Source organism: Pseudochaenichthys georgianus, unplaced genomic scaffold, assembly GCF_902827115.2.
Source record: "Pseudochaenichthys georgianus unplaced genomic scaffold, fPseGeo1.2 scaffold_624_arrow_ctg1, whole genome shotgun sequence".
NCBI lineage: Eukaryota > Metazoa > Chordata > Actinopteri > Perciformes > Channichthyidae > Pseudochaenichthys > Pseudochaenichthys georgianus.
The window spans coordinates 39,757-111,845 of NW_027263182.1; the positions used below are offsets into that span (position 1 = coordinate 39,757).

The 72,089-nt window shown below is 40.9% G+C and overlaps 7 gene segments (V, D, J or C); all 7 read right to left on the minus strand.

Moving 5' to 3' along the window:
* Positions 1 to 1,840: 1,840 nt before the first annotated feature.
* On the minus strand, positions 1,841 to 2,435 carry LOC117443566 (Ig heavy chain V region 5A-like). The segment is given in 2 exon segments: positions 1,841 to 2,255; positions 2,352 to 2,435. Coding segments are annotated over 2 exon segments (345 nt in total).
* Positions 2,436 to 33,167: 30,732 nt separating this feature from the next.
* LOC117443567 (immunoglobulin heavy variable 4-38-2-like) lies at positions 33,168 to 33,633 on the minus strand. The segment is given in 2 exon segments: positions 33,168 to 33,456; positions 33,553 to 33,633. Coding segments are annotated over 2 exon segments (300 nt in total).
* A 6,144-nt stretch (positions 33,634 to 39,777) lies between these two features.
* On the minus strand, positions 39,778 to 40,149 carry LOC117443563 (immunoglobulin heavy variable 3-21-like). The segment is given in 1 exon segment: positions 39,778 to 40,149. A coding segment is annotated over 1 exon segment (372 nt).
* A 931-nt stretch (positions 40,150 to 41,080) lies between these two features.
* On the minus strand, positions 41,081 to 42,517 carry LOC117443557 (Ig heavy chain V region 914-like). The segment is given in 2 exon segments: positions 41,081 to 41,403; positions 42,490 to 42,517. Coding segments are annotated over 2 exon segments (351 nt in total).
* Positions 42,518 to 48,800: 6,283 nt separating this feature from the next.
* LOC117443559 (Ig heavy chain V region 914-like) lies at positions 48,801 to 49,263 on the minus strand. The segment is given in 2 exon segments: positions 48,801 to 49,126; positions 49,215 to 49,263. Coding segments are annotated over 2 exon segments (375 nt in total).
* A 554-nt stretch (positions 49,264 to 49,817) lies between these two features.
* Positions 49,818 to 50,483, minus strand: LOC117443565 (Ig heavy chain V region 5A-like). The segment is given in 2 exon segments: positions 49,818 to 50,312; positions 50,409 to 50,483. Coding segments are annotated over 2 exon segments (351 nt in total).
* A 1,734-nt stretch (positions 50,484 to 52,217) lies between these two features.
* On the minus strand, positions 52,218 to 52,779 carry LOC117443577 (immunoglobulin heavy variable 1-46-like). The segment is given in 2 exon segments: positions 52,218 to 52,605; positions 52,681 to 52,779. Coding segments are annotated over 2 exon segments (354 nt in total).
* Between the last annotated feature and the right edge of the window lie 19,310 nt (positions 52,780 to 72,089).

Consider the following 72,089-nt stretch of genomic DNA (forward strand, 5'->3'; position numbering starts at 1 on the left):
ATACAAATGAACTGTTGATTAAAATACTATAATTATTATTTTTCAACGAAAGATCCAGTTGATTAATTTTATTTAATTTGACTATAACTCATATGAGTAACATCAAAGCTTTATTTCTAATCATTGTTTTAGTTGTAACAATTCGAAACTAATTCAGAAATGGATTGAACGATATGTTTTTATTTATTTTTATTTTGTAACTGCAATGAAGGAAAGCAGGATGCTCTAAATGTTTACTTGTGTTTGCTGCAGCTGGATGAAGACCTGGGTTTTGTTTCTTTTCTTACTTAAAAGGTTTCAGTATTCAAATAGTGGCAGTTTGAGGACAGATACAGAGAAACTTGGAGCCTTAAGAGGACATAAACTACTAAGGAACTGAAACCTATTTGACAATGTGCAAAAACACATTTCTGCAGTGCATGAAAAATGCAAACTAAATAAGTTAAAAGACGATCTCAGATTAGACCATTTTCGAAATGTTGGCAAATAAATGCTTTTTATGGTTCATTTTCTAATCTTACAGTGTAACTACCGTTGTGTCATGATATTGAAAGACTCCAAATCTCACATTAACAGTGTGAGAAAAGTGTGGTAATAATGAGGGGTTTTTGTACAGCTGCTCAACCAGCTTCAGTCACTGTGTCTCTCGAGCACAGTAATAAACAGCAGAGTCTACAGCCGTCAGACTGCTCATTTGCAGATACAGCTGCTGTCTGTTGTTGTCTCTGGAGATGGTGAACCGGCCTTTCACTGACTCAGAGTAGAAGATGCTGCTACTGCCATCAGGGTGGATATAAGCGATCCACTCCAGTCCTTTTCCAGGAGCCTGTCTGACCCAGGCCATGTAGGAGCTACTGAATGTGAATCCAGAGGCTGTACAGGTCAATCTGTGAGATTCTCCAGGCCTTTTAGTCACTGGATCAGATTCTGTCAGAGTCTGACCATCAACACCTGTAAAGAGGATAAAAACACATCTGGTGAAATAAGCTGTTGACACAATTAGAAGCTGTGTTAGATAAAGATCAGTAAAGATGTTGACCTGCCCAGCAGACAGTGAGCAGCAGCAGCTGTCCTATAGTCCATCATGTTAAACTTTGTGTCCTCTGTCCTCTGTCCTCCTCTCTGCAGTCACATAAGTAGAGGGGGAGATATCCGAGTTTTGCATTGACTCCTCCTTTCTGATTGAACATTGTCCTCTTTTAACAGTATTTTATGTTAACATTATCTCTTACATTTAAATTGGTAAACATTTCTTATTGGGCTGTAGGTCATGTTGTAACATTTTATTATTGTTATGGTATTCAGATGTATCAGATGAAACAAACAAATAATGGATTTTATTTACTGTTGTTTAAAATAAAAGGTATTAACATTATTGTCATAAAAAAATGACGGCAAACACCAAAGTAAGGAGGGGGACACAAAGACAATAGGAGGGTTAAATAAATCACTTTACAGGTTTTATCTGCATCTCATGTCTTTAACATTTATATTTTTAATAAATTATTACGTTTTGTGTCAAATAAAGCACAGAAATGCATGCATTTGTTTTTGGAAAGAAACTCTGACATCCAACCATTGTTGTTGTGTTTCGCTCGTAGATGTTCTGTTTAGTATTTGTGAATAAATAGTGTGAACAATATTATTAGAGCCGAAATTGGTTGTGAAGTAACTCAAATATAGAGCAAAACAAATTAAGTTACTGAAAATATATAAGACTGGATACTTGAAAAGGCTGATGTTTAACAATTTAAAGAAGTTGTATTCATTTTTATTCCGGGAATACATACAGTAATGTATCAGTGATTATAACCTCTACATGTTTAAACTGGTGATGTAACAGTGAGCTGGTGTTGAGATCATTTCTGGTCTGAGGGCTCCTCCTCTGGTGGCTTCATGTTACAAGTGTTCAGGCTCTGAGGGGTTTTTGTTCAGCTCTACTGATGGTGTGTGTCACAGTGTGTGTCTGGCACAGTAATACACAGCAGAGTCTCCAGGCTGCACGCTCTGTCCGTTCAGAGTCACTGTGTTGCTGGAAGAGTCTAAGTCGATACTGAACTTGCTCTTCAGTGAATCTTTATAGTATGAACCTCCAGTGTATTTCATTCCTATCCACTCCAGTCCTTTCCCTGCAGGCTGTCTGATCCAGGCTGTGAGGGAGCCAAGAGAATAAGAGACCTGACAGGTGATGGTCAGACGTTGACCTGGCTGCACAGTCACAGAGGCTGGCTGTATCAACTGCTCACACTTCACACCTGTGGAGGGAAACATGTTGAACAGTGAGCGAGGTTAATAACAGAGAGCAGTCAGTGTGAGCGTTCTGTCAGTGTCTCTGCCTCAGTGAGACTCACAGGATCCAGCAGCCAGCAGCAGCAGCAGAGCTACAGAGAACATGGTTGGTGTTGAAGGTGACCTGATGGAGCTTCTCTTCTTCTTCTGCTGCAGCTGACAGCATGCTATCAAGTCTTTATAGCAGACTGTGAGGAAGTTCACTTTGCATAGAGAGGGACACTGACAGGCTATAAAAGAGGGACGGACTGTCCTGTCAAGAGTTGTCTTTTGGATTTGTGGTTGGACAATTACAAGATATAATCATTTATTCTGCTCAGCAAAACCCTAGCCCACATACATCATGCAGAAATCTATCCTTGATACTTTCTGTTAAAAATAAAATAATGGGACAATATTGTTGCAAGAATGCCTGAAGTAAAATGTATATCTAAAAAGGGGAAGTGAAATTCCACAGCAGCTGTTGCTTTCATAGTGTGTTTAGAAAAGCTTTCTTTTTCTCCTTACTGTCATCTGACTTTGTATCATTTGTCTGACCCAGTGCATGCTGCAGCAGCTACATGTGAAGCCAGATCCCCTGCAGGAGAGACTGAGAGTCTCCCCAGGCCTCTTCATACTGAAGAGGAAGGAATAGACTCCATACTCTGACCTGTACAACCTGATGAGATAAAAGAAGAGAAACAGAATCAAAGAAGATGGTGAGATATTTTGAAAATGTTCTGGTATCACTGACTGACCATCAGTGGATGTTGTCTGATAAAAAATAAAACATCAAGAAGCAGGAGAGCTCACAGGGCAGAGAGAGAGCAACCAGCAGAAGAGAGAGAGTGATGATCATCCTGATCAGTGGCGGCCGGCCCATAGGGGCGCTAGGGGCGCCGCCCCACCTCTTGCCAGATACAAAATAAAATAAAAATATTAAATAAAAATATATATATTTAAAAAATATATATTTAAAAAAAATATATATTTTATATTTTAATTTTTATTGAACAAGGTAAATTTCATACAATTAGTATCACAAAAATGTATAATCTACAATACAATCTCGTTTAAAATTGTGTTACGATGTCTAAAGTTACTGATAAGTCACCCGTTTCCTGCCTGGCCTTGCCCATGGCATTAGTTTATCATTACGGGGCAGAGCCCCCGAGCGAAACAGCAGCAACCAGCAGGTTGCAAAAGTCTCAATAGTAAACTGTGCCGCCAAAACATAATTTCAGCCAATCAGCGCCGTCAAATATTTTGGTCACGTGGGCGCTCACATTGGCGCCCATGTTGCTTACGTGCGTTGACGTGAGAAGTTGTTTTTTAGACTCGTGAGTGACCAAGGTGACGCAGTATTTGGATGAGAATGGTGTGCAGGTGGAGTCGCCGGAACCTCGGTCCGCCCAAGAGCTACTCTCCAATCCTTTTGAAAGGAGAAGTTTGGGAGATAAATTGATACTTAAAGACCTTGGACCGGACCAACCCGATTTGTATATATTACAGCAAGCTCGTGAAAAAGACAAAACGTATCAACAAGGCTTCTCACATGGCTAGCTGGATGCAAACAGGTAAATGCTATCTTTTGTTTCACATGCTTGCTCTTCAAACAGCCGGGGACAGATACGATCTGTTCAGAAACTAGACAAAAGTTAAACAAGTACAAACCACAGACTGTCTGTGTCATGGAGAATACAGTCGCTGGTTTATTTATGTCTGTAGGCCGTTGCTGTGAGTGTGGACGGTCGGAGCATATATAGCGTTAGCTTAGCCAAGCTCCATTCAGGGAACAAGCATTCTAAAAGGTTTTTCGCCTGCCGTCTGTCTGCAGACTTGTCAAAGCATTAATTCATGGTTTTTACTAACCGGTATCAGTATGTTGTTACGTCGGCATAATTTAGAAACGTGTATTACAATTTAATCACGGTAAAATATGTTCATGTTGTTGTAGCTGTAGCTCCCGAGCCAGCGCGTCTTGTTTGAATGATGCAAGTAAACACAGCTGACAGCTGCGGTGAAACTCGAGCGACTAGAGCGATGCGATAGGAGCGTTTAGAGCGAAGCGAATATTCGCATCGCGTCCGGTCTGAACGCAGCATTAAAGCGAGCTCCGCGCTGCACTGGAAACGCGCCATTACATCACCAGAAGTCCTAATTTAAGGGGTCATTTCTCCCCAAACAATTTTTTACTCACTCTATCAATAGCCCCACCAAAAATATTTTCCACCAGCCGCCACTGATCCTGATGTCACGATTCTCATGTCATGTCACATTTCTATGTCTAGGTTTGGGTGTTTTTGCTGTTCTCTCTGTCATGTTTTCCTCCTGGGTTATTGTCTGGTCCTTTTCCCTGTGTTTTTCCTCCTGTCGTTAGTTTCCCTGGTGTGTCCGATTACCCGATTGTGTTCACCTGTGGCCCCTGTGTTTTCTCCTCCCTCCTGAAGGATAAAGATAAGGCAAAAAGTAACTGTGAATATAAGATATAGTAAATCCTGTTATAGGAAACGCTAAAAACATTGAGCTGTCTGAGTGGAAAAATAACGTGTTAAAGTTTACTGCTGGTCGGCTACATCCTGTTATCTTCAAGGACGAGAACACCATGGTACGGTATGTGGGGCCCTGAGCTTCACCAGGCGCAACTGTCTTGTGAGAAAACCAGTTAAAACAGGTAATTAGAAAAAAAGGGAGTATGGCCCTGGCCTGACCTTAGCTAAAACTGGGTGTTGCTGGGCAGAAAAGGCAGACTGCAGCACAGAGAACACCAAAGGTGGGGGCTTCACAGCAAATACTATAAAGAACAAGATATATTCAGGATTCGGGACTCACTTCAACTGGGATCTCACACTGACGAGCTTGTCACGGTGGGAACTCAAGAAGGAGTCCAAGGCGCTGGCGTTTTGTGGTATAGTACGGATTGATATATCTTTGTTGAACTGTGTAATAAAGTGCTTATTTGAAGAAACAATCCATTGGAGTGCAAAGTCTAGTTTTGTACAGCTAACAGAGAATAGTGTCTAGGACACAATTCCTTTTCCCTCAGAACTAAGAAAGGTCATCGGCAGATCCGGACGGCGACCCCGCTCTGGCCATATCCAAACGATCTGCGCGGAGGACGGACCTGGTCCGGTAGACTCCAACAGCTTGGTGACCCCGACGTGATGGTCTAGAGCGGGAAGTCCGGACACCGATGACTTTCTGAGAGGACACCAAAAAACATTTACGGCAGTTTACGGCTTTTACAAGAAACCATCTCACACAATCAAAAACCCGGGCAATTCAGAATCAAGGTAAGCATCTGCCTGTTACAACAAATAGATGTGTTTGAAATACCACTACATTTTAGGATTGTGTGAAAATGGCAGAAATAATTGTCTCAGCTAAAAAGTAAAGATAAAACGTAAATAAAATGGTGTGCACTAAATAGATCAACAAGGGTATAAACAAATCTGTGATGAGAAGCGGGTGGAACCCGTAATTTATGAGGATCCGCTGCGGTCCAAAGGGAAGGTGTCAAACTTGTCAAACTAGTAGCCAATAGTACAGTGTAAAACTAGGGGAAACTCTAGTATCTAAAGGGAAGGTGTCAAACTTGTCAAACTAGTAGCCAATAGTACAGTGTAAAACTAGGGGAGACTCTAGTATCTAAAGGGAAGGTGTCAAACTAGTCAAACTAGTAGCCAATAGTACAGTGTAAAACTAGGGGAGACTCTAGTATCTAAAGGGAAGGTGTCAAACTAGTCAAACTAGTAGCCAATAGTACAGTGTAAAACTAGGGGAGACTCTAGTATCTACAGTGTGAGAAAAAGTTTTTAGAGAGTACTTGTCCATGGACAAGTGAGTTTGGCAATTTACTTGTCCGAATACATTCTTCACTTGTCCAGAATGGACAAAAATTGGGGCCACTGGAATCTTCTTCTTCGTCATCGTATTTTACACTTTCCCACGGTTTTTACAACACCGCTAACGTAAGTGAGCTGTAAGATGTTACTGCATCACACATAGGGATGGGTATCGTTTGGATTTTAACGATTCCGGTTCTGCTTTTCGATTCCTGTTATTTTCGGTTCTCGATTCCGGTTCTTTGAGAGGGTAAATAAGTCCCATGACAAACTGGGAGAAAAATATATTTATGAAAACATTAAGTCAAATCTGTATTCCTATTTACAAATCACTTCATACTGTTGAATTTCTTACGGTTATTGAATACAATTATATAAAAATAATCTCTGCATTATTTAGTTAGTTCTAAGTGGTGCAGTTTGAGAATGTACAATTGGCCCAGTCTCCTCTGATGTTACACTGCAACCTGCCTGTGAGACAGAGTCCAACCACACATCTCCAACACATAGGCCTAATAATAATAATAATAATAATAATAATAATAATAATTAAAACTGCGGTCGCACTTGTGCGCGCAGTGATGAGCGGGCCCTCGCGTCCGTGCGCCTGTCGGGGAGGGTTGCTGGTCCCCCCCCTCAGTCCTCCGAGATGAGCCGTTTGTCATGTCTCTAAATTGTTTACCTGACTTTGCGTTCCTTTATTTCTGACCAGGAAATCTTAGGCATGTGCGCCAACTGTGTTAGGGTTAGGGTTAGGGTTAACCCTAACCCTATATGCCGACAGTGAAGAATAAACATATTTATAACTAGTTTAGCTAGCTCCAGAGGTAGATGGAATAGCTAAGTGTGTTTGGTCTAACTGTTAGTGTGTGTTTTGCTCAGCTCCGCAGTCCGTCACAGCAAACATTTAAATGTAAACCTAAGACGCAAAGAAGTCCAAGATAACAGATAAATATAAACAACCATAATGTAGATTCAATGATATGAGAGAAGTTGTAGATTAAGTGTAGACAGTATTTAAAAAAAGACAATGTTAACAGCAATGTAATAAGTATATACAGTATTATGCAAAATGACAAGTACTACATGGCACACAGATGTAATTTTTTAATTATAAGTAAAAGTATGTAAGGCTGAAGTGACAGCAGTGATGAGCATTTAGATTAATGACGGGCATATTTATCGACTGAACATGCTCATTTTCTACAGTAATGTGTCTGACCCTCCACTGATGCTGTATACTAAGTTTGGCGTTGAAAAAGAAAACATGGAAATTTAAGGTAATATTTCACTGTTTTTAACATTATGGTAATTTAAAAAAAATAAAGAAGTTGGAGCTTTGGGGTTCCTGGACATAATATGTAGAGTAGGTCCACCCGAATAAGTGGGCAAAATTTCAGGTCATTCGGAGTTACGGTGCCACTTTGTAAAGGTTTCCAAAAATGGAAATGTAGTAGTTTGGTTGAATTTGTGACATGTAAATCGTCAACAATGGTGTATTCGCTGTTAGCTTACGACCTCCACAAGTAATTTTTCAAAAATGTGCTCCTCAATTAAGTATTATATTGGATAGGGGCTGAACTTGTCCTGCATTGGAATTTTTCCGATCATTCCCCTAGGAGGAGTTCGCAAGAACGTGCGTAAAATGGCTGAAAAACGCACATTGTTCAAAATGGTGGACTTTCTGGGGGGCGGGGCTAATGGAAGGCAATTTGAAATATGTGTGCAATCATAATAGCAATACGTATACAGCGTTTCGTGAATATCGGAATTACTATATCCGAGTAGTTTGGAGTAATTTGCGACATGTAAATCGTCAAAAATGGTGTATTCGCTGTTAGCTTACGACCTCCACGAGTAATTTTTCAAAAATGTGCTCCTCAATTAAGTATCATATGGGATAGGGGCTAAACCTGTCCTGCATTGGAATTTTTCCGATCATTCCCCTAGGAGGAGTTCGCAAGAACGTGCGTAAAATGGCTGAAAAATGCACATATTTCAAAATGGCCGACTTTTTGGGGGGCGGGGCTAATGGAATGTATCTACAAATATGTCCGCAATTCCATGAGTAATGTCTGTGCTAAAATCCGTGAAGTTCTGAGAGTTATATGTGACTACCACACAATAGGGGGCGCTAGTGAGCAGTATTTTTGAAAAAGTACGTTGTTTTTTTTACATTCTTGAAAAGGTCGTGGGCTGTGATGCGTGTCCCAAGTTTTGCGTACCGAAACACATTTAAGCACATCGTCATAAAAAAAAAAGTACAGGCCACGCCCACAATTGTCATTCGTTGTGACACTTTCAATATAAGTCCATACTCATCCCCAGAGTATGTCTAAAAAAAAATAAAAAGATTTCGTCCATCATTTCATGAGTTATACATTTGTCATGTTTTTGGCGCCCCCTATAGTCCAAAATGGATATTACTTTTTGTGCTTATTCCCCAATACACACTGAACCTTACCACCAAAATGTGTGTTTTTTTGGTACATTGTTGATGAATTATGAGAATTTCTATCTAAGCCCCGCCTTTTTGCAAACACGTTTAGAGTAATGACGGCCACATTTATCGACTCAACATGCTCATTCCCTACGATAATGTGTCTGACCCTCCAGCGATACTGTATACTGAGTTTGGTGTTGAAAAACCTAAATTTGAAATTTAAGTGAATATTTCACTGTTTTTAACATTATGGTAATTAAAAAAAAATGAAGGAGGTGGAGCTTTCGGGTTCCAGGACATAATATGTAGAATAGGTCCACCCGAATAAGTGGGCAAAATTTCAGGTCATTCGGAGTTACGGTGCCACTTTGTAAAGGTTTCCAAAAATGGAAATGTAGTAGTTTGGATGAATTAGCTACATGTAAATCGTCAAAAATGGTGTATTTGCTGTTAGCTTACGACCTCCACGAGTAGTTTTTCAAAAATGTGCTCCTCAATTAAGTATCATATTGGATAGGGGCTGAACCTGTCCTGCATTGGAATTTTTCCGATCATTCCCCTAGGAGGAGTTTGCAAGAACGTGCGTAAAATGGCTGAAAAACGCACATTTTTCAAAATGGCCAACTTTCTGGGGGGCGGGGCTAATGGAAGGCAATTTGAAATATGTGTGCAATCATAATAGCAATAAGTATACAGCGTTTCGTAAATATCGGAATAACTATATCCGAGTGGTTTGGAGTAATTTGCGACATGTAAATCGTCAAAAATGGTGTATTCGCTGTTAGCTTACGACCTCCACGAGTAATTTTTCAAAAATGTGCTCCTCAATTAAGTATCGTATGGGATAGGGGCTAAACCTGTCCTGCATTGGAATTTTTCCGATCATTCCCCTAGGAGGAGTTCGCAAGAACGTGCGTAAAATGGCTGAAAAACGCACATTTTTCAAAATGGCCGACTTTCTGGGGGGCGGAGCTAATGAAAGGCAATTTGAAATATGTGTGCAATCATAATAGCAATATGTATACAGCGTCTCGTGAATATCGGAATAACTATATCTGAGTAGTTTAGAGTAATTTGCGACATGTAAATCGTCAACAATGGTGTATTCGCTGTTAGCTTACGACCTCCACGAGTAATTTTTCAAAAATGTGCTCCTCAATTAAGTATCATAGAGGGCGGGGCTAATGGAATGTATTTACAAATATATCCGCAATTCCATGAGAAATGTCTGTGCCAAAATTCGTGAAGTTTTGAGAAACTATATGTGACTACCACACAATAGGGGGCGCTAGTGAGCAGTTTTTTTGAAAATGTACGTTTTTTTTTTACATTTTCGAAAAGGTCCTGGGCTCTGACGTGTGTCCCAAGTTTTGCGTCCGAAGCTCATTTTATGCTATCGCAATTTAAAAATAATGTATAGGCCACGCCCACATTCTGAATTTGTTGCGACACTTTGAATCTAAGTTCGTAGTCTCCCCGAGAGTATGTGTAAACAAAAAACAAAAAGATTAGTCCATCCGCTCTTGAGTTATAAATTGGTGGTGTTTTTGGCGCCCCCTATAGTCCAAAATGAAAATACTTTGGTGTGCCTATTCCCCAAGACAGATTGAACGTTTCCACCAAAATCTGTGATGTTTGGATACATTGTTAATGAATTAGGAGCATTTCTTTCTAAGTCCCGCCTTTTTGCGAGTACGTTTTAATTCATGGCGGAAATATTTATCATTTGAACATGCTCATCTCCTAGGGTAATGTCTATAACCCTCCGGCGATGCTGTATACGAAGTTTGGTGTTGATAAATAAGAAATTGAAATTTAAGTGAATATTTAAGTGTTTTTAAAATTATGCTAATTTAAACAAATTAAAGTAGGCGGAGCTAAGGATTCCAATTGGATTATTTGTAGAGCAGGTCCACCCGGATATGTTTGCAAAATATTAGGTCATTCGGAGTTACGGTGGGACTTTGTGAATTTTTCCAAAATGGAATTGAAATAGGTGGCGCTAGCGAGCAGGTTGGACAATTTGAACCCATTGACTCCAGAATATTGTATTTTTCACCAGTCCTGGCGTCCGTGCAAAATTATACAACTTTTTCAGCAAAACAGGAAACGCTGGCAGAAAAATAATAGGAATAATTTCACGAATAAAAATAGGTATCCTTGCACTTCGTGCTAGGACGCCGTTGGGTCCTAGCACATCGTGCTCGGGCCCTAATAATAATACATTATTATTATCTCAAAAAGAGAGATGCTAACAAATAATCTAGGAAGTTTAACCACTTGGATTAAACCGGAGGTGACAAGTCTCGGTGTCATCCTGGACTCAGATTTGAACTTCAACGCCCATTTAAACAAAGTGACCAAAATAGCTTTCTTTCATCTCAGAAACATAGCGAAGTTAAGACCATTCATAAATCACAATGATGCAGAGAAGCTAATTCATGCTTTTATATCTAGCCGACTGCAATGCACTATTCACTGGTCTCCCCAAGAAAGCTAGACTCCAGGGGCCTATACTACGAACCTGGTTCAACCTAACCTGGATATGTTTGAGTTAGCCGGTTGGCCTAATCCAAAACATACGCGCTCTCGCTAAACTGTACTACGACGCAGGTTATCAAGTGGATCGCTCAAGCCAGCCGTGTCCTATCTAGTTAGGTGCGCGTTCACATGAAAGGGGTGGTATTTGGAGCATTCAACCAATCACAAACATGGAGAAGCGTACTGACAGCGCAGCGTCATACTTCCTGAATGAAAAGTGAACTTTAATACTAGTCAAAAATGAAGAAGTTAAACTTTAAACATCCATGACTTAAACACTTTATCCAGGATAAAAGCCACATAGCTGCACCTGCAAGGTGAATACAGCTGGCAAAAGAAAAAGTGTTTGAATGCGTACATTAACAGGTTTATGATATCACTGCCCCGTCTAAAACACGATCTGACTTCAATTACATTTGTCTCGAGTGTTTCGTCAACTTATGTGTTGCTTAAAATAATACTTCTGCATACATAGGCCTATGTGACACTGTGAGTGTTGCACGGCCAGATACGGCTCAGCTGACTCAGATAAGGAGATATATGATACATTATGAAGTGATATGCCGCGGACTGTACTTAATGTATTCTGATCCGGCTACTTATGTTGTGGCCGATATTTTCTTAACGCTAATGTTATAATAGTCAGATTGCTCTGAAGATGGAGGTGGTATTCTATTAATGTTCACGTTCACACAGTCGGTGATTTTTGCCGGCCGTCTTTCCTGCGACGGCAGTTTTTCTGTATTTCCTTTGTCCTGTAATATGACTTGATCGCTTTAAACTCCGCACACTGAGCTCTGATTGGTCAGCAGGCGGTGCTTTCACTGAGTTGAGCTCTTAGCCTGCAACCTAACCTGGTCCCGACCAGGTTAGCTGCTTAGCATATATTACCATGGAGATCTAGCCTGCTAAAAAGAGAACCAGCTTCGGATGACCGGAAAGCCGGAGTTTTCCCTGAATTTAGCCGGCTAAGCGAAAATCCTGCTTCGCAGTATACCCCCCTGCTCATTCAAAACTCTGCAGCTAGACTACTGACGAATACCAAAAGGAGGGAACACGTTAGTCCTGTCTCAGCTACTCTACACTGGCTTCCTGTAACTTTCAGAACTGATTTGAGGGTGCTTCTCCTTACATACAAAGCTCTAAATGGACAAGGACCCAGCTACATTGCTGACTCTCTAATAAACTACACACCCGCCAGAACACTGCGATCATCAGATGCAGGTCTATTAGAGGTCACCAGAAAGAGTCATAAGAAGATCGGTGATGCAGCCTTTGTAAACCACGTTACCCAACAATATTAGGGAAGCCAATACATTAGGCATTTTTAAAAGGCAGCTTAAAACCTATCTCTTTACCAAAGCATTTTTACACTATTATACTGCACTATTCCCTGTGATTGACATTGCACTATTTCTCTATGTTTTATTCCCCATGTTTTTATTTTTAATTATTTTATCCCACTTTTTGCTCTTGCTGCTTGTTTTACACTGATTTGATGTCTTATTTTTTACTGATGTAAAGCACTTTGAACTGCAATCCCCTGCATGAAAGCTGCAGCTGCCCAGCTACTCACTGTTTGTAAAAGTAAATAAATAGTATTTTCATTTCAATAATGTACTTTCTATACCCTGCTTCATAAACAATACTGACATGACATCCCTGTGCTCCTCCGAGTCTGGGGGTCCGGGGATGTGAGGACAGCGCGAGGACAGACAGGGAGGCTGCTTCACTTCATAAAGGAAATGGCGGTCAATATTAACGACACAGGAGCTAAAACGCTTAATAACCTTCATTACGTGTTAGAGAAAGAACATAAGAAAGTTTGACAACGATGAGGCTGTTAAACGGGCAGCGGATCCGCTGTGTGTAGAAAGAGAGAGATAGAGAGACGCTGAGCTGCAACGTGCAGCGATCAGCTGATACGGAGCATAGAGAGAGAGAGCTGCGGTCCGCGGGGCTCCGCCTCCTGTCCTCACAACTCTTATTAATCCCGGTACCGGACAATTGTTATTTGTTCCTACTCGAAACCGAGTTTTGCTTCCCAACCCTGCCACTGTGCTACACTTCCCACCCCGCTCCGCCCCGCCCCCGTCTAACTGTACAGAAAACGGCGAGATGCATTTCCTTATGAATCGACAAGCAGAACCGAAACTAACATTTCTAAACGAACAATGGCGGACACGGACAATTTGCGAATGAGTTCTGCCTTTTGTAAACTGAATTTATCAATAATTTGTCAATAAATCGGGGCGAAAAACGTCACTTGTCCACCGGACAAGTCAATTGAAAGATCTACTTGTCCGATATTGTAAATAACACGTCCCGGACGGTGGGACGTGTACTTTTTCGCACACTGATCTAAGGAAAGGTGTAAAACTGGTCGCCGTATCAGTAGCTAATATATCTGTGTACAATGTTTGCTGTTTGTTGATTGTTCTGTCTGTTGGTTGTCATTGTTGATTCGTAAAGACCTTGTTTTATGTTGGTAAATGTTTTGGTATACCAATAGTTTGTTGTTAGTTGTTGAAAGAAGCCCCCCTTCTCTTGAAAAGGCTGAGAGCTCCAGCCGGAGCCGGGGTGTCAGTATTTGTCTGTGAAAGAATCTCCCCCCACTTTCGGATTCTGTAGAAGAGTACTCTTTGTTTCAATCAGAAAAAGAGCAAGCTATTCATCACAATTGTATTTTTAGGTTATGAATAAAACAAAAAGTAGTAGCCTAAGTGATAAGCAGAAGGGTTTTTGAACGCTTGTCAGTCAGAAGGAATATATTAATGTTTATATAACAGGGGAAGCTCATTTGTGGTCAGCTGCCCTCTGTTCTTCAATATTCTGTGTTGCTCCACGGACATTCAAATAAATAAGAATAAGGACATTAAGAGAAACGACAAGATTTGTCCAGTGTATTAATAAATACAAGTGAACACATATTAACCTAGTCAGATAAATAGATACGAAGTCATTCTTATTTCAAGGAAGCCCCCCTCCTCCTGGAATGCCTGTTCCAGCCGGGGTGTCTGTGAGAGTACCCACACCCCCCTCCTTCTTTTTTCTCTTCTTAAATGCATGAAGAAAGAGCATTGAATTTAAAACAAGGAGTGAATAACATTGAAAATTAATAGATCAATGTGGGAGCTGAAGTAATAGATATTGAAATAAATAAGAAACTATAATTTGCTGTTTTTAGCATAGTTTTTGTAGGATACAGTTACGTCACTTTGTGGTTTTATGAGGGGTTTTGAGAACTGATCCACACGCCTTTCCCCCTCCTTGTCTCTTTCATGACTTTATTTAATGCATTAGAACGATTGTTATCGTAACTTTCCGTGTTTATAGAATTCAAACTCACTGTTCACATTACGGAGTATATTTCCGGAACGGCCTTTCAAAATAAAAGCCACAGGCCGCTGTTCACCAGAGATGCCTTCACAATAAAACAGTAATTAGATTAACAATATATTTAACTTATATTACGTCCTTAAACATTGATTTTAATTCATTACAGCTTTCAAATACGGCGCGGATTGAATACAGTTATTTGTATTATGTTACAACATCACCATGCTTGTAACACAACTTAGATAAACAATTTGAAAATGAATAGAATTAACCAAGTAGATAAAAGATTAGTATAGTGGTTAAGGAGGGTGTCTTTGTTTTGCCTATTAACTTAGAACTGAAGTAATAAAGAATAGGCAGACTACTATCATTAGTTTGTTTTAACACTCACATGTTTCAGCATTCCTGACCTCAGCCGTTTTATTTTGCAACCCGTTGGGAGAGAGATTTAAATTGAGTTTTTCTCAGTGGCTGGATGTGATTACAACAGCATTGGATAGTTCTGCACCACCTTTTGGGTTCTCTGAATCAGTGTGTTGGTGAAGAGTTGCTCACTGCGAACAGAAGAAGTGTGCAAAGAACGCATAGGAGATATTGACATTATGCTTGTGCCTCGTTGTCAAGGCAACAGTGGTGTGAAGAGGTACTGCGGTTTTGGGGGATTTCTGCTGTACAGCCGATAACGTGTGTCTGCCAAGTGATTCCTCCCCTCATCCCAAAGCCAGGGAGAGTTTCCTTGGAGCCCACTGACCAGGGCCGGTCCTGGCTTTTTGGGGACCCTGCCACTGACTACAGCTGCATCACTGACTGTGCTCATTATGACAAGATCTTGAGACATGCTTGTCTCAGATTGTTCTGGAGGAATGATGCAATGATTTTACAGCATAATTGTGCAAGAGTTTCCCAGGGGGTGGTGTAGAAACCTTAATGCTTAGTGTTTAGATAGGAGGCTGCTTGTTTAAATGATGGTCTGGAATACTGAAAAGATTAAAGTTTAATATTCTTGGTTAGCAAACAAGACATCTGATTATTATGTCACACATAATAATCTTGTTATAGAAACTAGCTATGGGTAAAACGTGTGGTTGTTATACCATTGTTATCATGAACAAAAGATAAATAAGGAAATAGTATCTGCTTAAAGATGAACGGATTTCATACCCTAGAGAGGATTAGTTATTGTGAATACTCCACAAGGTATCTACTAATGTATTGTAAAGAACTTGAATTGACTTGATAAATAAGTGAAGATAAGAAGATGTATTAACCATGAATTAATCAATTGGTAAATAAAAATAGCGGTAAAGAAAAAACTATTACAGTGAAGTGAAAAATCATCCTAAAACACACTGATGAGGGAGGGGGAGGGCATGATGGAGGTATGCACTGGACTTTAAGTAGTGGGTGTTTGGGAGTTAGGAGTACAGAGTAGAACCCTTTTCATCATGTTTACAAATTATTCTTTTAGAGTTTTTATTCAAGTGTGAATTTGGTAGTGTTATAATTTGTTACAGTATTGATCAGTTCAAAGGGAGAGTTTTAGTAACAGCTCTATAAGATCAGACAAATATTTCTTTATATAGGTCATGTTGAAGGGAAAGCTAGTTCTAAACAAAATATAGTATTTCAATTTGAGGTGCTGGTTTCACCATTGTGGCATAGTTATTACCATAGGAGGACTTTCGGATGGACATACGAAATGACTTCTGTTTTTAAATCCTTGATAAAGTAGGGAGTAATTGTTGCATGTTCGGACACCCAAGGTTCCACGCATTGTTAAAGAGGGTAACATTGTTCTTTAAGTGCACCAGAATTGAAGATAAATTAATATAATGAGTTATGAAATACATAGCAGAGCTTTACAGATCCTGATAATGTTTTGACTCAAGAAAATAATTATAGACACTTTTCAGGGAATGTGGGAAACAACAAGGAGGGATTGGAGATATCTTGAACATTATAGTTGTAATTGTGAATTAATAAATGATGGTGCTCCATATATACAGATTTTTATAGACGGAGGATGCTGGCCTGTGCTGGAACATCAAAGTCTCTGCAGAGCACGACACATGGCCAAAAAGGACTGAGACCACCTGACCTTTGACCCTGACCGACAGGGTAACTTGGGAAGGCACTGTCAATGACTGACTCTGCGGTGTACCTGACCAAACCTGACCAAACCTGACTTTACAACCTGACAGTGTGAGTGTGAGTGAGTGTATGTGTGCACCTGATCAGTGCAACTGCATGATTTAAAACGATGACTAATCAAGCATGTTTTTGGACTAACACATTATTTTTGTGTGATAATAATGTGTGAAATGAGAGGTTTCCTAACATTGCACAAAAGGGGAAACCGTATCTAATCTGCTGGATGATGTTTCACTCCCACAGGAGGTGGCCGTTTGCAGAATGGGAAGCTCAAACTAACACAGGAAGATTCTGTTTCTTTTAGGACTGAAAGATGGAGAGAGACACTTACTGGAGTGTTTACTGGGGAAATGATGGATGTACATTTGGGAAAAATGTTTGGTATTGTCTTATAATCCATTATGACCTGAAGGTTTTCTTCCATACAGGTTTTTGTTTACACATGGGATAATGTGTAAAAAAGGGGGAGTGTAAACTTTAAAATGTACATTTTTCATTTAGGGACTGAAAGGAACCTGCTGCTCCAACTCCATTGTTCAATCTGACCATTGATTGACAGTTTTAGAATTGACCTGCTCCATATTTGGGGATAACACACTGTTTGATGGATGTTGGCATGTCTCTAATATTGATTGAATTATAGCAGGTAACACAGATAAAGAATCAGTGGCCAAGGGGCTGCTGTGAGAGATGTAAGTCCAGAATGGAATACTGAAGAAGCTGACCTGTGAGTAATGTTTCAATAGACAACATCATGTAACTAGCCTGGTAAAGAAGTAAAAGCCATAGACTTTATTGTTTAGGTCATTATGGGGATATACATTTCATCTAAATTCATAATAGAAAGACATTTGATGATAGTTTGTTGGAATTCTGTATTCATACGCAGTGGAGGATCAACAAGCTGAGGGCCCAGGAGCCCTGAGCGTAGGCTTGAGGGATTTGTATCAGATTTCCCCACACAGGTTGCTGGCGCCAAAAGGGGGACCCAGGAGGCCGACACAGCGGAGTTCGTCTGGCTGAAGGTCATCAGGACAAAGTGGCTCTCCGGCCCCGACCGAGTGACCCAGCGGACCTCTCATGCCGTCCGCATAGGAGGAAAGGGGGACAGCTGGTGCCAGTGTGCGGCGGGAAAACCACCTGCTAGGACCAGGGACGACATCAGGACGGACGGGGCCCTCGCAGAGGAGGTCGACTTGGAAGGAGCCATCAGTGGACCGGAGAAGGAGGATCGTGAAGACATCTCTCCAGCATCGACCCGGAAGCCGCCATCAGCGGGCCGGAGGAGGAGGATCTGAAAGACATCTCTCTAGCAGGCAGCCCAGAAGCCGCAGTAAGCGGATCGGGGGGACAAAGACACGGCAAGCCAGGACGGCCTAAAAGGGGCCTACGCTGTGAGTTCGCGGACGAATCCACAGCAGCCAGAGCCAAAGGACACACAGAGGAAGCTGAGGGCAGCAGGGACGCTGAATACGTCCGCCTGAAGACGTCCGCCTGAAGACGATCAAACCCAAGTGGTGTGCTCCAAGGTTCTCTGAACCACTCAAGGTAACCCAGCGAACAGATCATGCAGTCAGAGTAGACGGAAAAGGAGACACGTGGTACCACTGGAGCAGGTGTGTGGAAGCACCAGCACCTACCAGGACCCTCGCTGACACCATCCAGGACCTAGGCCAACTGAACATCAGGCAAACAACCGAAGCCCCCCAACCCCCAAGTGTGGACATCGACTCCACTTCCGAGGAGGAGGAGACAACAGGAGAACCAACGACAGCCCAGGAGATAACAGCCGGCGAGGAGGCACAACAAGGGACCGCTCCCCCAAAGTAGGCGGTACACCACACGCATCACATACACACACCACACAAGAGACACTCACCTACACTGATACACCAAAGAACTTTTACAAGAAAAACGAAGATGAAGAAGAACTCAGGACCTAACCAACACCTCTATTGCTTGGCCTTAACACTTTGTTTTTTAATCATTGTTGGAATAATCATTATCATAGTGGGTGAAAGGGGGAGGCAAATCATTGACCAAAGTAATAATCCAAATTCCCCACAAAATGAAACTACACAAGATATCAATGGCCGTGTTTGCAGCAATTTTGACCTTGTGCGGGTGCTGCTGCATCCCATGTATCCGCTCAATGGTGGACAAAATAATTAGTACCGCCATAGCACCTTCTACTCCCCTGGGCCAACAACTCGCCTTGCTATCCTTAGAAAACAACCCAGACATTGAGGAAGGCGAAGAAGAAGCAGCAGCAATGGACACTTTCCCGACAGCACCACCAGTACCACCGTATGGCAGAATGTGGGAAAGAGAGACAGAAGCCTAAAACAGCTGACATAAATGTACATAAACAATAGCGTTGTTTTGTTGCCCCAATCATTAGAATGGGGCAAAAGGGGGATTGAAGGATAAAGATAAGGCAAAAAGTAACTGTGAATATAAGATATAGTAAATCCTGTTATAGGAAACGCTAAAAACATTGAGCTGTCTGAGTGGAAAAATAACGTGTTAAAGTTTACTGCTGGTCGGCTACATCCTGTTATCTTCAAGGACGAGAACACCATGGTACGGTATGTGGGGCCCTGAGCTTCACCAGGCGCAACTGTCTTGTGAGAAAACCAGTTAAAACAGGTAATTAGAAAAAAAGGGAGTATGGCCCTGGCCTGACCTTAGCTAAAACTGGGTGTTGCTGGGCAGAAAAGGCAGACTGCAGCACAGAGAACACCAAAGGTGGGGGCTTCACAGCAAATACTATAAAGAACAAGATATATTCAGGATTCGGGACTCACTTCAACTGGGATCTCACACTGACGAGCTTGTCACGGTGGGAACTCAAGAAGGAGTCCAAGGCGCTGGCGTTTTGTGGTATAGTACGGATTGATATATCTTTGTTGAACTGTGTAATAAAGTGCTTATTTGAAGAAACAATCCATTGGAGTGCAAAGTCTAGTTTTGTACAGCTAACAGAGAATAGTGTCTAGGACACAATTCCTTTTCCCTCAGAACTAAGAAAGGTCATCGGCAGATCCGGACGGCGACCCCGCTCTGGCCATATCCAAACGATCTGCGCGGAGGACGGACCTGGTCCGGTAGACTCCAACACTCCTCACCTGTGTCTTGTTTGTGTGATTAGTCTTGTGTGTATTTAAGTTCTGGTTTTTCTGTCTGTCTTGGTCGGTTCGTCTTGTGTATTGGCTTGTCAATCAATCAATGTTTATTTATATAGCCCAATATCACAAATGTTACATTTGTCTCAGTGGTCTTCACAGTGTGTACAGAATATCAGTATGACAATACTTGTCCTCGGTGAGTGTTCTGTTCTGTCATTGTCATTTTAGCCTTGAAATCAAGGAATTTGACGTTAATCTGCATTTGGGTCCTACCTGCTTCACACATCATAACATTACGAACCGACCAAGACAGACAGAAAAACCAGAACTTAAATACACACAAGACTAATCACACAAACAAGACACAGGTGAGGAGGGAGGAGAAAACACAGGGGCCACAGGTGAACACAATCGGGTAATCAGACACACCAGGGAAACGAACGACAGGAGGAAAAACACAGGGAAAAGGACCAGACAATAACCCAGGAGGAAAACATGACGGAGAGAACAGCAAAAACACCCAAACCTAGACATAGAAATGTGACATGACATGCGAATCGTGACACCTGAGACTGGAGATGTGACCTCTGATGCTCCACACAAAGTACAGAGCAGTCAGACAGAAGTACTCTGCACACACTGGAGATTGGCATCAGGATAGCATGGGGAGGGAGGGGCTTTCACAGGGACTGATATAATTAGTTCAAACCATTGAGTCCGACTGGATCAGATCAATACTGTTCAAACCTTTGGAAACAGAAATCAACATAATCTCAATCATTAATCGGCCCACTCAGTGTTTCTGATGTGCTTATTAGTGAGATATGCACAAGGCTGGTTACACCCATCTTAGATTCTTCAAAGACAAAGACTGAACCTAAGGGTAACTTTGAGAGGAAGTGTGTCCGACCCTCCTCAATGAGGTCCCTCAGGAGTGCGTCCTGGGTCCCCTCTTCTTCTCTCTGTTTACCAATTAGTTGGCTCTGTCATTTTATAAATATCTCAATATCTTGTTTTCAATATAAGACATGCAGAGGCCTGAGAAAAACATTTGGGGATCTCTACGCCATGTTGATCACTCAAATGTTTAATGAGCGTAAGGAATTATACAAAATACCCCCTAGCTTAACAGTCTCCAAAATAATATGATTTTGATTAATATTTCAAACAAAGTCCTCATATTTATGTTTTATTCTTTAAAAGCCATATAACACAGAGAAGACAAACACATTTGGACATTAACAGTCTGCAAGGTTTTTGCCTTGCTTCCCTGGGGACTTTGTACAGTGTCGCCCTTTTGGGGTAACCTTTGACACTGACTTTATTTTAAAACACTAAAGACGTCTTGTAACAGAAGCATTGCATAGGGAAGTATTTACATCATGTGTATATAAGATACTCTGGTTTAAGCTGGGAAATGACTTGGACTCTCTATTGGTTAATGCCACTGACAACTGCAGTGGTTTTTGTACAGCGCTGTGGCTTCCTGTATCACTGTGTCTGTCGAGCACAATAATAAACAGCAGAGTCTTCAGACGTCAGGCTGTTCATCTGCAGATACACCTGGTCCACGTTGTTGTCTCTGGAGATGGTGAAGCGATTCTTGACTGACGTAGAATAATATACATTAGTTCCACTCGGAGCAGAAATGAAGGCAACCCACTCCAGTCCTTTTCCTTCAGCTTGTCTGATCCAGCTGATTTCAGCATCACTATCTGATATTCCTGCATATGTACAGGTCAGTTTGTGGGACTGTCCAGGGAGCTTTACCACCGCTTCAGACTCAGTCAGAGTCTGAGTGCAAACACCTGGAGAGAAAAGCAGTTTGATCACAACAGAGCCGAACATAAAGCTAAGAAAAAGAAGAGTGCAGGAGTATGTACTCACCAGAAATCCATGAAAGCATCAGAAACATTAAACATGTAGCTAAAGTCATAGTGGAAATGTGTTGTGTGTGCTGCAATGGTTTGAGCTGAACTCTTCAGTTTGCAGTGAGATAAATAAAGATGGAAGAGATGAATATTTGCATTGGCTCCTCCTCTCAGTGCTGAAAATTAAGAATATTTAAATTAATATTTAAATCCTGATCAAATGAACAATCTGTGTGAACTGTTTTGCTGTTTTTTATAGAAACCATTCGTTATCAAACAAGACACACAGGAAGAAATGTCTGAGATACTGAAATGTGTTTGAGGGAGAACTAGATGAACTCATGAATCTGCAGTGACTGCTGATCCATCTCTTTTGTGTGTTATAATGAAGCAACCTCTCAAAGGGTGAGAGTATAAACCTGTAGTTCAGTCCAGGGTCTGAGTGTGAGTTAAGATCAGTGAGAGCAGCAGATCTGAGTGTTTCCTTTTACTGACAGAGGAGAGGGGAACTCAACACTGACTGCCATCTAGTGTCTTTATGAGAGCAGCTGCTCCATGATATGCATTAATGGAGCTGAAACGTGTTCATGTAGTGTAGATTTTATTCCTATTTGGACATTGATTTTTTTTGTCCTTGTCTATTTTTTGTGGTAGTTATCAATTCATCTAGATCTTTTTTTTTAATTGATTACATTGCTGGTAATTTATGAACTCTCTCAAGGCTGAATTTCATAATTGTATTATACAACCAAAGCAAAAGATAACTGAAGAACATAATTAATTTTAAGGGTCTATCTAAGATAAGGATGAGGTCTGTAGGTTTTTGTACAGCTGCTCAACCAGCTTCAGTCACTGTGTGTCGAGCACAGTAATAAACAGCAGAGTCTGGAGCCGTCAGACTGCTCATCTGCAGATACAGCTGCTCTCTGCTGTTGTCTCTGGAGATGGTGAACCGGCCTTTCACTGACTCAGAGTAGAAGATACGATCACTATCATATTCAATAATCGCAATCCACTCCAGTACTTTCCCAGGAGCCTGTCTGACCCAGGCCATCCAGGAGCTACTGAATGTGAATCCAGAGGCTGTACAGGTCAATCTGTGAGATTCTCGAGGCCTTTTAGTCACTGGTTCAGATTCTGTCAGAGTCTGACCATCAACACCTGTAAAGAGGATAAAAACACATCTGGTGAAATAAACTGTTGACACAATTAGAAGCTGTGTGAGATAAAGATCAGTAAAGGTGTTGACCTGCCCAGCAGACAGTGAGCAGCAGCAGTCCTGTCCTATAGTCCATCATGTTAAACTGTGTGTCCTCTGTCCTCTTTCCTCCTCTCTGCAGTCACATAAGTAGAGGGGGAGATATCTGAGTTTTGCATTGACTCCTCCTTTAACTAACTGTGTGTTTTTTTCAGATTAATTTGCAAGGCCATTGATAAAGCACCAAAAAGTAGACTTCATGTAAAGTATGTGGAAACCCTCTCCTTGCTTTATAGATTGGGGGGTAGTCCTTAGTGTTTGATGACATTTGGAGAATGAATGTTTAAATGTACAGCAATCTCTCTCCATGTAGAAACAAATATGTGCTGGTGCATGTGTTGGATGATGGCAGAGGGACCCACCTACACTGTGTGCACAAGTATTAGGCAAGTTGTATATTTGAGGATTCATTTATTATTGAACAACTACAGTGCTCTCGACCCATCAAACATTTTAATAAACCTCAAACCTGGATATTTAAGAAAGTGAAAATGAGGTTTTGCCTTTCTTAGGAGAAAATCTATATGTGCATTATTATTGGGCAACTATTACTATGCACACTTATTATGCTCCCATCTTACTTGTTTATTTTCATCTGTTAAAGAGAGAACAATAAAACAACATTTGTCCTGCATAGAAATCATGGTCTTCTTGAAAGATGCAGACTTTTCCTGTACCACTACTTGAAGAAAATGTCTTCTAAAAACTGGCAGTATATTTGGGAGTTGGCTTTCACCCCAAAAAGGTCCAACTAGCTCATCTTTAATAATTCCAGCCCATACCAGAACCCTTCTTCCACCTTTCTGGCATCGAAGTGGAGCTCTGGGCCCGTTACTGATCCAGCCACGGACCATCTATCTGGTCCGTGAAGAGTCACTCTCATCTCATCAGTCCATGAAACCTTTGGAAATCTGTGTTTAGATATTTCTTGGCCCAGTCTTAACATTTTATCTTATGTGTCTTGGTCAGTTGTGGTCGGGTTTCAGCCTTCCTTACTTTGGCCATGTCTCTGAGCACTGAACATCTTGTACTTCTGGGCACTCTGGGTAGGTTGCAGTTCTTGAATATGACAGCACTCGAGGATAATGGCTTCCCGGTAGCTTCACATTTGATTCTTCTCAAATCTTTGGCAGTTATTTTGCGTCTTTTCCTCAATATGTTTCTTCTGACCCCGTTAACTATTTGCACCAAACGTTTAAAGGTTCTGTGATCACGCCCAAATATCTTAGCAATCTCAAGAGTGCTGCATTCCTCTGAAAGACTTTTTACAGTTTTGACTTTTCAGAGTCAGTTAAATCTATTTTTTGGCCCATTTTTCATGAGACAAAGGAACTGGCTTATAATTGTGCACACCGTGATATAGGCCACACCCTCCCTCATTAGACATCACCTGATTTTAATCTCAATGAGACTTTTACCTGGTTAAATAAAGGATATATATATATATATATATATATATGCTTAAATCCAATATGCATTCAAGTGTATACAGCTTGGAGTTACAAAATACGCATACAAATTATGATATGGTCAAAATACTCAATTCAAACAGATAAAGCTTTCCTGGTGATAATGTTTATGATATAATGATGATTGGTGTACAATCAGAAAAGTAAAAAGATGTGTATTAATCTAATCAAAGTGTGCATTCATTAATGTACTTCTAGAGATACATGGGCACAGTTTAACCATACTGAATCAGATAAACAGCTGTGTTGTGTGAAATGGGATATTTTATATTATTTTTAATATATTTAGCTGGAGACACAAAAATACATATTTCCTTCAAAACATACAAATTATCTTTTAGAATTCACTAGATTTCTTTAGGTTGCAACTGAATTAAACATTGCGTCAAATGAGATGAAATAGGATATTCAATATTCAGTTACTCTGTATTTCAATATAAAGTGAAAGCTCTCATGGGTGGTGGTAAATAGAGGAAGTAGTTTTTGTACGACTCTCCTGTTACTGTCTCTCACTGTGTGTCTTCTGGCACAGTAATACACTGCTGTGTCCTCGGCCTTCAGACTGTTCATCTGCAGATACACTTTACTGCTGGAGTCATCTCTGGAGATAGTGAATCTACCCTGGACCGACTGGGAGTAATAGATCGGAGAACTGCTTGTGGAGACGTAAGCGATCCACTCCAGTCCTTTTCCAGGAGCCTGTCTGACCCAGTGCATGCCGTAGCTACTGAATGTGAATCCAGAGGCTGTACAGGTCAATCTGTGAGATTCTCCAGGCCTTTTAGTCACTGGATCAGATTCTGTCAGAGTCTGACCACCAACACCTATAAAGAGGATAAAAACACATCTGGTGAAATAAGCTGTTGACACAATTAGAAGCTGTGTTGGATACGGATCAGTAAAGATGTGGACCTGCCCAGCAGACAGTGAGCAGCAGCAGTCCTGTCCTATAGTCCATCATGTTAAACTGTGTTCTTCTGCTGCAGCTGACAGCATGATATCAAGTCTTTATAGCAGACTGTGAGGAAGTTCACTTTGCATAGAGAGGGACACTGACAGGCTGTAAAACAGGGACGGACTGTCCTGTCAAGAGTTGTCATTTGGATTTGTGGTTGGACATATGAAATAACGTTTATTTTTTAAAACAATAAATGAAAATGATCTTTTTATTTCCAATCAAACCTCAGACAAATAGTATATTTATTGTTTGATGTAACTTTTGGTAGCTGCTTTCTGATGGAAGCAGTTGTATTGAGGCGATATTTCCCTCAGTGTTTTGATGATGTTGAGCTCAAGGTTTTTTTATTGTGATTATTAGAGTGTAGATGTCCCTTTTGCATACAATGATTGAATGCTTATATATTCTTAAATTATAAGGATGAATTTCAAGTTATTTATCAGTTACTTGTGTTTAAACTTAAGTAAGTTGTAATCATTTATTTCCGCAAAACATTGGTTGCCCATCCACATACTGGAAACATCATGCATAAATATATTATTGATACCTTATGTTAAAATAGTTAATAATGGGACATAATTGTTGCAGGAAAGCTTCAAGCCTTTCATAGTATACGTTTAGAGACACTCTCATATTCCCATTATTGTCATCTGTATTTTTATCCTCTACTGCCACCTGTTGGTGCTTGTGTGAGTAATGTGACTGACATTTCTTCATTTAGTGTTTATTTTTTCCCATACATGAAAAATACATTTAGAAGATTCTTTTTCTGTCCTTGGATGTTTTATGAGGAAATTATTTATTTAAAGACATTTATTTTTTATTATTGTGTTTTGTAACTTGGCTCAGTAGCAACTGTTTTTTCATTTTCATAAAAACTACAGCAAGGAAAGATTTAGTCAAACTATAATTATCCTTGTGCTCTATCAACAAAGTATGGATGAGGACTGTAGGTTTTTGTACAGCTGCTCAACCAGCTTCAGTCACTGTGTGTCGAGCACAGTAATAAACAGCAGAGTCTACAGCCGTCAGACTGCTCATCTGCAGATACAGCTGCTGTCTGTTGTTGTCTCTGGAGATGGTGAACCGGCCTTTCACTGACTCAGAGTAGTAGATTTCTGCACTGTCATATCTGATAATAGCGATCCACTCCAGTCCTTTTCCAGGAGCCTGTCTGACCCAGGCCATCCAGTAGTCACTGAATGTGAATCCAGAGGCTGTACAGGTCAATCTGTGAGATTCTCCAGGCCTTTTAGTCACTGGTTCAGATTCTGTCAGAGTCTGACCATCAACACCTGCAGAGAGGATAAAAACACATCTGGTGAAATAAACTGTTGACACAATTAGAATCTGTGTTGGATAAAGATCAGTAAAGATGTTGACCTGCCCAGCAGACAGTGAGCAGCAGCAGTCCTGTCCTATAGTCCATCATGTTAAACTGTGTGTCCTCTGTCCTCTGTCCTCCTCTCTGCAGTCACATAAGTAGAGGGGGAGATATCTGAGTTTTGCATTGACTCCTCCTCACAGGGTTTGTAAGAAATATCAACCCTACGTCTCAGCTGTTTACACTTTTCTCTTAACTAGTTTCACGTTGTGTAGAATGTCTATCAGTATTGCTGTAACATCAAAAACAAATGTATTATAATAATAGACGGATGATTATGTTTGCTCCGACTTTTGACAAGTTTATACACAAATTATTCAAACCTGTGAAATCACAATTTATCTTTATCACATTTACCTAAACAAATTATATATATATATATATATATTAGATCATTCATTTTGGTATCAATGCTTTGTTTCACACAAGTCACTTTGATTTTAATGGAAGCACATTTACTATAATATAAATAATCTACAACTTTGTTCTGATCACCAATATAAAGTAGTGTTTAGGAAATGTGCTTCATTATAGTCTCACATGTCACCTTTCTAATTATCTCGTCACTCAGCCAAGCTCTCTGTCTGATCAAATATTGTTTTAAGCTTTTTTCTCTTTTCATATTTAATGTAATTTTTGGCTTGTATTTATAAATATAACATGTGTTATTTAAAATTAAATAATAAGATATCATGAGGGGCTATCTGGTGGTTAATGGGAAACACATATAATTCTAATGGGGATACATCCAAGTGTTTTTGCAATGTGTGAGAAAACCCAGAAGTGTATGGATCACGTTGCTTTGTGGTTGGTGGAGGTTTTTGTGCAGCTGCTCCACTGTCTTTAGTCACTGTGTCACGAGCACAGAAGTAAACAGCAGAGTCTCCTGCTGCCAGGCTGCTGACCTCGAGGTACTGAGTGCTGCTGGGAACATCTTCAGTCATGGTGAAGCGGCTTTGAAAGGAGCTGCCATAGATAGCAGAATTTGAACCTGCGTTCATCCTCCCAACCCACTCCAGAGCTTGTCCTGGCCTCTGTCTGATCCAGTGAATATAATGGCTTGTCATTGTAAAACCAGATGTGACACATGACATCTTCACTGTCCCTCCAGGTCTTTGCACCTGAGAGGAGGACTGCTCCAGTTTGATCTCACTCCAGACTCCTGGAAGAAAATCATGTTTGCTCATTATCCAACATTTCACCAAAGAAATACAAAAAAGAACTAAATCAGAATAGATTTTCTCACCATGAATAGTAACTAAAAATAATAAACTCCAGATAATTGTCCTTTCCATTATTTTAGAGACACTGCCAGTGCTTTCTGATCGGAGTGTTTCAGAAACATATAACACTTCTCTGGTGCTCTGCAACAAGTCGCTGATGGTGTGTTTTAAAGAGAGGAAAAGTTTGCATCGACCTCCCTCTACAGATTCAAAGAGGAACACGTGACATCAACATTTCCATAAGCAGAGTATCTCTACGACGGCTGCATTTACATTTCACATTCACTTACATTTCCTGTCAGCTTATTTCTGGATTCATGTAAACAAAAAAAGAGGAAATTAATTTGTTTATGTTCTGCAATGACATCCTGTTTCTTCAGTGGTAGAGCTACTGTTATTTTATATTCCAGTATCTAAACAAAAAAATATGTTCTGTATTTTCTAAGCAATGTACTGAAGCTCAGCGCAAGTTCAGACAGGAAGACCCATCACTCCGTATTGCACGTCATGGCAATACTCGCTCCTTTCACTAGATGAGAGAGAGCGCCACTCCTTAGCCAACCTATCACTTCCCTCCATTCACAAGCCTAATTATCGCACCTGTTAATCCCTCTATATATGCTCTCCCCTTTTCTATCAGCTGTTTTTCAGGTGTCAACGCGCAACGGTAGTGCAAACAAACCTCCGCGTACGACAAAACTAACCTCAAAGATGTCCAATTCGGACGATTCCGAGGATGAACTCTTCCAGGAGGATCTCAATCCCAGCCCTGACGCTCCGCCCGAGGCAGCTTCCCCCTCCTCAAGCTACCGGCACCCGAGCACCCGTGCGGGTTCCCGCAGCAGCTCTCATTCAGCAGAGGCAGATCTCCTCACTCTTCAACTGCAGCAGAAGGGCATTTCCCCAGCCCCAGGTACTCTCTCCCAGCTTCGCGAGCTCTCAGACCAAGTAGCAGGCGCCGTCCCCCAGCTCACGCCAGCAGCTCCAGCCGGCCCCTCCGACAGATCGCGGCGCGGCCGAGGCCGCGGGGGTAAGAAGACAAGGAAGTCGCCCCCCCCAGTAGCTCATCCGTCCAAAAAGTCAACTTCCTCCCAGGCTCGCACCATCGCTGACCAGCCCGGAAGCACCTTAAACCAGCCTGGGCTCATAGATACCAGCTTGGCCAACACCCTGCAATCCCTGGCCAAATCCATGCAACAAATCGACGCTCGCCTTCAGTCTATGGAAAGGGCAGCAGCCAGAGCCTCCACTTCATCAACTCACAGGGCTGCGCTTCCGGCCATGGCGCCGCCGGGGTTAATGCCGTCCAAGCCCCTACATTCCCTCACAGTGTAGCCTCCCCTCATTCCCTGGCTTCCGCCCTCCCAATCACCCTTTCCACGCCTGCAACGATGCTCATCCGAGGTCCGTATGTCCCAGGCGCAGCCGGCCTAAGATCCCCGCCCTGCTCAGACACCACATGGCGGGAGATTCTTCTGATCATTCACCCCTCCACTCCCTTAATATCACTCGCTTAGCAGCGTTTCATCTACTCACCCAGATCCCGTGCTCTTAGAACTGTCTTCCCTTAGGGCTCAAACACATTCTTATTTTATTTTTTATTTTTATTAATAAATAAATAGATACAAAATGCCTATATAAAAACGTTGGTAATCACGCATATAACTGGTGGTGGTGTCATTAGCATATCAGCTCACATATCATTGTCATGTTTTATATCTGGATTCTATTGCATCATCAATCTAAGATCACAGGCACATTTACACTACAGGTCCTGTCGCGTTACATGGTTATTCAAGTCATGTTCCACGTGTTCTGACCGAAGGGTCTCCGGCTCGAGTGAGCCAGGACGTGACTTCCACGCATTTTTATTTTCATGTTTGACCGGAAGGGTCTCAGGCTTGTGAGCCAGGATGTGACATCCACGCATTTTTATTTTCATGTTTGACCGGAAGGGTCTCAGGCTTGTGAGCCAGGATGTGACATCCACGCATTTTTATTTCACGTTTGGCCGGAAGGGCTTTTACTTTTCATGTTTGACCGGAAGGGTCTCAGGCTTGTGAGCCAGGATGTGACATCCACGCATTTTTATTTCACGTTTGGCCGGAAGGGCTTTTACTTTTCATGTTTGACCGGAAGGGTCTCAGGCTTGTGAGCCAGGATGTGACATCCACGCATTTTTATTTCACGTTTGGCCGGAAGGGCTTTTACTTTTCATGTTTGACCGGAAGGGTCTCAGGCTTGTGAGCCAGGATGTGACATCCACGCATTTTTATTTCACGTTTGGCCGGAAGGGCTTTTACTTTTCATGTTTGACCGGAAGGGTCTCAGGCTTGTGAGCCAGGATGTGACATCCACGCATTTTTATTTCACGTTTGGCCGGAAGGGCTTTTACTTTTCATGTTTGACCGGAAGGGTCTCAGGCTCTGTACATGACAACGCTCTGTTTATATGCCTTGACCTGTATCTGTCTGCTTTGTGAATTTTTAGTTTAGTTTTTATGTTTTTATATATGCTTTTATCATAATATAAGTATCTCTGTTGAATGTTGTTTTACTGATTGTATTTACCTGTTATTTGAAGTGAATTTTTGTTTTAGGATGACTTTTAACATCTGTCCAGGGACTACAGATGAAAAATAGCCTGTTGGCTAACTCTGGCGCATTTACAGAAATGTCAATTAATGTGCACTGTCCCCGTCAAATAAGTATAAAAAAAAAAAAAAAGGCTTGTGAGCCAGGACGAATCCATCCATGCATTTTCCCACTCTTAGTCCTACGCTAGTCAATAACATGTTTTCTCTGTCCCCGTATAATTCTCTAATTATATCCATAAACCACTGCAGCTAGCTCATAAGGTAAGTAACCCAGTACATCTCAATTCTATATATTTCATTATTTTGGGGATTCATCAGATTGGTTCTCCCTTCCCGAATGATATTCCTGCACAACGGGAAACCCCGTATGTCCGGGATGCCCGTACGTCCGGGATGCCCCGTATGTCCGGGATGCCCTGTACGTCCAGGAAGCCCTGTACGTCCAGGAGGGATGCCCGAGGCATCAGTACGTCTAAATCCCCACATGTATTAACCTCTCATTTCATCCATAGATTTCCACCGCATCCCACAAGGTAAGAATTATTCACGTTCAGTACTTCATACTTCACTTCTTTTGGGGGTTCATCGGAAACGGTTCTTTCCCTTCCCGAATGATATCCTACAAAACCTGGGCCTAATCGCCAAACACCATTTTGTTCTTTTGTTATAAACTATCATTATGTTTCATTTATATAATGTGACGGATAATAAACATGTATTATCACGTCTCTCCTGATTGAAATGAAGCTCAGCGCAAGTTCAGACAGGAAGACCTATCACTCCGTATTGCACGTCATGGCAATACTCGCTCCTTTCACTAGATGAGAGAGAGCGCCACTCCTTGGCCAACCTATCACTTCCCTCCATTCACAAGCCTAATTATCGCACCTGTTAATCCCTCTATATATGCTCTCCCCTTTTCTATCAGCTGTCTTTCAGGTGTCAACGCGCAACCCTCCTCCACCCCTTCGCCTCCTGCTTTCAACTCAGGGCCAAGCTCAACCTCCTCCCTTCCAACCGGACCTAACCACTTATCACCATCACCAGTGTCTAGACCCGGGGGGGTTCATCGGAAACGGTTCTTTCCCTTTCCGAATGATATCCTACAAAACCTGGGCCTAATCGCCAAACACCATTTTGTTCTTTTGTTATAAACTATCATCATCATGTTTCATTTATATAATGTGACGGATAATAAACATGTATTACATACATCACGTCTCTCCTGATTGAAATAATAATTTAGTCAAAATTAAAACGTATCATATATGTTTTGCATTTGTGCAAAATGAAGCTTCTCTCAGTCTCTACTGATCTTGGCTGCAGTGGAGGTGAAATAATATTACACAGACATTTAAATACATTTTGTAATGAACTTATCAGACAGTGAGGTGTGTGTCATTGTTCACATTTATACTCTGTGTGGTTGAGTCACATGGTTGCTGAGTACTTGTACAGGTCTGCTGGTGGTTTGTGGCACTGTTTTGATGAGGGGTGCCTCCACCCCACATGTGTGAAATCCAGTCCATTGGTTTTCCTTCACACTGTCTGATCCAACCTGTTGCATAGCTCCTATCAGTCAGAGAATGACCAGAGACCTGACAGGTGATGGTCAAAGGCTGTCCAGGCTGCACAGCCATTGAGTCTGGCTGGATGAGATCAATACCGTTCACACCTGTGGAAACACAAAGCAACAGTATCTCCATCATTCATCTGACCACTCAGTGTTTCTGATGTGTGTATTAGTGAGAATCCACTGAAAGCTCCTCACAGGATCCAGCTGCCAGCAGCAGTATCAGGGCTGCAGAGAACATGTTGATGTTGAAGCTGAACTGATGTGAGCTCTTCTGTCCTCTCTCTGACACACACACACACACACACACACACACACACACACACACACACACACACACACACACACACACACACACACACACACACACACACACACACACACACACACACACACACACACACACACACACACACACACACACACACACACACACACACACACACACACACACACACACACACACACACACACACACTTTGCTGGTTTATGAGGCAACACACACAGATCATTTACATACTGATGATTGGAAATCAGCTGACTTGAGTTCATGGAAATTATCCAAAAGATGAGGAGATGTTCAGGTGTGGTTTTTAATCACATAGAAAAGGTCGAGCAACAAAATGTAGATTATAGAAACAAACTTTTCTATAGTTTTATCAAAATATGAAGTCGGATAAAAGCTATCCATTCTTCTCCTAATCCAGTTATGACACTGATAAAGTTGTCTTTTACATATAGTATTGAATAATGATTTAATAGGAACTGTCTTTTAGAGAATCCCATTCTGCTATAGAAAGGAATCTACTATATTATCACACACTTTTAAAACTAACTTATGGTCTAACTATCCCTTTTAGATGTTATCCCTACAATGATATACAGTATCAGTGATTGTAATGTCAGATTGTTTAAATTGGTGAAAACCCTTTCTGTTGAATTAAGTTAAGAATATTTCTATGACATCTTAGTACTCTTTCCCTCTTGAGTGTAACAGTGAGCTGGTGTTGAGATCATTTCTGGTCTGAGGGCTCCTCCTCTGGTGGCTTCATGTTACAAGTGTTCAGGCTCTGAGGGGTTTTTGTACAGCTCTACTGATGGTGTGTGTTACAGTGTGTCTCTGGCACAGTAATACACAGCAGAGTCTCCAGGCTACACGCTCTGTCCGTTCAGAGTCACTGTGTTGCTGGAAGAGTCTAAGTCGATACTGAACTTGCTCTTCAGTGAATCTTTATAGTATGAACTTCCAGTGTTTTTCATTCCTATCCACTCCAGTCCTTTCCCTGCAGGCTGTCTGATCCAGGCTGTGTAGTAGCCAAGAGAATAAGAGACCTGACAGGTGATGGTCAGACGTTGACCTGGCTGCACAGTCACAGAGGCTGGCTGTATCAACTGCTCACACTTCACACCTGTGGAGGGAAACATGTTGAACAGTGAGCGAGGTTAATAACAGAGAGCAGTCAGTGTGAGCGTTCTGTCAGTGTCTCTGCCTCAGTGAGACTCACAGGATCCAGCAGCCAGCAGCAGCAGCAGAGCTACAGAGAACATGGTTGGTGTTGAAGGTGACCTGATGGAGCTCCTCTTCTTCTGCTGCAGCTGACAGCATGATATCAAGTCTTTATAGCAGACTGTGAGGAAGTTCACTTTGCATAGAGAGGGACACTGACAGGCTATAAAAGAGGGACGGACTGTCCTGTCAAGAGTTGTTGTTTGGATTTGTGTTTGGACATATGAAATAGCATTTATTTTTTAACAATAAATGAAAATGATCTTTTTATTTCTAATCAAACCTCAGACAAATAGTATATTTATTGTCTGATGTAACTTTTGGAAGCTGCTTTCTGATGGAAGCAGTTTTATTTAGGCGATATTTCCTTCAGTGTTTTGATGATGTTGAGCTCAAGGTTTTTGTGATTGTGAGAAGCAGAACACAACGTTTTGACTTTATTTTGACTTGTTGAGTTTTTGTACAGCATTTCTCCTTCCTGTCTCACTGTGTGTCTCGAGCACAGTAATAAACAGCAGAGTCTACAGCCGTCAGACTGCTCATCTGCAGATACACCTGCTGTCTGCTGTTGTCTCTGGAGATGGTGAAGCGGCCTTTCACTGACTCAGAGTAGTAGATGCTGCTACTGCTATCACTGATAGTAGCAACCCACTCCAGTCCTTTTCCAGGAGCCCGTCTGATCCAAGCATTCCAGTAATTACCACTAAACCCTGAATATGTGCAGGTCAGTCTGTGGGACCCTCCAGGCTTTGTAACCGCTGGTTCAGACTCAGTCAGTGTTTGACCCTCAGTACCTACAGACATGTAAACAGATCATTCGTTTCTGTAAAGCAGCCATATTGTCTTTGTACCAGGAGCTCTGTCTGAAAAACAGGTGTTGTTCTTGAGTAAATTGACAGGATGAGAAAAACCACCAGATAATCAGGTCTGATCATTGTGAAAGCCAGTTGTCTCTGTCCAGTCTACAGTGTGTATGTCAGTGATTTAGTGTCTTTCCTTCACTCTGCAACACATATGTAGAGATGGAAGAGGTCAGAGTGTGCATTGACTCCTCCTCCTCAAACAGAAACACAGCACATCCCCTGAATCGATATGATGTAGATGTCCTTTTTGCATACTATGATTGAATGTATATATCCTTAAATTAAAAGGTTGAATTTCAAGTTATTTGTCAGTTCCTTTTATTTAAACCTAAATAAGATGTAATCATTTATTCTGCTTTGCACATCATTGGTTGCCCATCCACATACTGGAAACATCATGCATACATATATTATTGATACCGGCTGTTAGGAAATTAATAATGGGACATGATTGTTGCAGGAAAGCTTCAAGCCTTTCATAGTATACGTTTAGAGACACTCTCATATTCCCATTATTGTCATCTGTCTTTTTATCCTCTACTGCCACCTGTTGGTACTTGAGTGAGTAATGTGACTGACATTTCTACATGTAATGTTTATTTTTGCCCATACATGAAAAATACATTTAGAAGATGTTTTTCCTGTCCTTGGATATTTTATGAGGAAATTATTTATTTAAAGACATTTATTTTTTATTATTGTGTTTTGTAACTTGGCTCAGAAGCAACTGTTTTTTAATGTTCATAAAAACTACAGCAAGGAAATATTTAGTCAAAGTATAATTCTCCTTGTACTCTATCAACAAAGTAAGGATGAGGACTGTAGGTTTTTGTACAGCTGCTCAACCAGCTTCAGTCACTGTGTGTCGAGCACAGTAATAAACAGCAGAGTCTACAGCCGTCAGACTGCTCATCTGCAGATACAGCTGCTGTCTGTTGTTGTCTCTGGAGATGGTGAACCGGCCTTTCACTGACTCAGAGTAGTAGATGTGGGCACTGCTGGTAGCGTGCATAGTAGCAACCCACTCCAGTCCTTTCCCAGGAGCCTGTCTGACCCAGGCCATCAGGAGCTACTGAATGTGAATCCAGAGGCTGAACAGGTCAATCTGTGAGATTCTCCAGGCCTTTTAGTCACTGGATCAGATTCTGTCAGAGTCTGACCATCAACACCTGTAGAGAGGATAAAAACACATCTGGTGAAATAAACTGTTGACACAATTAGAAGCTGTGTTGGATAAAGATCAGTAAAGATGTTGACCTGCCCAGCAGACAGTGAGCAGCAGCAGTCCTGTCCTATAGTCCATCATGTTAAACTGTGTGTCCTCTGTCCTCTGTCCTAATCTCTGCAGTCACATAAGTAGAGGGGCAGATATCTGAGTTTTGCATCGACCCCTCCTTTAACTAAGTGTGTGTTTTTTTCAGAATAACTTTGCAAGGCCATTTATAAAGGGACAACCAATAGACTTCATGTAAAGTATAATGATTTTGATTGCCAGAGGGACAGCTGGGCCTACATCCAATACGACAATAAACTCAATTAATTAACTAAACATTCATCTCAGGTGTATTTGATTGAATTTGGGTTAGAGATTAGACCATCAGAGCTGCTTCTTTAATGGAAACATTGTTAATATATATTTTTTATTGAATCAACTTCTCCAATGTGTTTACGGTCGATTCAAGTGTGCCAGTTAGCTGACTGGAGTCAGTTGTTTGTCTCCAGTGTTAAATATAGAATGTGCTTCCTTTGGTTGTGGTTATGTGACAGTAATGTTTCAAATTCAAACAGATGAAAATTTCCTGATGATAATGTTTATGATATAATGATGATTTGTGTTCAATTGGCAAATCTAATAGATGTTTTTTACTCTTTAATGTAATCAAAGTGTGCATTCATTAATGTTCTTCTAGAGATACATGGGCACAGTTTAACCAAACTGAATCAGATAATCAGCTGCGTTGTTTGAAATGGGACAGCACACCTGAAATGTATATTTAAATGCTTTATTAAGGGCAGTGAACGTATTTGTTCTGTATGTGGCCTGTGGAACTGCCAGTCAGCTGTTCCTAAGGCTGACTTCATCTCTGGCTACGCCTCCCTGCAGTCTCTGGATTTCCTTGCTCTCACTGAGACCTGGATTACTCCATCCAACACATCCACCCCAGCAGCTCTCTCCACAGCATATTCCTTCTCCCATACACCCAGACCCACTGGCAGAGGAGGTGGCACTGGTCTCCTGCTCGCTCCCAAATGGAGCTTTTCCATCTTCAAGCTACCTAACTTCACTCCTTCCACCTTTGAATCCCATGCCGTCACAGTAACCCATCCTATACAACTAACCATTGTTGTTCTCTACCGTCCACCAGGCGCCTTGGGGGACTTCTTGGAGGAATTAGACCATCTCCTCTCACACATCCCTGAAACTGGCCCTCCCGCTGTACTTCTCGGAGACTTCAACCTCCAGACGGGAAAGATAGACGAACTAACATCTCTGCTTTCTCACTGTCTCCGTCCCCACCAACTCATAAAGCTGGCAATGTCCTTGATCTCATATTCTCAAGGAACTGCGCTACTTCTAACCTCTCTGTAAACCCGCTCCACACATCCGATCACTTCTTCATTTCATTCTCTTTACCCCTTTCCAAACATAACAAACTAATCTCTTCGCATCCTGCACTTGTCCGCCGTAACCTCCGTTCCCTCTCCCCCTCTCCCCCTCTACCTTTGCCTCATCGGTGCTCTCAGCCCTCCCTTCCTCCGACTCGTTCCAACTCCTGCCTCCAAACTCTGCTGCAGAAACTCTCCTCTCTACTCTCTCATCCTCTCTGGACTCTCTCTGTCCTCTCACATCTCGGCAGGCTCGTCAGTCCCCTCCTGCTCCCTGGCTAAATGATGCACTGCGTGCTAATAGAACCGTCCTTAGGGCAGCAGAGCGGAAATGGTGGAAATCCAAACACCGTGACGACCTCCTAACCTATCAGGCTCTCCTCTCCTCTTTCTCTGCTTTGATCTCTCAGGCAAAAAGCACTTTCTTTCAATATAAGATCCAATCTTCTTATTCCAATCCTAAAAAACTATTTTCCATCTTCTCCACCCTCTTGGACCACCCAAAAGCCCCTTCCCCCTCCTCCCTTCTGTCAAGCGACTTTGTTAACCACTTTGAAAAAAAGGTTGACGATATTCGCTCTTCTTTTTCTGACTCACCTTTACTCATCACTGGATCACCTGAGCCACCTTCAACCGGCACACTAACCTCCTTTTCCCCTCTCTCGCCAAGTGAGGTTCTTACCCTCATTTCTTCTGCCCGCCCTACCACCTGTCCTCTAGACCCTATCCCTTCAAACCTCCTTCACACTATCGCTCCTGATATTCTACCGTTTCTCACCCATTTCATCAACACTTCTCTAACTTCTGGTCACTTTCCAAACAGTCTCAAGGAGGCAAGAGTAAACCCTCTCCTAAAGAAACCCACTCTCGACCCGTCTGACGTTATAAACTACAGGCCTGTCTCTCTCCTCCCGTTCCTGTCTAAAACACTTGAACACGCTGTCTTTAAACAACTCTCCTGTTATCTCCATCAGAACAACCTTCTGGATCCGCACCAGTCTGGTTTCAAGGCAGGTCACTCCACAGAAACTGCCCTCCTTGCTGTCACTGAGGAACTGCACACTGCTAAAGCAGCCTCCCTCTCCTCTGTCATCATCCTGTTGGACCTGTCTGCTGCATTCGACACGGTGAACCATCAGATCCTCCTTCGCACTCTCCAAGAACTTGGAGTTTCAGGCTCTGCACTTTCCCTCCTCACCTCATACCTCAAAGACCGCACCTACAGGGTAACTTGGAGAGGGTCCGAGTCCGACCCTTGTCAATTAACTACAGGGGTCCCTCAGGGCTCTGTTCTTGGTCCCCTCCTCTTCTCCCTGTACACAAACTCGCTCGGATCTGTCATTAGTCACTGACGACACCCAATTAATTCTGTCCTTTCCCCGCTCAGAGACCCAGGTCGTCGCACGCATCTCTGCTTATTTAGCTGACATCTCTCAGTGGATGTCCGCTCATCATCTCAAGCTCAACCTTGACAAAACTGAAGTGCTTTTCCTTCCGGGAAAAGATTGTCCCTCTCTTGACCTGACTATCAACATCGGCACCTCTGGTGTTTCCCCGACCCAGACTGCAAGGAATCTGGGTGTGACCCTGGATAACAACCTGTCCTTCACTGCAAACATCGCTGCTACAACCCGCTGCTGTAGATACACGCTTTTCAACATCAGGAAGATACGCCCCCTGCTGACCCAGAAATCGACGCAGGTTCTGGTCCAGGCTCTCGTCACCTCACGCCTAGACTACTGCAACTCCCTCCTGGCTGGTCTACCTGCATGTGCCATCCGACCTCTGCAGCTCATTCAGAATGCAGCGGCTCGTCTGGTCTTCAACCTTCCTAATTTTTCCCACACCACTCCTCTCCTCCGCTCCCTTCACTGGCTTCCGGTAACTGCTAGAATTCACTTCAAGACACTGGTACTTGCGTACCATGCTGCGAATGGATCTGGCCCTTCCTACATCCAGGACATGGTTAAACCGTACACCCCAGCACGTGCACTTCGCTCTGCATCAGCCAAACAACTCGCTGCACCCTCGCTGCGAGGGGGACCCAAGTTCCCATCAGCAAAAACACGTGGGTTTGCTATCCTGGCTCCAAAATGGTGGAATGAGCTCCCCATTGAAATCAGGACAGCAGAAAGCTTACACACCTTCCGGCGCAGACTGAAACCTCATCTCTTTCGACTCCACTTCGAGCGATAGAATGACTAACAAAGAACTGCTAACAGAGCACTTATATACTAATAAAGGACTGGCTTATCTAAAGCCAGTTGAGTAGCACTTGAAATACTTGGCTCTATGAAACCTGATGTACTTATATGATTCTGTTTTCTTCAAGGTTGTGTCTTCCTGGTCGAATGTACTTATTGTAAGTCGCTTTGGATAAAAGCGTCAGCGAAATGCAATGTTTTTCAAATCAGTTTTATAAGTGTCATAGACAGTTAAATTGCTCGTATTATACTTAAAATATATGTAAAACAAAACCACTAATGTGATCTTTTTATTTTAGTGGTTTATTAATGACAGTTAATTTTATTTTTTCTATAGATGGTTTTATTTTTGTCCTTTTCTCATGAGAAGAATTTGAAGAGTCTTTAATGTACCTACATCATTAGTTATCTTATATCATTAGATAATTTAATAGTGAAAAAGGAGCGCCTTTTAAAAAATATGTGCATTGCAATAAATGTAGTTAGGATCTATTTAATGTTCAAGTGGTGGTATTGAATAGAGGAAGTAGTTTTTGTACGACTCTCCTGTTACTGTCTCTCACTGTGTCTTCTGGCACAGTGATACACTGCTGTGTCCTCGGCCTTCAGACTGTTCATCTGCAGATACACTTTACTGCTGGAGTCATCTCTGGAGATAGTGAATCTACCCTGGACCGACTGGGAGTAAGAGATCGGAGTACTAGCTGTGTGTATTAAAGCGATCCACTCCAGTCCTTTCCCAGGAGCCTGTCTGATCCAGTTCCATCGTGAGCCTCCAAAGTTGAATCCAGATGTTGTGCAGGTGAGTCTGTGAGGTTCTCCGGGTTTCCTGACTGCTGGTTCAGACTCAGTTATGGTCTGACCTTCAGCAGACCAAACAAACAGAGCAACCACCAAGAGTGTTAGCTTTCCCTGAGCCATGTTCTCACAGTTTCTTGTGTTTTCAAAAGCTTGAGTCCCTCTTTAAATATGAAGTAAACTTGATCCCTTTGAGAATTCATTTGACGATTAGCTCCTCCTACTTCGCATTCTGCTTTAAAAGTCAAATTCAAGGCTATACAAACAGCATTAAACATCATTTAAACTAGCAGCAAATAGTTATTTAAGGCAATTGTTGATACAAATGAACTGTTGATTAAAATACTATAATTATTCTTTTTCAACGAAAGATCCAGTTGAATATTTTTATTTAATTTGACTATAACTCATATGAGTAACATCAAAGCTTTTCTTCTAATCATTGTTTTAGTTGTAACAATTCGAATCTAATTCAGAAATTGTTTGAACGATATGTTTTTATTTTATTTTATTTTGTGACTGCAATGAAGGAAAGCAGGATGCTCTACATGTTTACTTGTGTTTGCTGCAGCTGGATGAAGACCTGGGTTTTATTTCTTTTTTTACTTTTAAAGGTTTCAGTATTCAAATAGTGGCAGTTTGAGGACAGATACAGAGAAACTTGGAGCCTTACGAGGAAATAAACTACTAAGGAACTGAAACCTATTTGACAATGTGCAAAAACACATTCCTGCAGTGCATGAAAAATGCAAACTAAATAAGTTAAAAAGACGTAGGATCTCAGATTAGACCATTTTCTAAATGTTGGCACATAAATGCTTTTTATGGTTCAGCTGCTGTCTTCTCTAAAGAGATATTTTGATAAGGCTCTGTTCTGCAATTAACATTATAAATCTATGAAGTGATATGATTTCTACATTCAGCTATCTGTTAAGAAATATTTTTCTAATCTTACAGTGTAACTACCGTTGTGTCATGATATTGAAAAACTCCAAATCTCACTTTAACAGTGTGAGAAAACTGTGGTAATGATGAGGGGTTTTTGTACAGCTGCTCAACCAGCTTCAGTCACTGTGTCTCGAGCACAGTAATAAACAGCAGAGTCTACAGCCGTCAGACTGCTCATCTGCAGATACAGCTGCTGTCTGTTGTTGTCTCTGGAGATGGTGAAGCGGCCTTTAAATGACTCAGAGTAGTACGCGGTGCTCCCAGTGTCGAAATAAGCGATCCACTCCAGTCCTTTCCCAGGAGCCTGTCTGATCCAGTGCATGTTGTAGCTAGTGAATGTGAATCCAGAGGCTGTACAGGTCAATGTGTGAGATTCTCCAGGCCTTTTAGTCACTGGTTCAGATTCTATCAGAGTCTGACCATCAACACCTGTAAAGAGGATAAAAACACATCTGGTGAAATAAGCTGTTGACACAATTAGAATCTGTGTTGGATAAAGATCAGTAAAGATGTTGACCTGCCCAGCAGACAGTGAGCAGCAGCAGTCCTGTCCTATAGTCCATCATGTTAAACTGTGTGTCCTCTGTCCTCTTTCCTCCTCTCTGCAGTCACATAAGTAGAGGGGGAGATATCTGAGTTTGCATTGACTCCTCCTATAACTGTGTCTTTTTCAGATTAATTTTGCAAGGCCATTGATAAAGCACCAAAAAGTAGACTTCATATGAGGAAACCCTCTCCTTGCTTTATAGATTGGGGGATAGTCCTTAACGTTTGATGACATTTGGAGAATGAATGTTTAAATGTACAGCAATCACTCTCCATGTAGAAACAAATATGTGTTGGTGCATGTGTTGGATGATGGCAGAGGGACCCACCTACACTGTGTGCACAAGTATTAGGCAAGTTGTATTTTTGTGGATTCATTTATTATTGAACAACTAAAGTGCTCTCTGCCCATCAAACATTTTAATAAACCTCAAACCTGGATATTTAAGAAAGTAAAAATGAGGTTTTGCCTTTTATAGGATAAAATATGTGTACAATTATTGAGCAACTATTAGTGGGCAAACTTATTATGCATCTAAATAAAAAAACTAAAATATTCCCATCTCACTTGTTTATTTTCATCTGTTAAAGAGAGAACAATAAAACAAACACCATTTGTCCTGCATAGAAATCATGGTCTTCTTGAAAGATGCAGACTTTTCCTGTACCACTACTTGAAGAACATGTCTTCTAAAAACTGGCAGTATATTTGGGAGTTGACTTTCTAGTAATTTTTAATAATTCCAGCCCATACCAGAACCCCACCTCCACCTTGCTGGCATCGAAGTGGAGCTCTGGGCCCGTTACTGATCCAGCCACGGACCATCTATCTGGTCCGTGAAGAGTCACTCTCATCTCATCAGTCCGTGAAACCTTTGGAAAATCTGTGTTTAGATATTTCTTGGCCCAGTCGTAACATTGTATCTGATGTGTCTTGGTCAGTTGTGGTCGGGTTTCAGCCTTCCTTACCTTGGCCATGTCTCTGAGCACTGAACATCTTGTACTTCTGGGCACGCCGGGTAGGTTGCAGTTCTTGAATATGACAGCACTCGAGGATAATGGCTTCCCGGTAGCTTCACATTTGATTCTTCTCAAATCTTTGGCAGTTATTTTGCGTCTTTTCCTCAATACGTTTCTTCTGACCCCGTTAACTATTTGCACCAAACGTTTGAAGGTTCTGTGATCACGCCCAAATATCTTAGGAATCTCAAGAGTGCTGCATCCCTCTGAAAGACTTTTTACAGTTTTGACTTTTCAGAGTCAGTTAAATCTATTTTTTGGCCCATTTTGCATGAGACAAAGGAACTGGCTTATAATTGTGCACACCGTGATATAGGCCACACCCTCCCTCATTAGACATCACCTGATTTTAATCTCAATGAGACTTTTACCTGGTTAAATAAAGGATATATATATATATATATATATATATGCTTAAATCCAATATGCATTCAAGTGTATACAGCTTGGAGTTACAAAATATGCATACAAATTATGATATGGTCAAAATACTCAATTCAAACAGATAAAGCTTTCCTGATGATAATGTTTATGATATAATGATGATTGGTGTACAATCAGAAAAGTAAAAAGATGTGTATTAATCTAATCAAAGTGTGCATTCATTAATGTACTTCTAGAGATACATGGGCACAGCTTAACCATACTGAATCAGATAAATAGCTGTGTTGTGTGAAATGGGATATTTTATATTATTTTTAATACATTTTGTTGGATGCACAAACGACACAAAAATACATATTTCCTTCAAAACATACAAATGATCTGTTAGAATTCACTATATTTCTTTAGGTTGCAACTGAATTAAACATTGCGTCAAAATAGACGAAATAGGATGTCAATATTCAGTTAATAAGTTTCAATATAAAGTGAATGCTCTCATGGGTGGTGGTAAATAGAGGAAGTAGTTTTTGTACAACTCTCCTGTTACTGTCTCTCACTGTGTCTCTCTGGCACAGTGATACACTGCTGTGTCCTCGGCCTTCAGACTGTTCATCTGCAGATACACTTTACTGCTGGAGTCATCTCTGGAGATAGTGAATCTACCCTGGACCGACTGGGAGTAATAGATCGGAGTACTAGCTGTGTGTATTAAAGCGATCCACTCCAGTCCTTTCCCAGGAGCCTGTCTGATCCAGTTCCATACTGAGCCTCCAAGTTGAATCCAGATGTTGTGCAGGTGAGTCTGTGCAACCCTGTCTCCTAAAAATTACGTTCCCACAGAACTAAACTGCATTCTCAATTACGTTTAGCTAGAAACGTATTTACTCCCACGTTACGTTTGTTATGAACGTATCTCAAATACGTTTATTTTCTACATATCTTCTAGAAACATGTTTTCTCCCAGGTTACGTTCCTTATGAACGTATCTGAAATACGTTTATTTTCTACATATCTTTGCCATTTATTGTCTTGCTTATAATAATGATAATAGTCATTTATAAATATCATTTTAGAGCACACCTTTGAAATCGACAATCGGGCTCGATATATGGTTAAATTAAAATCAGTAGGCGAGGCTGTAATTTCGCCAGCTGTTACTCTCATGAGCGAGGCAGAACATAATAGTTTTAACATGCCAAAAAGCTGCTGTGTCGTTCATTGCACCTCAAACATTAAAACAAATCCAGAGTTACGTGTTTCTGTACTTCCTCTAAGAAGAAAGGACAGTAACAGAAGAGCTCTGTGGCTTCAGGCTTGATCGCCGTTCAAATGACAGCGTTGGTTTCCCCAAAAGTGGGCGGGGCTGTAAAGTGAAGTAGATTTTACTGTCATCTATTATTCAAAACCATTCTATTTATTCTAACGTATTACATGCCAGTGTTTTATCTTTTTATTTATTTGTTTTTATTTTAAATCGTATAATGTCGGACTTTTTTTGTCGTCTTTGAGGAAAAGAAATGGGGTTTAGAGATTCAAAATACTGAAATCTGTATTTTTTAAAATCTCTTCCTTCTAATTTGTTATTCTTTTCTAAATAACACACTGTTATTTACTCAACAATAGCACACAATTATCCTTGTTTTTATTTATTCGTTTAATTCTATAATCTTGGGCATTTTAGCATGCTTTTTAGCCGTAAATAAAGTCACCAGAGACAGACGGGACATTTCGAGATTTAGGATGGCCCAAGACACTACACTACCCATAATCCCCAGCTATCGTTTGGGACTACAGTCCCGTTGACAAACCCCGTGATGTTGCGCCAAGGTTACGCCGAGCGTCAAGCTCTTTGAAATGGAACGAAACCACGGCAGACTATTCAAAACTGGACTCGAACGCCCCACCAGAACTACACATGCTGGCTATTGTGTTTCGCAACATGTTCTCTATGGCACGTCTCTACTGGGAATTGTAGTTTTAAAAGACGTTTTTCCCAAATGTAGAAGTTGACAGTATTAAACTGTGTACAGCCCTGGAGGTTTAGGCGATAGGAAACACATTGGTGTGTACACATTTAAAACATGTAATTACTAAATGGGTGAAAATCGCTTGTATCCATAATGGGCAGCATTAATATATACCCACACGACAGCTCATTGTTACTTTGTTATTCTACTCCACTACAATTCAGAGGTTAACCTGGTATTTTTACTCCACTACATTTAGTTTAGTTACTTTGCAGATTCTGATTAATGATGTGGAATATAAACAACCCTTAAAGCAGACTTTAGTTACACCTGAATACAATTCAGGGAAGGTGATTGTCAAGTGCCAACAATCAGGAGAGATATTTGATAGTTGGTGCTTGAGAAGACTAAACATTTATCTGCAGATCTTTATAAAGTATATTCATTACTCGTTATTCTCTACTAATAGTTAATTAAAAATGGCTATTTTGCATATCCCTTTCAAGATTTCAAGGTTTTCTAAGGTGTATTGATCTTATACACAACTTGGGTCGCAGGTTCCTCAACAGACATCTATCAATATGTGTGTACTGTATACCTCCACCATTAAACTGTCATATTCTGCACATTTCTTATTCTATCTACATACATAAGAGTATAATTAATGTGTATAATATCATTTAAAATAAGTGTTTCAACATAGTTAACATTGCAGGAAAGCAATATGTTAGACGTTAAGTACTTTGTCAGGCTTAATATTAATCTGTAGATAGATACCCCCAGAGCTTTTTTCTTGTTTAAAAGAAGATCTTAACCTAAAGTATTTTTTAATGTGTTAATAAAGGTTCATTCGTTTTTCTGTTTTGCACATCCTCCTATTAATATCTTTGTACATCCAGCACTAAACTGTTTTATTGTAGAGATCACTTAGTATCTTCTTGACTTTTTATATTCTATATTTCTATCATTGACCTTCTACTTTGCCCCTATGAAAGTATGTACTCTTAATATTGTTTTGATCAAATAAGATTATTCAACAAAAATAATTCAATAACATGCTTTAACCACTAGGCGGTGCACACAAGGTACACACAGCATACTAATAATAACTTTGTATTATTAGTGTAGACACTTATGTATAACATCTGAAGATGTGTAGTTTTATTCATGTTTTTACATAATTTTACAGGATATTGCTATACTATTTCTCTTGTTTTACTTCTACACATTAATATCTGATTTGTAAAACATCACAGACAGAAAGGCATAGGCTATCCGTCATTTAATAGTAAGCTATTGAAATTGTGATTCCATAGATGTGTCTCCCATCACCCAAATCCCCTGACTATTCTCTCAACTCAGTATTTAGATTCTTATATTCAAAGAAAATCAGTAATATCTTTAAAAACTACAAGTCCTTTTTTATCAGCTGTGCACCGTTATGGTGTAAATATAACCTATATACCAAATGGATCAAATATAAAAGTCAGCCGAATTACTATTGATACTGCAAGGAGACGTATTTTGTGATAAGAAATTGAAGATGTTGTTTAATTGTTGATATATTTATGATCCACGTCAAGTATTCAGTTTTGGCAGCAGTTCTCCTGTTTGTCTCTCTCTATAAATAAAGAATTACGGCAGATGTGTAATATTTAATGCAGCCGAACCGTGTATTACAATGCCGTTATGTGATGACTTCCAAAGAGAAAAGCAAGCACACTCTGAATTAGGTATTATTTTATTTTTCGTTGTCGGATATCATATCTCCATATCATATCAACACCATATCCCAGCGTGCATTGCGGCTAAAACATCCAATCAAAAAGCTTCAAGCTGAGGATCTTGGGTAATCAGTTTAGTGGGTTTGTGGTGTGTATCGCTCAAAATGTCCCGTCTGTTTCCGGTGACTTTATTTACGGCTAAAAAGCCCAAGATTATAGAATTAAATGAATAAATAAAAACAAGGATAATTGTGTGTTATTGTTGAGTAAATAACAGTGTGTTATTTAGAAAAGAATAATAAATTAGAAGGAAAAGATTTAAAAAAATACAGATTTCAGTATTTTGAGGCTCTGAGCCGCATTTATTTTCCTCACAGACGGAAAAAAAGTCAGACATTATACGATTTAAAATAAAAACAAATAAATAAAAGATAAAACACTGGCATGTAATTTACGTTAGAATAAATAGAATGGTTTTGAATAATAGAGAGTAAATCTACTTCACTTTACAGCCCCGCCCACTTTTGGGGAAACCAGCGCTGTCATTTGAACGGCGATCAAGCCTGAAGTCACAGAGCTCTTCTGATACTGTCCTTTCTTCTTAGAGGAAGTACAGAAACACGTAACTCTGGATTTGTTTTAATGTTTGAGGTGCAATAAACGACACAGCAGCTTTTTGGCATGTTAAAACTATTATGTTCTGCCTCGCTCATGAGAGTAACAGCTGGCGAAATTACAGCCTCGCCTACTGATTTTAATTTAACCATATATCGAGCCCGATTGTCGATTTCAAAGGTGTGCTCTAAAATGATATTTATAAATAACTAATTATCATTATTATAAGCAAGACAATAAATGGCAAAGATATGTAGAAAATAAACGTATTTAAGTTACATTCATAACTAACGTAACGTGGAAGAAAATATGCTTCTAGAAGATATGTAGAAAATAAACGTATTTGAGATACGTTCATAACAAACGTAACGTGGGAGAAAATACATTTCTAGAAGATATGTAGAAAATAAACGTATTTGAGATACGTTCATAACTAACGTAACGTGGGAGAAAATACGTTTCTAGCTAAACGTAATTGAGAATGCAGTTTAGTTCTGTGGGAACGTAATTTTTAGGAGACAGGGTTGGTCTGTGAGATTCTCCGGGTTTCCTGACTGCTGGTTCAGACTCAGTTATGGTCTGACCTTCAGCGACAGACAAAACAAACAGAGCAACCACCAAGAGTGTTAGCTTTCCCTGAGCCATGTTCACACAGTTTCTTGTGTTTTCAAAAGCTTGAGTCCCTCTTTAAATATGAAGTAAACTTGATCCCTTTGAGAATTCATTTGACGATTAGCTCCTCCTACTTCACATTCTGCTTTAAAAGTCAAATTCAAGGCTATACAAACAGCATTAAACATCATTTAAACTAACAGCAAATAGTTATTTAAGGCAATTGTTGATACAAATGAACTGTTGATTAAATTAAAATACTATAATTATTATTTTTCAACGAAAGATCCAGTTGATTAATTTTATTTAATTTGACTATAACTCATATGAGTAACGTAAAAGCTTTTCTTCGAATCATTGTTTTAGTTGTAACAATTCGAAACTAATTCAGAAATTGGTTGAACGATATGTTTTTTTATTTTTTATTTTGTAACTGCAATGAAGGAAAGCAGGATGCTCTAAATGTTTACTTGTATTTGCTGCAGCTGGATGAAGACCTGGATTTTGTTTCTTTTTTTACTTTTAAAGGTTTCAGTATTCAAATAGTGGCAGTTTGAGGACAGATACAGAGAAACTTGGAGCCTTAAAAGGACATAAACTACTAAGGAACTGAAACCTATTTGACAATGTGCAAAAACACATTCCTGCAGTGCATGAAAAATGCAAACTAAATAAGTTAAAAGACGATCTCAGATTAGACCATTTTCTAAATGTTAGCACATAAATGCTTTTTATGGTTCAGCTGCCGTCTTCTCTAAAGAGACATTTTGATATGAGTCTGTTCTGCAATAAACATGATAAATCTATTTAGTGATTTCATTGATATCTGTTAAGAAATATTTTTCTAAGCGTACAGTGTTTGGTGTAACTACCGTTGTCATGATATTGAAAGACTCCAAATCTCACATTAACAGTGTGAGAAAACTGTTGTAATGATGAGGGTTTTTTGTACAGCTGCTCAACCAGCTTCAGTCACTGTGTCTCGAGCACAGTAATAAACAGCAGAGTCTACAGCCGTCAGACTGCTCATCTGCAGATACACCTGCTGTATGTTGTTGCTGGAGCCGGTGAACCGGCCTTTCACTGACTCAGAGTAGTAGATGCTGCTACTGGTTGTAGGGTGTATCAAAGCGATCCACTCCAGTCCTTTTCCAGGAGCCTGTCTGATCCAGGCCACCCAATAGCTACTGAATGTGTATCCAGAAGTCGTACAGGTCAATGTGTGAGATTCTCCAGGCCTTTTAGTCACTGGTTCAGATTCTGTCAGAGTCTGACCATCAACACCTGTAAAGAGGATAAAAACACATCTGGTGAAATAAGCTGTTGACACAATTAGAATCTGTGTTAGATAAAGATCAGTAAAGATGTTGACCTGCCCAGCAGACAGTGAGCAGCAGCAGTCCTGTCCTATAGTCCATCATGTTAAACTGTGTGTCCTCTGTCCTCTGTCCTCCTCTCTGCAGTCACATAAGTAGAGGGGGAGATATCTGAGTTTTGCATTGACTCCTCCTTCCTGATTTAACAGTGTCCTCTTGTAACAGTATTTTATGTTAAAAACATTATCTCTTACATTTTAAATTGGTAAACATTTCTTATTGGGCTGTAAGTCACTTTGTAACATTTTAATATTGTTATTTAATTCAGATTTGTCAGAAGAAAACAAACAAATAATGGATTTTATTTACTGTTGATTCAAATAAAGGTATTAACATTATTGTCATAAAAAAATGCTTTGAGTTAATTTAGTAAATAAATCACTTTACAGGTTTTATCTACATCTCATGTCTTTAACATTTATATTTTTAATCAAAGATGACTATTTAGTATTTGTGAATAAATAGTTTGAAAAATATTCTTAGAGCTGAAATTGGTTGAAAAGCAACTTATATTTATAGTAACAAATGTAATTACGGACAATTCATAATACTGGATACTTAAAAAGGCTGATGTTTAACAATTTAAAGAAGAGTTATTCATTGTTTATTCTGGGAATACATACAGTAATGTATCAGTGATTATAACCTCTAAATGTTTAAACTGGTGATGTAACAGTGAGCTGGTGTTGAGATCATTTCTGGTCTGAGGGCTCCTCCTCTGGTGGCTTCATGTTACAAGTGTTCAGGCTCTGAGGGGTTTTTGTTCAGCTCTACTGATGGTGTGTGTCACAGTGTGTCTCTGGCACAGTAATACACAGCAGAGTCTCCAGGCTGCACGCTCTGTCCGTTCAGAGTCACTGTGTTGCTGGAAGAGTCTAAGTCGATACTGAACTTGCTCTTCAGTGAATCTTTAAAGTGTGTGGGGTTTCCAGCAGCTGCCATTCCTATCCACTCCAGTCCTTTCCCTGCAGGCTGTCTGATCCAGGCTGTGTAGGCGCTGCTAAGAGAATAAGAGACCTGACAGGTGATGGTCAGACGTTGACCTGGCTGCACAGTCACAGAGGCTGGCTGTATCAACTGCTCACACTTCACACCTGTGGAGGGAAACATGTTGAACAGTGAGCGAGGTTAATAACAGAGAGCAGTCAGTGTGAGCGTTCTGTCAGTGTCTCTGCCTCAGTGAGACTCACAGGATCCAGCAGCCAGCAGCAGCAGCAGAGCTACAGAGAACATGGTTGGTGTTGAAGGTGACCTGATGGAGCTCCTCTTCTTCTGCTGCAGCTGACAGCATGATATCAAGTCTTTATAGCAGACTGTGAGGAAGTTCACTTTGCATAGAGAGGGACACTGACAGGCTATTAAAGAGGGACGGACTGTCCTGTCTCGAGCAGTCCAAATGTGGATTTGTTGTTGGACATGTGAAATAACATTTCCAATCAAACCTTCAACACAAGTGCTTTACAGAAGTGAAAGACATTAAGAGAATGGCATTTAAAAACAGTCATTAAAAAGCAAAGATAATAAAATAAACATTAAAAGAAAAAATACATGAATACAAGTTACAGTGCAGTTTAAGATATGAATAGTTCAATTAAAAGCAGCGGCAAAAAGAAAAGTCTTCAGCCTGGATTTAAAAGTAGTAAGAGTTGCAGCGGACCTGCAGGTTTCTGGGAGTTTGTTCCAGATATCTGGAGCATAATAACTGAACGCTGCTTCTCCATGTTTAGTTCTGACTCTGGGGACAGAAAGCTGACCAGTCCCTGAAGACCTGAGAGATCTGGATGGTTCATCATTTAGCAGGAGGTCAGAAATGTATTTTGGGCCTAAACCATTCAGTGCTTTATAAACCAGCAGCAGTATTTTGAAATCTATTCTTTGACACACAGGAAGCCAGTGTAAAGACTTCAGAACAGGAGTGATGTGATCCACTTTCTTAGTGTCAGTGAGGACTCGAGCAGCGGCGTTCTGAATCAGCTGCAGCTTCCTAATAGATTCTTTAGTGAGACCTGTGAAGACACCATTGCAGTAGTCGAGTCTACTGAAGATAAAAGCATGGACAAGTTTTTCCAAATCCTGCTGTGACATTAGTCTTTTAATCCTAGATATGTTCTTTAGGTGATAGTAGGCTGACCTGTACACCCTGATGAGATACAAAAGAGAAATGATCACTAACACACCAAACACAGGGCTGAATCACTGACTGACCATCAGTGGATGCTGTATGATAAAAGATCAAACATCAAGAAGCAGGAGAGCTCACAGGGCAGAGAGAGAGCAACCAGCAGAAGAGAGAGAGAGTTGATCATCCTGAGACTGGAGATGTGACCTCTGATGCTCCACACAAAGTACAGAGCAGTCAGACAGAAGTACTCTGCACACACTGGAGATGTGCATCAGGATAGCATGGGGGGGAGGGGCTCATGCAGGGACTTGCAGTTTGATCTAATTGACTCAATGATTTGTCTTTTTTTATTATATTCACTTATCCTTCTATTTGACATCTGACCATAAACTCAGAGTCATGCTCCCTTTTTGTCTTGAAGTATTTTATCCATCCCAAAAAATGAGCCATGGTCCCATAAAATGAGTGGTTGAGTAACTTGGTTATTGAGTATTTGTTGGCTTTGTTGGTGGTTCGTATCCTTGTGCTTCTTACACTTACACAGTAAAACCCAACAGTGTCCTCCTCAGGCTGCAGACAAAGTCTCTAAGGATGTAGAAGAGTCACCATAGTTGATTTAGCAAAGATTGTGTTGCCATTATTTAATTTATTGTAAAAACAATTCCTAAAACTCTCAAAATGAGTAGATGTTATTTCAGTAAAAAATAATTCTGTAATTAAACCACAGTATTCACTGAATTCAAATGTATGTTGTTCAGGGTTATCCTTTCAAAAATGCAGGTATTCTGTGAGTCATGACTCTCAACACAATAACACACATGTTTTTCTAAATGAAATACATTTCATTATCAGCTGGCGATCATCCAATGGGAATTGTGTTTTCACAGCCCTGACATGCTTCAGTGGTTTTCATACAGGGATCAGTGTTGTTCAGTTTGTGTACAGCGTGGTAGTCTAGTGTGTCACTGTGGCTCTCGCACAGTAATAAACTGCAGAGTCTTCTTCTGTCAGACTCTTCACCTCTAAGTACACATCATTTTTTAAAGTGTCTTTGGTGATGGAAAACTGGCCTTGCAGTCTTTGGGCAAATGTGGTTCCAGTTCCACTATCGATGCGTCCGATCCACTCCAGTCCTTTCCCTGGTTTCTGCCTGATCCAGTGCAGCCAAGCCAGAGGAAGTCCTTCCACCTTACAGGACAGAGAGACTGGTTCTCCTGCTCTGCTGACCACCGGCTCTGAGGAGGTGAGGGACTGGCCCTGAGCCGCTGAAAGAGACACAGAGTTTAGATGACGGGGAACCAGCAGCTCTTCTCCTCCTCTGCTGGACCAACTTCACTCACCTGAAACCAGAGCCAGGAGGACCACGCTTTGTACCAATGTCATGGTGGGAACTTGTCCGAGTCTGCAACAACAGAGGCTGTATGAAGGATATATATTGTGCTCGCAGAATGGGTGGGGATTATCCATCAGTGTGTTGGGATTTGCATTTGTTTGGGGGGGTTGAAGTGATGATACATAAATACTTAATTTGTGAGAGAAGGAGGAGTGCTGAAATATGAGAGACGGTCCATAACAGACCCAATAATAAGATGTTGTTTAGTCTTTTCTACTTGTTGGTATGTGCATTTCTGAGAGACTATCAGTGTGGTGGGTGATCTAATGTATACAAAACAAGCTGCACCGTCAGTCTCATACTTTCATTTGAAAATGATAGGTCACCTCAGTGAGGGGGATTACTGCTAAAACAGCAACATGTCACTCAGGAAGACAAAGATTTTCTCCCAGAAAGTGAAAGTTTGTCTTATTGCAGAATGCTTTATTTATCCAGCTTACATCACACTGCACAATCACAAGAACAAACAGCCATTCTTCCTTAAGTTTATCATGAATTTCTTTTAGACGTGAGATTAACAAATGAGGCTGCTTCACTTCCAACTGAATGTGAGTAATGTGACAGAAATGTCACGGAAGATGTTTTTTCTGTCCTTGGCTATTTAATGAGGAAATTATGTTTTTTTAGACATTTTTCTTTATTATTGTGTTTTGTAACTTGGCTCAGTAGCAACTGTTTTTTCATTTTCATAAAAGTTACAGCAAGGAAAGATTTAGTCAAAGTATAATTATCCTTGTACTCTATCAACAAAGTATGGATGAGGTCTGTAGGTTTTTGTACAGCTGCTCAACCAGCTTCAGTCACTGTGTGTCGAGCACAGTAATAAACAGCAGAGTCTACAGCCGTCAGACTGCTCATCTGCAGATACAGCTGCTGTCTGTTGTTGTCTCTGGAGATGGTGAACCGGCCTTTCACTGACTCAGAGTAGTACTTGCTGCTACCGCCATTGTCGTTAAAAGCGATCCACTCCAGTCCTTTCCCAGGAGCCTGTCTGACCCAGGCCATCCAGTAGCTACTTAATGTGAATCCAGAGGCTGAACAGGTCAATCTGTGAGATTCTCCAGGCCTTTTAGTCACTGGATCAGATTCTGTCAGAGTCTGACCATCAACACCTGTAGAGAGGATGAAAACACATCTGGTGAAATAAGCTGTTGACACAATTAGAAGCTGTGTTAGATACAGATCAGTAAAGATATTGACCTGCCCAGCAGACAGTGAGCAGCAGCAGTCCTGTCCTATAGTCCATCATGTTAAACTGTGTGTCCTCTGTCCTCCTCTCTGCAGTCACATAAGTAGAGGGGGAGATATCTGAGTTTTGCATCGACTCCTCCTTTAACTAAGTGTGTGTTTTTTTCAGAATAACTTTGCAAGGCCATTTATAAAGGGACAACCAATAGACTTCATGTAAAGTATAATGATTTTGATTGCCAGAGGGACAGCTGGGCCTACATCCAATACGACAATAAACTCAATTAATTAACTAACCATTCATCTCAGGTGTATTTGATTGAATTTGGGTCAGAGATTAGACGATCAGAGCTGCTTCTTTAAGGGAAACATTGTTAATATATATTTTTTATTGAATCAACTTCTCCAATGTGTTTACGGTCGATTAAAGTTTGGCAGTTAGCAGACTGGAGTCAGTTGTTTGTCTCCAGTGTTAAATATAGAATTTGCTTCCTTTGGTTGTGGTTATGTGACAGTAATGTTTCAAATTCAAACAGATGAAAATTTCCTGATGATAATGTTTATGATATAATGATGATTTGTGTTCAATTGGCAAATCTAATAGATGTTTTTTACTCTTTAATGTAATCAAAGTGTGCATTCATTAATGTTCTTCTAGAGATACATGGGCACAGTTTAACCAAACTGAATCAGATAATCAGCTGCGTTATTTGAAATGGGACAGCACACCTGAAATGTATATTTAAATACTTTATTAAGGGCAGTGAACGTATTTGTTCTGTATGTGGCCTGTGGAACTGCCAGTCAGCTGTTCCTAAGGCTGACTTAATCTCTGGCTACGCCTCCCTGCAGTCTCTGGATTTCCTTGCTCTCACTGAAACCTGGATTACTCCATCCAACACATCCACCCCAGCAGCTCTCTCCACAGCATATTCCTTCTCCCATACACCCAGACCCACTGGCAGAGGAGGTGGCACTGGTCTCCTGCTCTCTCCCAAATGGAGCTTTTCCATCTTCAAGCTACCTAACTTCACTCCTTCCACCTTTGAATCCCATGCCGTCACAGTAACCCATCCAATACAACTAACCATTGTTGTTCTCTACCGTCCACCAGGCGCCTTGGGGGACTTCTTGGAGGAATTAGACCATCTCCTCTCACACATCCCTGAAACTGGCCCTCCCGCTGTACTTCTCGGAGACTTCAACCTCCAGACAGGGAAGATAGACGAACTAACATCTCTGTTAACCGCCTTTGCTTTCTCACTGTCTCCGTCCCCACCAACTCATAAAGCTGGCAATGTCCTTGATCTCATATTCTCAAGGAACTGCGCTACTTCTAACCTCTCTGTAAACCCGCTCCACACATCTGATCACTTCTTCATTTCATTCTCTTTACCCCTTTCCAAACATAACAAACTAATCTCTTCGCATCCTGCACTTGTCCGCCGTAACCTCCGTTCCCTCTCCCCCTCTCCCCCTCTACCTTTGCCTCATCGGTGCTCTCAGCCCTCCCTTCCTCCGACTCGTTCCAACTCCTGCCTCCAAACTCTGCTGCAGAAACTCTCCTCTCTACTCTCTCATCCTCTCTGGACTCTCTCTGTCCTCTCACATCTCGGCAGGCTCGTCAGTCCCCTCCTGCTCCCTGACTAAATGACGCACTGCGTGCTAATAGAACCGTCCTTCGGGCAGCAGAGCGGAAACGGTGGAAATCCAAACACCGTGACGACCTCCTAACCTATCAGGCTCTCCTCTCCTCTTTCTCTTCTTCGATCTCTCAGGCAAAAAGCACTTTCTTTCAAGATAAGATCCAATCTTCTTATTCCAATCCTAAAAAACTATTTTCCATCTTCTCCACCCTCTTGGACCCCCCCAAAGCCCCTTCCCCCTCCTCCCTTCTGTCAAGCGACTTTGTTAACCACTTTGAAAAAAAGGTTGACGATATTCGCTCTTCTTTTTCTGACTCACCTTTACTCATCACTGGATCACCTGAGCCACCTTCAACCGGCACACTAACCTCCTTTTCCCCTCTCTCGCCAAGTGAGGTTCTTACCCTCATTACCTCTGCCCGCCCTACCACCTGTCCTCTGGACCCTATCCCTTCAAACCTCCTTCACACTATCGCTCCTGATATTCTACCGTTTCTCACCCATTTCATCAACACTTCTCTAACTTCTGGTCACTTTCCAAACAGTCTCAAGGAGGCAAGAGTAAACCCTCTCCTAAAGAAACCCACTCTCGACCCGTCTGACGTTATAAACTACAGGCCTGTCTCTCTCCTCCCGTTCCTGTCTAAAACACTTGAACGCGCTGTCTTTAAACAACTCTCCTGTTATCTCCATCAGAACAACCTTCTGGATCCGCACCAGTCTGGTTTCAAGGCAGGTCACTCTTGGACCTGTCTGCTGCATTCGACACGGTGAACCATCAGATCCTCCTTCGCACTCTCCAAGAACTTGGAGTTTCAGGCTCTGCACTTTCCCTCCTCACCTCATACCTCAAAGACCGTACCTACAGGGTAACTTGGAGAGGGTCCGAGTCCGACCCTTGTCAATTAACTACAGGGGTCCCTCAGGGCTTTGTTCTTGGTCCTCTCCTCTTCTCCCTGTACACAAACTCGCTCGGATCTGTCATTAGTCACTGACGACACCCAATTAATTCTGTCCTTTCCCCGCTCAGAGACCCAGGTCGTCGCACGCATCTCTGCTTGTTTAGCTGACATCTCTCAGTGGATGTCCGCTCATCATCTCAAGCTCAACCTTGACAAAACTGAAGTGCTTTTCCTTCCGGGAAAAGATTGTCCCTCTCTTGACCTGACTATCAACATCGGCACCTCTGTTGTTTCCCCGACCCAGACTGCAAGGAATCTGGGTGTGACCCTGGATAACAACCTGTCCTTCACTGCAAACATCGCTGCTACAACCCGCTGCTGCAGATACACGCTTTTCAACATCAGGAAGATACGCCCCCTGCTGACCCAGAAATCGACGCAGGTTCTGGTCCAGGCTCTCGTCACCTCACGCCTAGACTACTGCAACTCCCTCCTGGCTGGTCTACCTGCATGTGCCATCCGACCTCTGCAGCTCATCCAGAATGCAGCGGCTCGTCTGGTCTTCAACCTTCCTAAATTTTCCCACACCACTCCTCTCCTCCGCTCCCTTCACTGGCTTCCGGTAACTGCTAGAATTCACTTCAAGACACTGGTACTTGCGTACCATGCTGCGAATGGATCTGGCCCTTCCTACATCCAGGACATGGTTAAACCGTACACCCCAGCACGTGCACTTCGCTCTGCATCAGCCAAACGACTCGCTGCACCCTCGCTGCGAGGGGAACCCAAGTTCCCATCAGCAAAAACACGTGGGTTTGCTATCCTGGCTCCAAGATGGTGGAATGAGCTCCCCATTGAAATCAGGACCGCAGAAAGCTTACACACCTTCCGGCGCAGACTGAAAACTCATCTCTTTCGACTCCACTTCGAGCGATAGAATGACTAACAAAGAACTGCTAACAGAGCACTTATATACTAATAAAGCACTGGCTTATCTAAAGCCAGTTGAGTAGCACTTGAAATACTTGGCTCTATGAAACCTGATGTTCTTATATGATTCTGTTTTCTTCAAGGTTGTGTCTTCCTGGTCGAATGTACTTATTGTAAGTCGCTTTGGATAAAAGCGTCAGCTAAATGCAATGTTTTTCAAATCAGTTTTATAAGTGTCATAGACAGTTAAATTGCTCGTATTATACTTAAAATATATGTAAAACAAAACCACTAATGTGATCTTTTTATTTTAGTGGTTAATTTTATTTTTTCTATAGATGGTTTTATTTTTGTCCTTTTCTCATGAGAAGAATTTGAAGAGTCTTTAATGTACCTACATCATTAGTTATGTTATGTCATTAGATAATTTAATAGTGAAAAAGGGGCGCCTTTTAAAAAATATGAGCATTGCAATAAATGTAGTTAGGATCTATTTAATGTTCAAGTGGTGGTATTGAATAGAGGAAGTAGTTTTTGTACGACTCTCCTGTTACTGTCTCTCACTGTGTCTTCTGGCACAGTGATACACTGCTGTGTCCTCGGCCTTCAGACTGTTCATCTGCAGATACACTTTACTGCTGGAGTCATCTCTGGAGATAGTGAATCTACCCTGGACCGACTGGGAGTAATAGATCGGAGTACTAGCTGTGTATATTAAAGCGATCCACTCCAGTCCTTTCCCAGGAGCCTGTCTGATCCAGTTCCATCGTGAGCCTCCAAGTTGAATCCAGATGTTGTGCAGGTGAGTCTGTGAGGTTCTCCGGGTTTCCTGACTGCTGGTTCAGACTCAGTTATGGTCTGACCTTCAGCGACAGACCAAACAACAGAGCAACCACCAAGAGTGTTAGCTTTCCCTGAGCCATGTTCTCACAGTTTCTTGTGTTTTCAAAAGCTTGAATCCCTCTTTAAATATGAAGTAAACTTGATCCCTTTGAGAATTCATTTGACGATTAGCTCCTCCTACTTCGCATTCTGCTTTAAAAGTCAAATTCAAGGCTATACAAACAGCATTAAACATCATTTAAACTAGCAGCAAATCGTTATTTAAGGCAATTGTTGATACAAATGAACTGTTGATTAAAATACCATAATTATTCTTTTTCAACGAAAGATCCAGTTGAATATTTTTATTTAATTTGACTATAACTCATATGAGTAATGTAAAAGCTTTATTTCTAATCATTGTTTTAGTTGTAACAATTCGAATCTAATTCAGAAATTGTTTGAACGATATGTTTTTATTTTATTTTATTTTGTAACTGCAATGAAGGAAAGCAGGATGCTCTAAATGTTTACTTGTGTTTGCTGCAGCTGGATGAAGACCTGGGTTTTGTTTCTTTTTTTACTTTTAAAGGTTTCAGTATTCAAATAGTGGCAGTTTGAGGACAGATACAGAGAAACTTGGAGCCTTACGAGGAAATAAACTACTAAGGAACTGAAACCTATTTGACAATGTGCAAAAACACATTCCTGCAGTGCATGAAAAATGCAAACTAAATAAGTTAAAAGACGTAGGATCTCAGATTAGACCATTTTCTAAATGTTGGCACATAAATGCTTTTTATGGTTCAGCTGCTGTCTTCTATAAAGAGACATTTTTTTTGATAAGGCTCTGTTCTGCAATTAACATTATAAATCCATGAAGTTATATGATTTCTACATTCAGCTATCTGTTAAGAAATATTTTTCTAATCTTACAGTACATGCTAAACACTTATTGCAAAACGAAACATAAGGGTAATAACAAAGGCTCTGAATTAGCCCTGAACGAAAAAATGCTAACACATTTAGCACAGAACTCACGTTAAAATACCCTTATTACTTATCGTAACAAGATATCAATGAGCAAGCTGAGATTGCACAGATTCGACAGGTATTAGTATCATTACTGACCTATCCGAACTCGCGACATGAGAAGCTAACAAAGACATCACACCACGTAGGATTAGGCGAACACGGCATTATGTCTTACCTTTGTTGTTTTCTGATCAAAAGTTGTCTTCAATGGCATTAAAACGATAAAAACGCTGCTGAAGGTTAATCCAATGTGTCTGTGTCACTTTGAAATGATTTCTGATAATCCATCAGCAATAAACCTCGTTTTCAGATTTCAGAGTGTAAAAACGACGCTGAAGTTGGCTTCCGATTCAGAGCATCCGATTCAGCAGTTAAGGGGAAAGTTAAGTGACATTTAATTTACAGCGCTGAGCGAACAATCCTCCGTGTTTGAACCATGGCATGGGCCACGCAGCCATTATATGAGTGTGGGACAAATCCCCCCCCCCCACTTTTTCAAATGATTAGTTTAGACCCCCCCACTTTTACTCTGCGGAAAGTCCGTGAATCGGTCTATCCACTCGCCGCATTTGTAGGGTGCTGTGTCAGTGGTTCAATATCAAATCTATTCCACTTGCTTATTGAGAGAATGCCCAAATCAATGAAACTCCGTAGCCTACGATGTTTTCACTGCTACTTTGTACCAAGGTGTTTTGTGAAATGCTGTAGTGTTTTCTTAAATGCTGTAGTGTTTTCTTAAATGCTGTAGTGTTTTCTTAAATGCTGTAGTGTTTTCTTAAATGCTGTAGTGTTTTCTGAAATGCTGTAGTGTTTTCTTAAATGCTGTAGTGTTTTCTGAAATGCTGTAGTGTTTTCTTAAATGCTGTGGTGTCTTGCACTTCAGGGCCACCGTATGTATCGTTATTAATATGATGTCGAGTTGATTTGAGACCCGTTTATACTTTCATACCGTCTGTTAGTGAAACATACAGTCTGTCTGAGTTGTTTACACCCATCTCCAACGCAGCGTGGAGAGCTGTGGTAAACAGTGATCCGCTCAGATTAAACTGTGATACGAGTTCTGTGGCTATCAACCAGCGATCATGTTTAATATGAAAGACTACACACATGTATCCCTTATCAAAACGGTATTCTGCACTTTGCCGCACTTATCCAGATCAAATTTGACTGTTTACTCGTTTTGCAAAGATAGAAGCAGAAATGTCATTGCTACATTTGCAGGGATATTTAGAATTTAAAATGCTGCTTGATCGTTAATTTTGTTCTAGGCAAACAATATTATGAATTCTCTATTCAAAAATATTATTCAGTGTCCATCGACATGAAAATAACAAAAAAAATCATGCTGGACTCAAACCCGAGTCCCAATAGCAAAAATTCCTCATGCCATGCGCGTTATGTGTAAGCTACGGATCAATACGATGAATGTTATCATCACAGGTTATTTTCTCACATTAACATTGTTAAAAGAGTCAGAGCAATTCAACCCGACCATCTTTTATAATGTGAGCGAATGTATGTACACTTTAAGCCATATAATATAAATATTATAGTCATAGGCATTTGCTTTGAAATAGTATACTGACTGAGCATCATTAAGACCCACCGAGATCAGATATCCTAGTTTATCAGCCTGCGAGCCTACATTACGTTGTGGTAAGTGGTCATTTTACGTATTATGTATTCTAGTGCACACATTAAGTTCACATATGCAAATAAGGCCATGTGTTTCGTTATGTAGTAGCTATAATAATAATAGCTTTGATTTGTATAGCGCCTTTCAAGGGACCCAAGGTCGCTTTACAAGTAGTAGGGCAAAAAAAAAAAACATAACAAAAAAAAAAGCTATAATCATCACCTGTCATGGAAATACAACAATAACAAGGAATTCATATTAATATGAACAAGGTACACAGAAATAGATAAAACACATGAGAACAAATGTTGAGGTTCAGGATGGCAGCTTCTTCTTACGCTGCACTCGGAGAGAAATATTGGAGACGGAGACGATGAACTGTTTAGCCCTTGAGCATGATTTATTCCTCTGCTTCACAGGCGAAAACCAGTCAGTATCTGGTGTGAGGGGTAGGGTTAGGGTAATGTTGTGAATCGAGTGGCCTGTGTTCGTCGTCCATAACATACGCCTGCCCATACCATAACCCCACCACCACCACCATGGGCCACTCGATTCACAACATTACCCTACCCCTAACCCTACCCCTACCCCTACCCCTCACACCAGATACTGACTGGTTTTCGGACCCCCCCAGACCCCCCCAATAAAGCAAAACTGCACGTTTCAGAGTGGCCTTTTATTAAGGCACACCTGTGCAATAATCATGCTGTCTAATCAGCATCTTGATATGCCACACCTGTGAGGTGGGATGGATTATCCCGGCAAAGGAGAAGTGCTCACTATCACAGATTTTTTCAGATTTGTGAACAATATTTGAGAGAAATGGTTATTTTGTGTTTATAGAAAATGTTTTAGATCTTTGAGTTCATCTCATGAAAAATGGGAGCAAAAACAAAAGTGTTGCGTTTATATTTTTGTTCAGTGTATATCTACGCCGGGATCCGGAGTCGAAGCTGATCCTCTTGCTGTCGTCCTGTGTCTTGGATCCTATATCCTGAGTTCTGGATTAAGTCGTGGACTTCGGGTCGTGGCTGAACCTGTCTCTGCGGTCCTGCCTTGGGTCTCGTCATGCTGCTTCCCTGATGGCTTCCACAGGATTGTAGCTGACATCCTCGTGGATTCATCTTCTTATTACAGACACATGCATTTCCTAACATTCGGTCTATATGCTGTAACATGTATTATCTCTTCGATATACACACGGCATCTTTTGCACGTCTGTCCGTCCTGGGAGAGGGATCCATCCTTTGTTGCTCTCCCTGAGGTTTCTCCCATGTTCCCCTTAAACTGTGGGTTTTCTCTGGAAGTTTTTCCTTGTACGCTGTGAGGGTCTAAGGATAGAGGGTGTCGTTTTTCTCATACTGATATTCTGAACAATCTGTGTTGTTGTATTTGCTGTAAAGTGTCTTTACTGTAGGCTATTTTTATTATATTTACAGCACTTTGGCTCGACCAAAAATCGTTTATAAATGTGCTATATAAATAAAACTTGATTTGATTTGATTTGAGTAGAAATGGCTATGACATGGGACCTTTAAAGTATTATACACTGTAGTTTGCGATGTATTCTCAGATTATCATTGTCCCAAGTGTTTTCGTTTTTTAGCTGTTAAGGTTCATTGTCCTTTTGTATAAATACTTATCTCTATTCTTTTTTAAATGCTACATTGTTTGGCAATGAACTTGATTTTGATTCTGATTCAAAGATTCTCACAGATAGTTTCTGTGATATTCAGGACATATGGTACACACTTTGCTAATATTATGGCTCTGGTCGCTCTGGTCCTTGAGTTGTCTTAGCAGAGCTCTCATTGCTGTGGTCTTTTTTTTTTTTAATGTGTGTCTGCGGGAAAAAAACGGGAGTACCCGGCGTAAACCCATACTGGCTTGGGAGCATCACGCCGCCTCTTCATTTATAAATATAAGTATCACATTATATTGATCATTTATATTTATAAACAAATAATCGGCCATGATTACACCGAAAATAATCTTGCAGAGCTACCTTTAGTAGACGCTAAGCACAACAACGCCACAAGCTTCTGGTCCCAGAGCCTCAGCAAGCGAGGACTCTGGAAAGCTCTAATCGCTCTGTTCTTAAGGAGTTCTCTTAGCAGAGCTCTCATCACTCTGCTCATTTTTTTTATGATGCGTGTGTCTGCGGGAAAAAACGGGAGCACCCGGCGTAAACCCGTACTGGCTTGGGAGCATCAAGCCGCCTCTTCATTTATAAATATAAATGATCAATAAATCTCACATTATATTGATCATTTATATTTATAAATAAATAATTGAGCTAAAGCTATTTAGAAGGGAGGGGGTACTGCGTAGCTGATGTCGCAGAATGACGTTAGCAGGCTGCATACATGGCTTGACTGGCTGCCGTTACAGTCTGAGTTGAAGGCATCCACTGATGCGGCAATGATACCACCTGTGACAGTCACTAAAGCGCTGATACCAACTTGCATTGCAAAACGTAGTAGACCTTTAGAACCATAACGCCACACACTTCTAGTCTCATCCTCATCAAGTGAAGACTCTGGGAGGCTCTTAATACTGTGGTCTGTAGGGGTCGTCTCAATAGAGCTTGTATCGCTCTGGTCTGTAGGAGTCGTCTCAATAGAGCTTGTATCGCTCTGGTCTTCAGGAGTCGTCTCAATAGAGCTTGTATCGCTCTGGTCTTCAGGAGTCGTCTCAATAGAGCTTGTATCGCTCTGGTCTTCAGGAGTCGTCTCAATAGAGCTTGTATCGCTCTGGTCTTCAGGAGTCGTCTCAATAGAGCTTGTATCGCTCTGGTCTTCAGGAGTCGTCTCAATAGAGCTTGTATCGCTCTGGTCTTCAGGAGTCGTCTCAATAGAGCTTGTATCGCTCTGGTCTTCAGGAGTTGTCTCAATAGAGCTTGTATCGCTCTGGTCTTCAGGAGTTGTCTCAATAGAGCTTTTAGGTGTCATTTCCAGGAGGCTCTCGTCATTTTTCAGTTCCATCAACTTTAACTGTTCTTCAAGATCCAAAAGTGATTGTTTCAAATCGCTTGTGAGAATGCTAAGCTCCTCATTTACTTGGCGCTGCCAAGCAATCTGTTGATAAGCCTCCTCCATTTGTTGCTGAACATCTTGCAGAGCTGTCTTCAAGTTTTCATTCTGCTCATTCAGAAGTACTTCCGTTTTCTGAAGATCGAGCAGTGCTAGCCCCAACTGTTTATTCTCGGCCTGTGTTTGCTCTCTTAGAGATTCAAATTCCTCTGTAATAACTGCAATCCTCTCTCTTAGAGCCAACTTCTCGGTTTCCAGCAGTTGCTGATTCTCAGCCTTCTCAGTTTGATCCAATGTAAATAACTCCTGATCGACCAGGATTAGTACTTTAGCATCCCTCAGTTGGTCCTTATAATCTTCCATTTCTGTCTTCAGGTTTTTGTTCTCCTCGTCTTGTTTTACTGTCAGAGACTGAAGTCGAGCCAGCTCATGTGCATCGCTGTTTTTCTCCTCAATAAGAACGCCGATATTATTCTGAAGACCAAGCACTTCAAGCCCCAACGCATCTGTCACTGTCTGTTTTGCCTGTCTCAGAGATTCAAGTTCAGCTAAAATGATTTCGTTATGTTCACTCAAACCCAAATTCTCCTCCTCTGACTTTCTTATGTTTGCGTAATAACACTCCCTGCTTTCTCTTAACTCCAACTGAAGCGAGGCAGTCACAGATTCCACCATCTGCTTTCCTGCAATGTATCCTTCATTTGTTCTTGTTAGCTCCTCCTGAATCAAGATCAGAGACTGAAGTCGAGCCATCTCCTTTGCATTGTATTCACTCTCAGCATTCAGAGAGTCGATATTATCCTGAAGATCAAGCCGTTCAAGCCTCAACTGTTCTATCTCTGCCTGTTTTTGTGCTCTCACAGAGTCAAGTTCAGCAGTAATGTTGGCATTCGTCTCACTCAAAGCCAATCTATCCTCTTCTAGCTTTCTTGTGTTTTGGATATTTGTCTCACTGCTTTCTCTTAACTCCAACTGATGAGAGGCAGTCACTGACTCCAACACATCATGTATCTTTTCAGCAATGTCCCCTTCTTTCTTTGTTGTTAGGTCCTCCTGAATCAAGATGTGCATCCTTGACTCTTCCTGTTGCTCATGAAGATCTTCCACAACTATTTTCAGGATTTCATTTTCCTCGTTTTCTTTCACAGTCAGAGACTGAAGTCTAGCCAGCTCATCTGCATGGCTCTTATCTGGCTCATTCCGAAATACTACCATATCCTGAAAATCGTTCAGTGCTTGTCTCAAACTGTTCTATCTCTGTCTGTTTTTCATGTTTCAGAGATTCAATTTCAGCCGTAATAATTGTATTGTTGTCACTCAACTTCTCCTCTTCCAGTTTTGTTAAATGCCTAGAACTTTCCTCCCTCAATTCACTTAACTTCAAGTTAAGTGACGTTATAGCTGATTCCAACAGCTCATGTACCCTCTCATTCTCAGCCCTGATCTCGGCAATATTTTTTGTATTATCGCACTGTTGAATGTCGAATATGCTGAGCTTTTGATTGGACCTTTCCTGACTCGTACTGGGATGTCCTCCTCTCTTTATCTCTTTATGAGAGTGCAGGAATGTAATTGTGTCTACCAGGACTTCCTCCTGCTTGTGAACCCTGTCTGCGTAACATTTTGCGACGCTTGCTTTTTCCTCCACACGAAGAGTCCAAACATGGTCAAACATGTCCACTATTTGTTCACACACTTTTCCAGGAACCCTTTGTGAGGGCCCCGGAGGCTCCTCAGACATATAGAGGCAATTTGGGTCCTTTTTTTCTCTAACGCAAAGGGCATCCTGGGTAGAATCTTGAGACAGCTCATTTCTTTCCATTATGTCTCTGATAGTGCTCAAACCCCTTCCAATAACAACAAATTGTTTTAAAAAACCAATGCAAAGGTAATTCTGATTATGGCCTGTTCGTCCTCCAACACCAAAACTAATCTATGTGGGCCTATGGTGGCCTATGGTTCATGGTGGCCTATTTACCTTGCATGGCGTGACGTCATGCCATGGCGTGCCTTTGATCATCGTATGATGTCATGCCATTCTATGTATGCCTTGCATGGCGTGATGTCATGGCATTCTAGTACATGGCTTGCCTCACGTGATGTCATAGCATTCTACTACATGCCTCGCATCACGTGATGACAGCAGTGTTTCCCCTATATACAAATAGTGGCGGCGCAGCTAGGGCGCGCCAGCCAGGTACCCCAAAAAACTTACTTTTTAAAACAAATTAAAATAATAATAAGTGGCGACCCTTTTTCATTTTTGATTGTTTTGTTATGTGGATTTGTAGTATTCGTGTTACTGTATGTTCAATAAAGGTGTATTTTTGCTAAATCTTGAGATATTGCCACTGAATGTAGGCCTACTAGGCAGGGCCGATTTTTGCCATAGGTGGTCGCCTAGGGCGCCAAAGTGCCAAAGTGTGAGCGTGGGAGTGAGAGAGAGAGCGAGGGAGAGAGAGAGTGGGCGCCCTGGTACTGGCGCTGTTGTTATTAGAATCTGGTGCTTGCTGATCTGGAGTGCTACATCTGTACTGCCGTAATGGCAATCTGTGTGAAGGCTGTAAAGCCACACCCTAGGCGATAACACAAGTATTTATTTCTCCTATTTATTAGTATTTTGTATCCTCTACAATCATATTGAGTAAGTTATAATAACAAACGTAATCTTCTGTAGGCAAGTGCCGTTTTTTCCAGCGTTATATGTAAACGCTTTTGTGATTGTAGTCTGTAAGAACGATCAGATATCATCGTCTGTAAGCTAAGCTACGCTACGCTAATGAGACATGCCGTGTTTTGCAGCGTTATATGTAAAAGCTTTTGTGTGTTTACTTGTTTGCGCACATGAATATAAATGGGGGTGTGTTAGGATACAACACTGTGTATATATGCGAGGGGGGACACACCACCACGAGTAAACTGAGCTAAAGCCCCGTCGGTCTGTCGTTGTTGACAAGGCCTTACCTCTAGCAACAGGCTAATTAGTGGCTAGCACTCATTACAAGTCAGTCTACTGAGCTCAGCCCCTCTCCAACACATCATCTGTATTGAGTCAGAAACACAGCATGCACGTTACGGCGTTCGAAACTAACTCAGATTGGAAAAGGCTAAGCAAAGAGCTTTGCTAATAGAGAGTTTTGCTAAATAGAGAGTTTTAGCCCCATCTTTTGGGATTTCAGACACATATTTATCCAAATAGTATTTCTCATCCTGAATACTAAGTTGAGATGATTTTGTTCTAACTATGTGTTCTTCTGTACAGGCCAGCACCTCACATACTTACTAATTAGTGACAATTTGTACATCCTTTGCTATTATTTACATTTTTTTGTATCATGGCGGAAATGAAAGACTGTACCTGGCAAGCCCTGCACTACAATGAAAACGCTGAGCGTGCACAAGCCACTACATCCACTGGAAACCCTCTGTATAAACTGCAGTTCCCAAAGGCCAGGAAGGGAGAATGCAGAGCAAAACCAGTAAAGACTGACCCCACATTCCGTAAGTGTTTAACATATTTATTATACAACTATTTACAAATATAAAATAAAAAAATTAGAAAGAAGTTTCAGTTTTTCACATGCATATACTAATCTAAACCACATTTGTTGTTGTGCTTTTTTTACCATTGCACAGCCCTACGTGGCCAACTTGATGGACCTCATCTTCGACCAAGTCGTTGTGGACCCTGCACCATTATGAGCGACCTGACAGGGAGGAGGTCATCGCCGGGTATGCTACACGGTTCAATTGGCTGCTGTCTGAACCCAACATCGACATTTCACGGATCAGGAAACTCCCTGCGTATCCTGAGGACAACGCAGGCCGGAATCACCACTCTGATCCTGCGTCCAAGGAAGCCCCAGCACCAGCTCACAAAGCTTCTGTAAAAATATTTTGTGTCATTTATACAAAATACAAGTAGGCTACATTTAGTTTTTTTGTATGGGTTTTTTTAACCGTTGATTTTGACAATAAAGTTCCAAGTTGATATCAAAATGTGTCGTGATTATTCATGTTTGGATGGGTAAAGAATATTCTGATTTCAAAAGCATAAGGTTGTGTGTGTGTGGACCTTTTTTGTCGTACACATGGGTGTGTTATGTCATTGCTGTGTAGTATATAATATAATAGTACATGTACAATGACAGAATGAAAGATTGCATAAAGCCATATACACCAGTATTTATTTCCATGAACAATATTAGCATTCGTTTTACAATTTCAGTCAAAACAAACAAACCGCTCTATTTGCCTCAACTGTCGTCCACCATGTTCAGCTCTGTAAATATGCAACGCATTCTGCAGGGAGAACACATTTAGGCACACAGGCTCCAATCCAGGATGGTCCACCATACAGGTTACAGAGTCCCTCAAGTTACTGCATCCGTCTTGACACATTGTGATAAACATATATTGAATGACATGTGAAAAATGTATTTAAACAGACAACTTAGTAAGAGCTATCAAAAATGTTACCTGTGGTATCTCCATGCAGCACAAATTCTCCGTTCAGAAGGCATCGTGGCGCAATTTGCACAAAGAAGTCAATAACTGAGCTTTTAAAAACACATGAAACTACACACATTGCTGACAACTTGTTGTTGGAGTTATACTTTTATCATCCTAAGTTATTCAACTTTCCAACGGTTGTTGCACGATGTTGGAAGAAAAAGGACTGTAAACTATTAATAAACGCAATGAGGCCATTGTATATATGCTGACAATATGAATGTCTCCCTTTATAAATATATATATATATATCGCTGTTTTTGCGTTACAAACTGTACACATTGCATTCTTGCTAATTAGCCAAACTATGAACGGAATAAGGAGCAAGCATCGTAACAGAGTAAAATAAATAGGGACAACAGCTTGTCAGCTAACCATTCAGAAACGTCCGGCGAAAATGAGCGAAACGAGGCATGTCTAAAAAATGATCTGTTTGGTATTTTGAAAAATAAAATGTATAAATATACCTTATATAGGTATGGTCATACACTATATCATTTAAATATAGCATGATAGGTCTTTAAATACTTTAACAACACTTATATTATACTTGCATCATTTTACTAAAGTAACATTAACATGTTTAAATGCAGGGCTTTTGTAAGAGAGTATTTCGTATAGTGTAGCATGGTCTACTTGACTTATCTATCCGAAGTGATAGTTACGTTACTTTGCAAACCGTCAACCCCCCCCCCCCCCCCCCCACACACACACACACACAAAAGGACACGGTAACGTTGTGATTCACTTCAATTAATGATAACTACGGAGCTTGCTAACAGCAAGGCACAAGGATACTTCACTCATTTAGCTAGCCCCGGCGAGCCCCGCTGTTCTCCGTCATTTTTCTCCCGGGTTGTTGTGATCACATGACTGACAAAGCCGTGCTCTGATAGGCCAGAAGTCGGTTTGATTGCATTAGGGCTCGATTGCTTATCCTGTCTGAGTAGCCCGGATGATGCTGCATAGCAATTTTAGACATCGAATTTTATACACCGAATTTTTTGACGTCGAATTTTTTTCACTTGAATTTTTGGGATCTGAATTTGAACATTCAAATTTTTTTCACTTGAATTTTTACATTTTTATTTCACATGGGTAAATTCGGAGCAAAAACATTCAGATACATGATTTTTTCAAAGTCAATTTTCAATGCTAAATTCGGTGGTCTAATAAAATTCAACTACTTCTGTCTCTTGTTTGCTTCCATACCCGAGCCTCCCGTTGAATGCAAACATTACAGATGGTCGTTTATTCACAATAAATAACCCTCTCTGTAAAATCCTAAATTGTAGGATAGTTTGGTCATTAAAACCGCTTTTTGATTAGATTTCTAGCGAGAAGTGTATATTGTACTTTTAGAATCCACGTCCCGTCCGATATGTAGGATCTGTAGTTTGATAGATATTACGAAGATGATTTGAGGTATGCGCAGCCTCCAAGTAAAGTTACGGGTTGAAAACAGTATTTCCTGGGTCTCGACGTTTTCATAATAAAACCAATGATCAAAGATTTAACAGTGATATCTGCAGTACTGATCAACTAAATGAAATAGGATTTTTCTTTTTTTTTTAATAATACCTTTATTCCGAGTGTTCTTGCTTTTCTCTTTGGAAGTCATCAAATAACAGCATTGTAATACATGGTTCGGCTGCATTAAATATTACATATCTGCCAATATATTATTTATAGAGCCCTGATCAGAAGACCTTTTAACAAACTGTAACAAATGCCGCCAAAACTGAATACTGTGACGTGGATCATAAAATATTAGCAATTTTAAACAACATCTTCCATTCTTTTCACACAATACGTCTCCTTGCAGTATCAACACTAATTTGGATGACTTTTATATTGATCCAATTAGGTTATATTTACACCATAATTGTGCACAGCTGATAGAAAGGGATTTTTTTGTAGTTTTTAAAGATATTATTAATGAACTACCTTTCCAACTCCTCATTGCAGTTGACTGTTACAGGTCTATACAGGTTCATGGTACAATGCATAAGCTTCAAATCGAGAGACTGAAACTGTATTTTCCCTTTACCGTTTTTGTTAGTCCTTTTTTTCACGACACAGGGATCTTTAATATTTAACAACCTATTAATGTGTTATACCAGATTAACGGGAATAATCTCAGCTAACTGATGATACAAACCATTTTACCAAACAAAACACAAAGTCTCATAAGAAGCATCTAATGACCCCTGAGCGAAAAATGCTAACGCACTTTGGCACATAACTTAAGATAAAAGATACCCCTTATTACTTATATCGTTAGCTGCACATACAAGATATCCGATTAAAGCTGAGGTTCCAAAGATTATTAGGTATATATCATCACTGAGTGATCCGAACTCGCGACAGGGGAAGCAAACACAGACTCACATCACGTACCTTTACGGAACTTTTATGGGAGATCGTCTCACCCGTAGCTGTCAATCTGATCAAAAGACTTAGACTTGTTCAATGGCATTAAAACGAGAAAAGACGCGGCTGAATCAGTTAATCCATAGGTTGATAATGTTTCTGTGGAATATTTTTTTTATTTATAATCCATAATTCCCTTCTTTTATGTAAAAATCGGAGAGTAAAAGTTAGCTGCTAATGGATCCACCAGAGTTATCGGCCAGCTTCTGGTTTTGGCTATGCGTCAGTCTCACACACACACATGACCAAATAAGTAGTATGTGGGGAGTTCCCCTCGAGTCCATTGGAAGGAAACATAGAGAGAGGAGAGAGAGAGACAGAGAGAGAGAGAGAGAGAGACAGAGAGAGACAGACAGAGTAGAGAAAAGATAGAACAGACACACAGATGACAGAGAGAGACAGAGAGAGAAGATATAGACATATATGACATATATAACATATATATACATATATATAAATACATATATATATATATATACATACATATATACATATATATATATATATAAATACACACATACATACATATATATATATATATATATACATACACACATATATGACGGACGGAATATTAATATTAAATATTGAACAGATTATATGAAACCTGTATACACATACATACAGTGATGTACCTGAACGCGTTCAATGAACGATCGTTCATGAACGCGTTCATATTTTGGGCGAACGTGAACTGAACGTACTGTATTTCCGCTAGATGAACGTAATTGAGAACGCGTTCATTCTCAGCGCGTATAACGGCGTTCAAAAGTGCGTTCATTCTCAGCACTGTATTATAACGGTCGTTCAAAAGTGTGCCAGATTTCATATGCCTTTCAGCCGAAAACCCAGTTAAAACACACCGTAAACAGGCTTCAAAATAATGCGGAAAACCACCCAATCTGGCAACAGCAAGCTGCCTGTGACGCGTACGCGCCTGTCACCCCTGGCTGTCGCACTAAAATATAAATATACTAAATATATCAGACTCCTCACAACAAACAATGTGGAACCGCGGAACCGGCGAGCATTGAATGAATGAATGAATTAGTATGGAGGAAGCCGAGAGCAGCTGCAGCAGCACTCGCTCAGAGTGAGACTCTACGGCAGGGGTGGGGAACCTCCGGCCTCCGGCCGTATACGGCCCGCGAGACAATTTGGTACGGCCCTCGAGGTAATTTATAAACACACGCAAAAAATAAAAAAATGAAAGAAATCTA